The sequence below is a fragment of the Triticum urartu genome, chromosome 2A (assembly GCF_056163025.1).
Source record: "Triticum urartu cultivar PI428250 chromosome 2A, HENAU_Tu73, whole genome shotgun sequence".
Lineage (NCBI taxonomy): Eukaryota > Viridiplantae > Streptophyta > Magnoliopsida > Poales > Poaceae > Triticum > Triticum urartu.
Window position 1 is genome coordinate 97,585,066 of NC_141874.1, and position 72,089 is coordinate 97,657,154.

A 72,089-nucleotide genomic window follows, 5' to 3' on the forward strand; every position below is an offset into this window, starting at 1 on the left:
GCTCCTCTGGGCCATGGAGCAAACAGATTCACCGAATCCGATCGTGAGGGAGCGATGGTGGGAGTATCGATCCCAGATGGAGCATCCACCAGAGATTGAAGGATCGAGCATCTACAGGGTGTCGTTTGTGAGGGTGTCCTGCCAGAGCGAGCCGGTGGATTCTTCGTCGACTGAACCCAACTGCAAGAGGAGAAAAGCAGTTGGCCCGACGACGCTTCCCCGCCATCGTCTCCCTCGCCGTTCACATCATCTCATGAGGCGGCTGTCTGCCGCCGAGGAATAGGAGAGGGCTGCCCCCCTAGCCCAATAGTCGGCAGGTTGTGAATTGTCAGGAGGAGCTTAGGGTTGTCAGTATTGGCAGGTTGTTAATTGTGTTTTGTGTTGTGTATTTTGAGATTACTTTCATATATGAATGTCTTTTGAATTTCAGATTTGCAGTATTGAGCATATAAAGTATTTTATGAATTCTAGAGATTTATTTTTAGCACTTAAAAAATGTAGTTTCATAGGAGTATAAAAGTGCAGACAATGTGATTCTCAGAGAAGAAACTGCAAGTTTCAGTTTCAGATAAGAAACTGCAAGTTCAGTTTCAGATAAGAAACTGCAACTTTCAGAGGCCGAGCATTTATATTAACACGGCCTTTTCAAACAGGGTTAACATCATGTTGGAAGTTTTATTCATGGTCGAAAATGGAACTACCAGCCAGTTAACATCATGTTGATCAACATTCATGCATAGCACATCTTCATATGATGCACAGTCAAAATGCCCACACAATGTTGAGTGTGCGAAACACAGAGAAAATGAGGGACGAAGTTTTGGCAAGTGTTGGACGTGGTTTTGGGCTGCCCCGTCTAGGCTTTCATTCTTAACATGCGCAGCCCACGACCTCGGATGGGAGGTCCATAGGCATGTTTGTATTTTCTTAGGGCCGTCATGTATCGACCGGCCTATGGACCTCCCATCCAAGGTTTTATTTTGGCAGCCCAATTTATGATTTTTTTTTTGAAGAAAACGCAGAGGTCTGTTCTATTTTTCTATATAAGAATAGGAACGCCATGTCCAACTTATGTTTCCCTTCTAACTATATTATATATATTTAAATTATTTTATATGTTGACTGTTTAGTTCACATAGTAATTGGCAAATAGATCTCGCCGCCACCCCCGCCTCCTGACTCCGGGTGCGCCTGCCCCCTCAGCAAGTCCGCTCGCGCGCCCCATGGAGTCGTCAGCCATATCCACGGGGGAATGGCTGGAAGACAGGCAGATGTACAAGATGCATCTCCCACATGTCTACAAAGCCTTCCCGCGGATGCTCCAGCCGCTCGACTCCGTCGCGCCGGCGGTGCTGCGGGAGACTCGAGGGAGGAGATGGAGGGAGCGGGCAATGCGGATCCACGACGACGCTCTCTCCTGGACCCAGTGCACGCGCGAATGGAGGGAAGCAGAGGAGGAAGCTGCGAGGGAGGAAGCTGCGAGGGAGGAAGCCGAGGAGGGACCGAATCCGTTCTCTCACTCGCGCAGGTATGCTCGGATGTGCAAGGATCATGTGGATTGGGAGCTGCTGAATCTAGCCCTGTGGATCTACTTCGAAGGAGATTTCTCGGAGAAGCACAGGATGCCCCACCCCAGTGAGCCGCCTGAAAGTGCAACTATCCCTAGGTGGTTTTGGTAATTTATAACAACATATAGCTCATTGAGCTAATGCTATTCCAAGATGATTATTTCAGGAAAGCTCAATGATTGGAATGGCATGGATGTGAAAGTGGAACCCTCAAAATGCTAAGGACAATGGATTGGCTCAAGCTCAAAAGCTCAAGACTCTTCATTTTATATTTTAGTGATCCAAGATCACATTGAGTCTTTAGGAAAAGCCAATACTATTAAGGAGGGATGAGGTGTTGCTTAATGAGCCTCTTGCTTCATGTGCTTAGTGATATGCTCCAAAATCCTCAACTACTTTCCCATATCCACATATGACCTAAACCCTAAGCCAAACTCGGTCCTACCGATTCTTCCTATCCGGCGCCACCGAGTTTTCACTTGTCATTAGCCACTGCCAAACCCTAGCAATTCGGTCCTACCGATAAGGATCTCGGTCTCACCGAGATGGGGTTGCAAACTCTCTGTTTCCCTTTCGTAACTTTTCGGTCTCACCGAAAGAGCGAATCGGTCCCACCGAGATTGCAATGTAAACTCAGTGTTTCCCCTTTGTAACTTTTCGGTCTCACCGAGTTCCACTCAGTCTCACCGAAAGAGCAAATCGGTCCCACCTAGTTTGCCTGACCAACTCTCTAGTTAGCTAATTACCAAATTCGGTCTCACCGAGTTTGTGTAATCGGTCTCACCGAGATTACGTTATGCCCAAACCCTAACCGAATCGGTCCTACCGAGTTGCATGTCAGTCCCACCGAAATTCCTAACGGTCACTAGGTTTACTACTTCGGTCAGACCGAGTTTATTTATTCGGTCCCACCGAGATTGGAAAACTGTGTAACGGTTGGATTTTGTGTGGAGGCTATATATACCCCTCCACCTCCTTCTCATTAAGTGAGAGAGCCATCAGAACACACACATCATTCCAACTCATATGTTCTGAGAGAGAACCACCTACTCATGTGTTGAGACCAAGACATTCCATTCCTACCATATGAATCTTGATCTCTAGCCTTCTCAAGTTGCTTTCCACTCAAATCTTCTTTCCACCAAATCTAAATCCTATGAGAGAGAGTTGAGTGTTGGGGAGACTATCATTTGAAGCACAAGAGCAAGGAGTTCATTACCTACACACCATTTGTTACTTCTTGGAGAGTGGTGTCTCCTAGATTGGCTAGGTGTCACTTGGGAGCCTCCGACAAGATTGTGGAGTTGAACCAAGGAGTTTGTAAGGGCAAGGAGATCGCCTACTTCGTGAAGATCTACCGCTAGTGAGGCAAGTCCTTCGTGGGCGATGGCCATGGTGGGATAGACAAGGTTGCTTCTTCGTGGACCCTTTGTGGGTGGTTGCTTCTTCGTGGACCCTTCGTGGGTGGAGCCCTGTGTGGACTCGCGCAACCGTTGCCCTTGGGTGGAGCCCTGTGTGGACTCACGCAACCGTTACCCTTCGTGGGTTGAAGTCTCCATCAACGTGGATGTAGGATAGCACCACCTATCCGAACCACGGGAAAAACATCCGTGTCTCCAATTGCGTTTGAAATCTCCAAACCCTTCCCTTTACATTCTTGCAAGTTGCATGCTTTACTTTCCGCTGCCTATATACTCTTTGCATGCTTGCTTGAATTATGTGATGATTACTTGACTTGTCCTAAATTAGCTAAAATCTGCCAAGAACTAAAATTGGGAAAAGGTTAAGTTTTTATTTGGTCAAGTAGTCTAATCACCCCCCCTCTAGACATACTTTCGATCCTACAAGTGGCATCAGAGCTTTGGTCTCCATTTTCTTGATCTCCATAGCTTTTGGTGGTCATAGCCTTGGTTTCACAACCTAGGAGAGTATGGCGTCTAGCGAGGGAAATTATCTCCGTAGAGGTCCTTACTTTGATGGTACTAATTTTGCTAGTTGGAAGCATAAAATGAAAATGCATATTCTTGGACATAACCCCGCCGTTTGGGCTATTGTGTGTGTTGGTTTGCAAGGTGACTTCTTTGATGGGAGAGAACCAAACCGTGAAGCTACCGTAGATGAGTTGAAGATGTTGCAATACAATGCTCAAGCTTGCGATATTCTCTTCAACGGATTGTGCCCCGAAGAATTCAACAAAATCAGCCGCCTTGAGAATGCAAAGGAAATTTGGGACACTTTGATTGATATGCACGAAGGTACCGACTCCGTCAAGGAATCCAAGTTGGATGTGCTTCAAAGCCAACTTGACAAGTTCAAGATGAAGGATGGTGAAGGTGTCGCTGAAATGTACTCTAGGCTTGCTCTCATCAGAAATGGGATTGCCGGCTTAGGAAGTGAAGAGATGACCGATAGATTCATCATCAAGAAGATCCTAAGAGCCTTGGATGGAAAATATGATACCGTGTGCACATTGATCCAAATGATGCCCAATTACAAAGATCTCAAGCCAACGGAGGTGATTGGAAGAATTGTTGCTCATGAGATGTCACTTAAGGATAAAGAGGAAATTCACAACAAATCAAGTGGTGCCTATAAAGCCTCATGTGAAGCCCCTACATCATCAAGTGAGAAACAAGACTTCAACGAATAATTGAGCTTAGTGGTGAAGAACTTCAACAAGTTCTACAAGAGTAGAAGCAAAGATAGAAGCTCCAAGTCAAGGTCCTACAATGACAAAAGATCTTCTAGTCGAGAGAGAAACTGTTACAATTGTGGAAGACCTGGACACTATTCCAATGAGTGTACGGCTCCCTACAAGAGAAGAGAAGATTCTCCAAAAAGAAGAAGCAAAGGATCACCACCAAGGGAAAGAAGGAGTAGAGATGATCGTTATGAACGAAGATACTCACGGAGAAGCAAGGATTCGGAAAGGAAGGAAAAATCATCAAGGAGTTACACAAGACAAAGACATCAAGCTCATGTTGGTGAATGGGTATCCGGCTCCGACTCCGACAGCCACTCCGAGAGAAGTTATCACTCCGACTCCGAAGATACTCAAGATGAAGGTGTTGCCGGTCTAGCACTTGTGTCAAGCAACTCCTACAACATATTTGACTCACCAAATGAAGGAATTGGAAGATGCTTCATGGACAAAGGTCCTAAGGTAACACACCCTGAGTATGTTGATTTCAATAGTGATGAAGATGACTTGTTAGGTGATGATTTTCTTGGTGACAACTCTAGTGATGAATACTATGATGAAAGACCAATTAATCATGCTAATCAAGATAAAACGAATGACAATGATAAGGAGAAGATTGAGGCTCTAACTAAAGAACTAAAAACTCTTAAGTTAGCTCATGACACTATCTTCGAAGATCATCGAGAAATTTTAAGAGCTCATGAGAAACTATGCTTTGAAAAGCTCAATCTTGAGCAAGAGCATGAGTTCTTAAAGGCAATCAATTATGATCTCCGCAAGAAAAGTTCTTCTTACATTGCCAAGCGTTTACTCTTATCCACTTACATGCCTCAAGTCAAGTCTAACAAGAAAGATTCTTCCTCTAGTAGTAACAATGATCATGCTAAATCCAATATTGTTGCTTCTAGTAGTTCTGTTGATTCCACTAATGATTCTCTTAGCCAAGTTACACTTGAGCAAGAAAATAGCTTATTGAAGGGAATTATAGAGAAAGGAGTGTACAAAAGCCTTGCCGGGAGTAAGCAATTCGAGGAAATTGTGCGCAAGCAAGGAATGCACCGGAAGAATCAAGGTGTTGGTTTTGAACGAAAGTTCAATGCCAATGGAGTTGAATGGGAAGAAGATCAATACCCCAAGACAAAGTTTGTCCCTCAACAAGAGAAGTATACTTCTTTCAAGGGGACACAAGCTCAAGATGATCTTCCACCACAAGACTACGAGCAAAAAGGCAAGGACAAGCTTCAAGAGGAAATTGATGCATTTGAAGAAGCTCCAAAGACCTTAGTCAAGTGGATTCCCAAGACTACTTCAAGTTCCACTTCATCAAGTACGACTACAACTCCAAGGATTCCCATCAAGATGATGTGGATCCAAAAGAAGAAGAACTAGAAAGTTCTTGAGGGTGACTCCGCCAACATACTTCATTCTTATCATTTTGGCAAGAACAAGTGCAATCAACTTCCACATCTTGCACTAGTTCAAGGAGTCACAAACCCTCTTGTTGGTAAGACAAGGGACAAGGTAACCTAAAAGTTTTCATGGACATCATCCTCGTGTGCATCACTCTATGTCTATGGATATCCTTGTTTGTTCCTTGTGGGACTAACCCATGTAGGTATTGAAAGTGCAATTCACTCAAATGGATAGCTCCAAGAGATCTACATCAACATTGAGCATCCACATCTTCAATATCTACATGAAGTCATCATCGACAAAACCCAAGGTTAGTTCATCCCTCTTAGGGGGGATATCACATCTAGGGGGAGCTTTACTCTAAGACTTGAGCTAAAGCAACTCTAAAGATATGAACAAATCAATGCTTTATGTAAAAGTGGTAACCCCACTTGAGCTTAAACGATGAGTATGACCTATGATCAAGTGTTCTCACTTGACTCCTAAGTCAATATACTCATATATAGGTGACCTAGTCATCGCAAATTGCTTGATAGATGCTAGAATTGGTTGTGCATGCCTTGCCACATATTTCATTTGCCATCTTATTGTGTGAGCATGCTGGTTGCATAATTTACTCATTCGAGGACATCCACTTGTTGTTTTGATTGTTTGGTTTTATATTCTTTTGCCAAGTGGATGGACAAGAATGCCTAAGAACCTCCTCTAGCTATCTATGCTTTTCTCGTCTCAAACTCCATTCATGCTGCATCACAAAATTTGATCAAGTCAGATTCGAACCACTCTGTGTGAGGAGCGCTCAGAGTCCCCGATTCGTCATAGACTTAAACTTCCAAAACCTCTTTATGATTCTCGGTCTGACCGATACTCCACTTTCGGTCCTACTGAGATCATTAAGTTGATCTAGGTTTTCGATCTCGGTGCAACCGATTTGAACCTTTCGGTCACACCGAGTTTCAGTAACTGCACGCAGTTATGAATCTCGGTGCCACCGAGTTGTTCCACTCGGTCACACCGACAGGGTCGGGCTATATATAGTCACGGGCAAAATTTGGAAATTTCTCCGAACCCCTTCGCCCGCGCGATAGCCTGCTCTGCCCTTGAGGTCTCCGGATCGTCTTCTCGCCGCCAGCAGCCTCCAGTCGCTGGTTTCCGTCGCCGTCAACGGGAATTCTGCCCCGCCGTTGCCGCCGTAGCAAGTCCACGCCGAACTAGGGTATGGACTTGATCTTTGTGCTACTCCTCTATCTGATTCCTAGCACATTGTGATCATACTGTTTCTAGCCACGTTTGATAAACTTCTATCTAGTCAAAACGCTCATAGGTTAGGTTTGATTTGAAAATTCTAGGTTTAGGTTTCCGCCGAAACCATCTCGGACCCACCGAGTTGAAAAACTCGGTCCCACCGATTTGGCTTATGCCATTGCACAAGTGAGACTCGGTCTGACCGAGAATTACTTATCGGTGTGACCGATTTTTGAACTCAGTGAAACCCTAGCAGTCTCGGTGCCACCGAACTGTGACTCGGTCCTACCGAGTTCACTAGTTTAGGTTCCAAAACTGCTTCGGTATCACCGAGTTTGAAAATCGGTAGATCCGAGATGATTTCAGTGGGAAACTAAAACTAAGTTTTTGGATCATTCTTTTTGCAAAAATCTCTGCATTTTGTGATGCTCATCCACTCTATCTCCTCTATAATCTATTCACAGGGTCAGCGGTCAGTTTGCAGCATGTCAGACCAGAGTGATAGCCAGAATCTGTCAGAGCAGCAAGTGGTCATGAGTGAGGGCACTAGTCCCTCCAGTTCATCTGATGAAGGCAGCAGGAGCACTCCTAGCAATTTGACAAAGGCTGCCACAAGACAAAGGAAGAAGAAAACTTCGGACTCTAAAGATGAGGACTATGTGGCAGAGGAAGAGGCCACTTCCAAGAGAGTTGAGCCAGCTCAAGGCACAAAGCCAGGGCTGAAAATCAAAAGGCCAGCAGGCAGGCAGCCCATGTCAAAGGCAAGAGCCTCAACTGAGAAGCCCACTCCCCAAGAGCCAGTTGCTGCAGAAGGCAAGAAGAGAAAGGAAAGGGTAAAGAAGACTGTTGCTAGAGTACTTGGCAAAGCTTCCATCATGGAAGAAGAAGAAGAAGAGGCAGCTGCACCAGCGCCCAAGGCACCCAAGCTAATGGGAGATGCCATAAAATCAGGGGGAGCTGCTTCCAAGGCCAAGCTAGCTCCAAAGCCAAAGCCCAAGAGGAACACACGGAGCATTCCTGCAGCTGAGAAGAACAAGGCCCCAGTGCCTGAGACTATTGCTGAGGATGAGGAAGAGAATGTCCTTCGGAAGCTCAAGCCCAAGATCCCAGACCACAATGATGCTCATCCTGTGGCTGAGGATATGAAGCTCAGGAGAGACTCAGGGCTCAGGAAGTGGAGAGAAGCAGATCCATATGCTTCAAGGAGAAGGACTGCAGTGGACTACAGGTTTCATACCAAGGAGCAGCAGGATTTCTATGAGACTGTGCTGCTAGATAAGAAGCCCATTGTCTGTGATATGCGATGGGTTGATTGGACATATATCAAGGAGAATGAGGAGTACTACCCAGGAGTATTTGACAGCTTTAGTGCTTGTGGAGTAGCTGACTTTGTTGGGCAGAAGCTCACAAAGTGGAACGAGGAACTTATCATGCAGTTCTACTCCACGGCACACTTTTATCCAGATGGGAGGATTACATGGATGTCTGAGGGTACAAGGTACCAATCTACAGTGGCTGAGTGGGCACAGATCATTAATGCCCCAGAGGAGCAAGATGAGGACTTGGATATCTATGCCAAGAAAAAGATGGACCACAACTCCATGTCCAACATGTACAAGGAGATTCTGAATGAAGCACTTGACACATTCAAATTTGGCTCAGTGCATTATCTGCTATCAGGATTGCCTACGATCAACTAGATCCTTAGGCACACCCTTCTGCCCAAGTCTAGAGATCACAAGATGATCAGAGGTCACGCGATCAATTTGCTTCATGTCTTTGACGTGCCTCAAAAATTCAAAGTCATGAGCCTCATAGTGGAAACAATTAAGAGGACTGCAGCAGATCAAAAGAGGAGCTGTGGATATGCCCCTCAGATTCAGGAGCTCATCAACTCCAAGATGGGCACGGGCGTATATTTGTTGGATAAGGAACACCTGCCCATCCGTCCAGATTTCGAGGACAATGAAGTTGTTATGACTGAGAACGAGCCATCGTCTGCACAAGCTTTTGCAAAGAAGGAGAAGGCGAGGAAGGAGAAAGCTGCCAAGATGCCTACCCAAGAGGAGGCATCTGAGTACTTCTTGAAGACCAAACAAGAGCAGCTTGGTTACTTGATTGCATCCACGCTGAGGATTGAGCAAAGTCTGGCCACCCTCACTAAGAATCAGCAGAGCCTAGAGAGAATCATGGAACAGAAGTTCTATGACTTGGATGTCAAGGTAACGGAAGTGCAGTCTGCATTGGAGCAGCTCCAGGAGGACATGAATGAGAGGAGAGGCAGGACCACGACTCATGCTTTTTCTAGAGTGCCATGAGGCCCGAGGTCGTCTGCCGTGCCAGTTGCTGACACCAGAGCCACCACTTCAGCACCAGCTACAGCCTCAGCTCCAGCATCTACTTCAGCTCCAACTCCAGCGACTACTTCAACATCTACAGAAGCCTTCGTCCTTGGAGTGATCCGGACTCCACCACCACCAGAAGATCAAGCCTGAGCGTCAATCTAGTGCTATGCATTTTCTAGGAACTTTTTGGTAACTTGTTGCCAAAGGGGGAGAAGATGTATAGATCATAGGCTTCGAGAGAGAGTGTGTTGCTTTTCTCTCTTGCTTTATTTGGTGGTTTTTCGAACCTTTTCTGCTTTTAAGTGCTTGCTACTATGTCATTTTTTGTGAGACATTGATGATAATGTGTTTGATCATAAGCTACACTTAATGCTTGCTTAATGCTATTATCCTATCTATCTTGTGTGATCATTTATTATTCTTGGTGATGAGTGCATGTACTTCATTCTTATCATTTTGAGCGCTCCACCAAGATGTATGTGACATGGAAGAGTAACCCATGACTCTAACTCTTTGTGCATTTGCAGTCCAAAGCAAATTTTAAATATGCACAAATTTAGGGGGAGCTCTTACTTATCACATACTTCTCAAAGCGACGATATATTTCATGCTTATTATCATTTGTCGAAGCTTTGATCTATATGTTGTCATCAATTACCAAAAAGGGGGAGATTGAAAGTGCAACTATCCCTAGGTGGTTTTGGTAATTTATAACAACATATAGCTCATTGAGCTAATGCTATTCCAAGATGATTATTTCAGGAAAGCTCAATGATTGGCATGGCATGGATGTGAAAGTGGAACCCTCAAAATGCTAAGGACAAAGGATTGGCTCAAGCTCAAAAGCTCAAGACTCTTCATTTTATATTTTAGTGATCCAAGATCACATTGAGTCTTTAGGAAAAGCCAATACTATTAAGGAGGGATGAGGTGTTGCTTAATGATCCTCTTGCTTCATGTGCTTAGTGATATGCTCCAAAATCCTCAACTACTTTCCCATATCCACATATGACCTAAACCCTAAGCCAAACTCGGTCCTACCGATTCTTCCTATCCGGCGCCACCGAGTTTTCACTTGTCATTAGCCACTGCCAAACCCTAGCAATTCGGTCCTACCGATAAGGATCTCGGTCTCACCGAGATGGGGTTGCAAACTCTCTGTTTCCCTTTCGTAACTTTTCGGTCTCACCGAAAGAGCGAATCGGTCCCACCGAGATTGCAATGTAAACTCAGTGTTTCCCCTTTGTAACTTTTCGGTCTCACCGAGTTCCACTCGGTCTCACCGAAAGAGCAAATCGGTCCCACCGAGTTTGCCTGACCAACTCTCTGGTTAGCTAATTACCAAATTCGGTCTCACCGAGTTTGTGTAATCGGTCTCACCGAGATTACGTTATGCCCAAACCCTAACCGAATCGGTCCTACCGAGTTGCATGTCAGTCCCACCGAAATTCCTAACGGTCACTAGGTTTACTACTTCGGTCAGACCGAGTTTATTTATTCGGTCCCACCGAGATTGGAAAACTGTGTAACGGTTGGATTTTGTGTGGAGGCTATATATACCCCTCCACCTCCTTCTCATTAAGTGAGAGAGCCATCAGAACACACACATCATTCCAACTCATATGTGAGAGAGAACCACCTACTCATGTGTTGAGACCAAGACATTCCATTCCTACCATATGAATCTTGATCTCTAGCCTTCCCAAGTTGCTTTCCACTCAAATCTTCTTTCCACCAAATCTAAATCCTATGAGAGAGAGTTGAGTGTTGGGGAGACTATCATTTGAAGCACAAGAGCAAGGAGTTCATTACCTACACACCATTTGTTACTTCTTGGAGAGTGGTGTCTCCTAGATTGGCTAGGTGTCACTTGGGAGCCTCCGACAAGATTGTGGAGTTGAACCAAGGAGTTTGTAAGGGCAAGGAGATCGCCTACTTCGTGAAGATCTACCGCTAGTGAGGCAAGTCCTTCGTGGGCGATGGCCATGGTGGGATAGACAAGGTTGCTTCTTCATGGACCCTTTGTGGGTGGTTGCTTCTTCGTGGACCCTTCGTGGGTGGAGCCCTGTGTGGACTCGCGCAACCGTTGCCCTTGGGTGGAGCCCTGTGTGGACTCACGCAACCGTTACCCTTCGTGGGTTGAAGTCTCCATCAACGTGGATGTAGGATAGCACCACCTATCCGAACCACGGGAAAAACATCTGTGTCTCCAATTGCGTTTGAAATCTCCAAACCCTTCCCTTTACATTCTTGCAAGTTGCATGCTTTACTTTCCGCTGCCTATATACTCTTTGCATGCTTGCTTGAATTATGTGATGATTACTTGACTTGTCCTAAATTAGCTAAAATCTGCCAAGAACTAAAATTGGGAAAAGGTTAAGTTTTTATTTGGTCAAGTAGTCTAATCACCCCCCCCTCTAGACATACTTTCGATCCTACACCGCCGATTGCGTTCGTTCGATGGGCGAAAGGAGAAGTGAATTGAGGAGATCCATGCCGTGCTGTGAGATGGGAATGCTTGACTGGACTCCTGCCCACCAACACGCCCCCGGAGCCGGAGCAGGTGGATCCCCTACCTTACCTCTCCCACAAACCTGCAGAAGATTGAAATTAGGCTTGCAATCTGCTTCAATTGAGCTGTCTGGTGATTATTTCTGCTTCCTGAGAGACAACATCTGGCTAGAGGATGAGAAGGAACCAGGAACTCCGATGAATTTCCCCTATCACAATGGGGGGAGCGCCGGTTGGGCAGTGGTACGGCCCACCTCCGCCCCAAATGGGGGCACAATCTGGGCAGGCTCCTGTAATTGCCCAAGATCAATCTGCTAGTGGTTCTGACTCTCAGATCAGTGAGAAATCTCAAGGCAAGAATCAGCAAAAGAAGAGATAGGACATCCAGAAAACTGCTCCTGCCCCTGCTTCGGGCCTTATGGCATACTCTGAGGTGATCTGCTACAACTGTGGGGAACCAGGGCATCATTTGGATAAATGTGTCAAGCCCAAGAGTTGTTTTATCTGCAAAATGGTTACCCATAAAGTTGAGAATTGCCCTGTCAGAAGGAAAACCCACAGTTCTGCTAGATATGTTGGAAGTGCTGCTCCAGGATTATGTCCACCACTGACAGAATTTTCTGTGACACAGAATTAGATAGTTTATTTCCCCTTTCTAGTTGTAGAGCTCTGCCCAGATGCGGTAGTGACCACACTCCTTTGCTCTGGGACTCTGGTCTTAACCAAACTCCAAAGAGCAATAGTTTTAAATTTGAAAAGTGGTGGTTGCTTAGAGAAGATTTTACTGAGCTAGTCAGGAAAATCTGGAATGAGCCTACTGGGAGCAGCTGCCCCCTGGAAAATTGGCAGATCAAAATCAGGAGATTTAGAAGAACTATCAAAGGGTGGAACTCCAATGAGGAAGCTAATCTTAGAAGATACAAAAGACTTCTCCTCCTTGAGTTTGATTCTCTAGATATTAAGGCAGAAACCACTCACCTCTCTGAGGCTGAGACTAATAGATTAAACTTTGTCCATGGAGAGCTCAAGAAAATTTGGCTTCAAGAAGAAATCAAAGCCAAACAAAGGTCTAGAGATAGGAACATTAAGGAGGGTGATAGAAATACTGCTTACTTCCATGCATTAGCTAACCAGAGGAGGAGAAAACCCTCATTCACTCCCTTGATGGCCCTAATGGCCCTGTTACTGAGGTAGATGAGATCCTCAAAGTGGTAGTGACTTCTACAAAGACCTGTTTAAGAAAGAAAACCCTTCTGGGTTCTCTCTACAAAACATTTTTTCTCTGCTTCTGAAAAAGTCTCTCCTGCTAAAAATGAGCTGCTAGAAGCCCCTTTTTCAGAGACAGAGGTGAAGGAAGCCATTTTTAGATCTTATCCTGATGGGGCTCCTAGTCCTGATGGGATTCCCTTCTTATTTTACCAGCATTTTTGGGACTTTGTGAAAAATGATCTCTATGATCTTTTCCAAGCCTTTCATAGAGGAGAGTTGGATCCAGCAACTTACTCATGGGGGGTCTGTTGGGGTCAAGTTAAATAACTATGAAAGTGATTTTTTCCTTGCTGGTAAAGGCCTTAGGCAAGGTGACCCCATCTCCCTGCTTTTTTTTAATTTAGTAGTGGACGTTCTTACTAAAATGCTGAGCAAAGCTGCTGATCATAGTCTGATTGCAGGGCTCTGTCCTGAGGTCTGCCCTGGTGGCATCATCTGCCTTCAATATGCAGATGATACCATCCTTTTCTTAGACAATGACTCCACACATGCTAGCATCTGAAAACTATGCTCAATACATGATCATACCTAGATATTCTCATAACTATGCTCAATTCTGTCAATTTCTCAACAGTAATTTGTTCACCCATCGTAGAATACTTATGCTCTTGAGAGAAGCCACTAGTGAAACATATGGCCCCTGGGTCTCTTTCTCATCATATCAATCTCCATCACTTTATTATTGCTTTGCTTTTACTTTTTACTTTGCATCTCTATACCAAAAATACCAAAAATATTATTTATCTTCTCTATCAGATCTCACTTTCGTAAGTGACCATGAAGGGATTGACAACCCCTAAGCGCGTTGGTTGCATTGAGCTATTGTTTTTGTGTAGGTACAAGGGACTCACGCGTAGCCTCCTACTGGATTGATACCTTGGTTCTCAAAAACTGAGGGAAATACTTACGCTACTTTGCTGCATCATCCTCTCCTCTTAGGGGAAATCCAACGCAGTGCTCAAGAGGTAGCAAGAAGAATTTCTGGCGCCGTTGCCGGGGAGTCTGCGCAAAAGTCAACATACCATGTACCCATCACAATCCCTATCTCCCGCATTACATTACTTGCCATTTGCCTCTCGTTTTACTCTCCCCCCAATTCACCCTTGCCGTTTTATTCGCCCTCTCTCTCTATCCTCCCTCTCCCTCTTTATTTGCCTCTTTTTGCCCGTTTGCTTTTTGTTTGCTCGTGTGTTAGTTTGCTAGCTTGTCGTTATGTCAAGTCCTTTACCTTCTGCCTCTATGTCTGAAATTGGGGAAATTGTTGTCGATATGGACAATAATAATATCATGAAAAATTCTGATGCTCCTGCTAAAGAACTACCATCTTTCATACAAAAAAATTCTATGTTGGTAGTGGTAATATTATTGGAAAAGGAGTTATTCAAGATTTGTTTACTTGTGCCGGTGCTTTACCTTCTATGGGAAGTTCTATCCTTCATAGAACTAGTAGTCTTGTGGACGCTATTGCCATGCTTGTAGTTGAACTTGAAAGACAATTCATGCACATACATCCTAACATACAAAGGATTTTCCTGGAATTTTCTAATATTGAGCATTCTTCTGTTAAGCGTGCCGCTACTATCTTTTTGGCTCATGAGTTTATATTCATAATTAAAGAAGCCAAAGAAATCTTTGCGCATTATAGGGTGGACGCTTGCCGTCCTCCCATAGAGGCTATCCTCTTTGATCAAGAAGAAATAATGTGTTTTCAATCTCTAGAATATGTTGCTTTCAATGAAAATCTTAGAAAAAGGGTTCCTACCAATGTTTTAGTTGATAGAATTTCTGAAGTTAATGATGATTTGGCTATTCGAAAGAATGAATCTATGGTTGTGAATTTTGTTGGTAGGAACAATTTTGGTAACAACGTGTATAGAGGAAGTTTCAATCCTAGGCCTTATCCTAGTAATCCCTCTAATAATTATGGTAATTCCTACAACAATTCTTATGGAAATTATAATAAGATGCCCTTTGATTTTGAATCTAATACTAAAGAATTTATTTCTTCGCAAAAGAATTGTAATGCTATGATTGAAGAAAAATTGCTTAAGATTGATGATTTGGCTAGGAACATTGATAGAATTGCTCTTGATGTTGATTCTTTGAAACTTAGATCTATTCCACCTAAGCATGATATCAATGAGTCTCTCAAAGCCATGAGAATTTCCATTGACGAGTGCAAAGAAAGAACCGCTAGGATGCGTGCTAAGAAAGATGCCTTTATAAAAGCGTGTTCTTCTAGTTCCTATGAAAATAATTATGAAGATCTAAAAGTTATTGATGTGTCCCCTATTAAATCTTTGTTTTGCAATATGAATCTTGATAATGATGGGACTGAATATGATCCACCTTTACCTAGAAGGCGTTCCAAGAATTTTGAATCTTTTGATCTTGATCTTAAATTTGATAAAAGTGGGATTGAAGAAATTAAAACCCTAGATGTTGCTAAACCCACTATTATGGATTTCAAGGAATTTAACTATGAAAATTGATCTTTTATTGATTGTATTTCCTTGTTGCAATCCATGCTAAATTCTCCTCACGCTTATAGTAAAAAAACGTTTACTAAACATATCGTTGATGCCTTGATGCAATCTTATGAAGAAAACTTGAATTGGAAGTTTCTATCCCTAGAAAACTTTATGATGAGAGGGAACCTACTATTAAAATTAAAATTAAAAATAATGAGTTTTATGCTTTGTGTGGTTTGGGTGCTAGTGTCTCTACTATTCCCAAAACTTTGTGTGATTTGCTAGATTTCCGTAATTTTGATGATTGCTCTCTAAACTTGCATCTTGCGGATTCCACTATTAAGAAACCTATGGGAAGAATTAATGATGTTCTTATTGTTTCAAATAGGAATTATGTTCCCTTAGATTTTATCGTTCTTGATATAGATTGCAATCCTTCTTGCCCTATTATTCTCGGTAGACCTTTCCTTAGAACGGTTGGTGCAATTATTGATATGAAGGAAGGGAATATTAGATTTCAATTTCCATTAAAAAAGGACATGGAACAATTCCCTAGAAAGAAAATAAAATTACCATATGAATCTATCATGAGAGCCACTTATGGATTGCCTACCAAAGATGGCAATACCTAGATCTATTCGTGTTTGTTATGCCTAGCTAGGGGCGTTAAACGATAGCGCTTGTTGGGAGGCAACCCAATTTTATTTTTATTCCTTGCTTTTTGCTCCTGTTTAGTAATAAATAAATAATTTAGCCTCTGTTGTGGTTGTGTTTTTTGTGTTTAATTAGTGTTTGTGCCAAGTAGAACCATTGGCAAGACTTGGGGGAAGTCTTGTTGAACTTGCTGCAAAAAACAGAAACTTTAGCGCTCATGAGAACTGCTGTCATTTTTATTTGGAGAGTGTTATTTAGTTAATTATTTTTTAAGATGATTAATAGATAAATTCCTCACGTCCAGAAATTTATTTTAGAATTTTTGGGGTTCCAGATCTTGCGCTAGCTACAGATTACTACAGACTGTTCTGTTTTTCACAGATTCTGTTTTTTGTGTGTTGTTTGCTTATTTTGATGAATCTATGGCTAGTAAAATAGTTTATAATCCATAGAGAAGTTGGAATACAGTAGGTATAACACCAATATAAATAAATAATGAGTTCATTACAGTACCTTGAAGTGGTCTTTTGTTTTCTTTCACTAACGGAGCTCACGAGTTTTCTACTTTAAGTTTTGTGTTGTGAAGTTTTCAAGTTTTGGGTAAAGATTTGATGGATTATGGAACAAGGAGTGGCAAGAGCCTAAGCTTGGGGATGCCCATGGCACCCCCAAGATAATATAAGGACACCTAAAAGCCAAAGCTTGGGGATGCCCTAGAAGACATCCCCTCTTTCGTCTACTTCTGTCGGTAACTATACTTGGAGCTATATTTTTATTCACCAGATGATATGTGTTTTGCTTGGAGCATCTTTTATGATTTGAGTCTTTTCTTGTGAGTCTACCACAATCATCCTTTCTGTACACACCTTTTGAGAGAGCCATACATGATTTTGAATTTGATAGAATACTCTATGTGCTTCACTTATATCTTTTGAGTTATATAATTTTGCTCTAGTGCTTCACTTATATCTTTTAGAGCACGGTGGTGGATTTGTTTTATAGAAACTATTGATCTCTCATGCTTCACTTAGATTATTTTTAGAGTCTTAATAGCATGGTAAATTGCTTAATAATAATATGCTTGGTATCCAAGATTTGTAAAACTTTCTTTTGAGTGCGTTGAATACTAAGAAAAAATTGATGCTTGATAATTGTTTTGAGATATGAGGATGGTGATATTAGAGTCATGCTAGTTGAGTAGTTGTGAATTTGAGAAATGCTTGTGTTAAAGTTCGTGATTCCCGTAGCATGCACTTATGGTGAACCGTTATGTGATGAAGTCGGAGCATGATTTATTTATTGATTGTCTTCCTTATGAGTGGCAGTCGGGGACGAGCGATGGTCTTTTCCTACCAATCTATCCCCCTAGGAGCATGCGCGTAATACTTTGCTTTGATAAATTCTAGATTTTTGCAATAAGTATATGAGTTCTTTATGACTAATGTTGAGTCCATGGATTATACTCACTTTCCTTCCTTCCACCATTGCTAGCCTCTCTAATACCGCGCACTTTTCGCCGGTATCATACACCCACCAAATACCTTCCTCAAAACAGCCACCATACCTACCTATCATGGCATTTCCATAGCCATTCCGAGATATATTGCCATGCAACTTTCCCCCGTTCCGTTCATTATGACACGCTCCATCATTGTCATATTGCTAGCATGATCATGTAGTTGACATTGTATTTGTGGCAAAGCCACCATTCATAATTATTTCATACATGTCACTCTTGATTCATTGCATATCCCGGTACACCGCCGGAGGCATTCATATAGAGTCATATTTTGTTCTAAGTATCGAGTTGTAATTGTTGAGTTGTAAGAAAAATAAAAGTGTGATGATCATCATTTTTTAGAGCATTGTCCCAAGTGAGGAAAGGATGATGGAGACTATGATTCCCCCACAAGTCGGGATGAGACTCCGGACGAAAAAAAGAGGCCATAAAAAAAGTCCCAAACAAAAAAAATGAGAGAAAAAGAGAGAAGGGACAGTGTTACTATCATTTTACCACACTTGTGCTTCAAAGTAGCACCATGATCTTCATGATAGAGAGTCTCTCATTATGTCACTTTCATATACTAGTGGGAATTTTTCATTATAGAACTTGGCTTGAATATTCCAATGATGGGCTTCCTCAAAATGCCCTAGGTCTTGAGCAAGCGAGTTGGATGCACACCCACCTAGTTTCTTTTGTTGAGCTTTCATATACTTATAGCTCTAGTGCGTCTGTTGCATGGCAATCCCTAATCACTCACATTGATATCTATTGATGTGCATCTCCATAGCCCGTTGATACACCTAGTTGATGTGAGACTATCTTCCCCTCTTTTTGTCTTCTCCACAACCACCATTCTATTCCACCTATAGTGCTATATCCATGGCTCACGCTCATGTATTGCGTGAAGATCGAAAAAGTTATGAAAATGTCAAAAGTATGAAACAATTGCTTGGCTTGTCATCGGGGTTGTGAATAATTTAAATACTTTGTGTGGTGAAGATAGAGCATAGCCAGACTATATGATTTTGTAGGGATATCTTTCTTTGGCCATGTTATTTTGAGAAGACATAATTGCTTGGTTAGTATGCTTGAAGTATTATTATTTTTATGTCAACATGAACTTTTGTCTTGAATCTTTTGAATCCGAATATTCATACCACAATTAAGAAGAATTACATTGAAATTATGCCAAGTAGCACTCCGCATCAAAAATTCTGTTTTTATCATTTACCTACTCGAGGACGAGCAGGAATTAAGCTTGGGGATGCTTGATACGTCTCCAACGTATCTATAATTTTTGATTGCTCCATGCTATATTATCTACTGTTTTGGACATTATTGGGCTTTATTTTCCACTTTTATATTATTTTTAGGACTAACCTATTAACCGGAGGCCTAGCCCAGAATTGCTGTTTTTGCCTATTTCAGTGTTTCGGAGAAACAGAATATCAAACGGAGTCCAAACGGAATGAAACCTTCGGGAACGCGATTTTCTCATCAGATAAGACCCAGGAGACTTGGACCCTCCGTCAAGAAAGCCACGAGGCGGCCACGAGAGTGGAGGGCGCGCCCCCCTGCCTCGTGGGCCCCTCGAAGCTCCACCGACATACTTCTTCCTCCTATATGTATCCATGTACCCCCAAACGATCAGATACGGATCCAAAAACCTAATTCCACCGCCGCAACTTTCTGTATCCACGAGATCCCATCTTGGGGCCTGTTCCGGAGCTCCACCGGAGGGGGCATCGATCACGGAGGGCTTCTACATCATCATCCAAGCCTCTCCGATGAAGTGTGAGTAGTTTACTTCAGACCTACGGGTCCATAGTTAGTAGCTAGATGGCCTCTTCTCTCTTTTTGGATCTCAATACAATGTTCTCCCCCTCTCTCGTGGAGATCTATTCGATGTAATCTTCTTTTTGCGGTGTGTTTGTTGAGACCGATGAATTGTGGGTTTATGATCAAGTCTATCTATGAATAATATTTGAATCTTCTCTGAATTCTTTTATGTATGATTGGTTATCTTTGCAAGTCTCTTCGAATTATCAGTTTGGTTTGGCCTACTAGATTGGTTGTTCTTGCCATGGGAGAAGTTCTTAGCTTTGGGTTCGATCTTGCGGTGTCCTTTCCCAGTGACAGAAGGGGCAGCAAGGCACGTATTTTATCGTTGCCATCGAGGATAACAAGATGGGGTTTTATCATATTGCATGAAACTATCCCTCTACATCATGTCATCTTGCTTAAGGCGTTACTCTGTTTTTAACTTAATACTCTAGATGCATGTTGGATAGCGGTCGATGAGTGGAGTAATAGTAGTAGATGCAGGCAGGAGTCGGTCTACTTGTCTCGGACGTGATGCCTATATACATGATCATACCTAGATATTCTCATAACTATGCTCAATTCTATCAATTGCTCAACAGTAATTTGTTCACCCACCGTAGAATACTTATGCTCTTGAGAGAAGCCACTAGTGAAACCTATGGCCCCCGGGTCTCTTTCTCATCATATCAATCTCCATCACTTTACTATTGCTTTGCTTTTACTTTTCTTTTACTTTTTACTTTGCATCTCTATACCAAAAATACCAAAAATATTATTTATCTTCTCTATCAGATCTCACTTTCGTAAGTGACTGTGAAGGGATTGACAACCCCTAAGCGCGTTGGTTGCGTTGAGCTATTGTTTTTGTGTATGTACAAGGGACTCACGCGTAGCCTCCTACTGGATTGATACCTTGGTTCTCAAAAACTAAGGGAAATACTTACGCTACTTTGCTGCATCATCCTCTCCTCTTCGGGGAAATCCAATGCAGTGCTCAAGAGGTAGAAGCCGTCGAGGATAAAAAGATGGGGTTTATATCATATTGCTTGACTTTATCCCTCTACATCATGTCATCTTGCCCAATGCGTTACTCTGTTCTTATGAACTTAATACTCTAGATGCATGCTGGATAGCGGTCGATGTGTGGAGTAATAGTAGTAGATGCAGAATCATTTCGGTCTACTTGTCGTGGACGTGATGCCTATATACATGATCATGCCTAGATATTCTCATAAGTATTCGCTTTTCTATGAATTGCTTGACAGTAATTTGTTCACCCACCGTAGCATTTGCTATCTTGAGAGAAGCCACTAGTGAAACATATGGCCCCGGGGTCTATCTTCCATCATATTATCAACTTGCTATTTCTATTACCGTTTATTTTGCAATCTTTATTTTCCAATCTATATCATAAAAATACAAAAAATATTTATCTTATTAGCTCTATCAGATCTCACTTTCGTAAGTGACCATGAAGGGATTGACAACCCCTTTATCGCGTTGGTTGCGAGGTTCTTGTTTGTTTGTGCAGGTACTAGGCGACTTGCGTGTTACCTCCTACTGGATTGATACCTTGGTTCTCAAAAACTGAGGGAAATACTTACGCTATTGTGCTGCATGCATCACCCTTTCCTCTTCAAGGGAAAACCAACGCATGCTCAAGAGGTAGCAAGAAGGATTTCTGGCGCCGTTGCCGGGGAGGTTGGATCAAGTCAAGACATACCAAGTACCCATCACAAACTCTTATCCCTTGCATTACATTATTTGCCATTTGCCTCTCGTTTTCCTCTCCCCCACTTCTAAAACGATTTTAGAAAACCTTTGCCTTTTCTTCGCCTTCTTCCCATATGTATCTTTGTTTGTGTTTCCATGTGCCTTCTATTTGCTTGCATCTTTGCTTGCTAAAAATCTATTGATATGGATCCACTTAAAGTGTTCTACTTGGATCATCTTCGATCCTTATGCGCTCGTGCTGAAACCCCAACTAGCCTGGTTGATGGGAAATCTTTGGATGAGCATGCTCATTTTGTGCATCACCGTTTGTTTGAAAAGGGGAGACTCTTACCAGATCAAATAAACAGATTGTTCTGTTATGCTTGGAATCTTTGTGAATTTTTTTATTTTACTTGTTGCTCTAAGAACCCTAAAAAAACACCTCCCCTAGCTACCTATGTGAGTTTAATGATAATGAAATCTTATCTTCTTGTGCAAAGGGTGCTTGAAGTTACTACGATATCGAACAAATTGAAGAATTTGTTGCTTTTAAGGGTGCTTATGAAGTTGCTTCTTTGATTGGAAAGTATGATATTACTCTCTACGAATCGGAAAATTTTGACATACTTAAATATTGCTATGAAAACTATGATCATAATGTTTATGTCAAAGAATTTATTGAAAGAATGACTGTTGCTTTGTAAGAAAATAATGATATGTATGAATCTATAGATAATTATGATTCCTATGATTTGATTGAAATATCCCTTGATGAACATGATGCTTGCTATTCTTGTGGCCATGATGCCAATATTTATGAAGATGAATTTGCTATAGTTCCTTATGTTAAACATGAGATCGTTGCTATTTCACCCATACTTGATAGTTTCTTCAATGAAAAGCATGATTGCAATGATGTTATTATAAATTCTATTAATGTCAATTGTGCTAATAATATGCAAAACCCTAAGCTTGGGGATGCTAGTTTTTCTATGTCTACTACTTGTTACAATGATCATGATTGGGGTGATTCTTCTTATGATCTTGAAAATTTATTTAACCCCATGATGAATATAAGATTGATAATAATGTTTGCAATATTGAAAGTGGGTTTGGAAGAGTGTCAACTTTAGATCCCACGTATTTGGAGAATGTTCAATCTTATGCAATTTTCGATAAAAGTGGGTTTGGAGAGGTCATGACTTTAGTTAATGTTAATCCCACTAGTTTGGAAGAGTGTCAACTTTGCATGCATGTGGATCGTGTTGAAAATATTTTATGTGATAGATATTTTTTGAATTTTCTTATGATCCCACATGTAATTATTATGAGAGAGGAAAATATGATTGTAGAAATTTTCATGTTACTAAATTACCTCTCGTTATGTTGAGATTGCTATTGTTTCTTTCTGCTTCCTTGCATATGCTAGTTTTTGCTTGCTATGATAATTTGTTAGCCTATAAGATGCCTATGCATAGGAAGTATGTTAGACTTAGATGTGTTTGTCACGTGTTTCAAGATGCTCTCTTTGTGCTTCAGTTCTTGTCTTTCATGTGAGCATCATTGAAATTATCAATGCCTAGCTAGGGGCGTTAAACGATAGCGCTAGTTGGGAGGCAACCCAATTTTATTTTTGTTTCTTGTTTTTTCCTGTTTAGTAATAAATAATTCATCTAGCTTCAGTTTAGATGTGGTTTTATGCTTTTAATTAGTGTTTGTGCCAAGTATAACCTTTGGGAAGACTTGGGGGGAAGTCTTTGCGATCTTGCTCTAAAAAACAGAAATTTTAGCGCTCATGAGATTTGCTGCCATTTTTTACTGAAGAGTGAGATTAGGTTGATTATTTTTGAAGATGATTAATAGACAAATTCCTCATGTCCACCAATTTATTTCAGAATTGTTGGGGTTACAGAAGTATTCTAAACCTACAGATTACTACAGACTGTTGTGTTTTTTACATATTCTATTTTTCGTGTGTTGTTTTCTTATTTTGATGAATCTATGGCTAGTATCGGGGGGTACGAACCATAGAGAAGTTGGAATACAGTAGTTTTAACACCAATATAAATACAGAATGAGTTCATTACAGTATCTTGAAGTGGTGGTTTGTTTTCTTATACTAATGGAGCTCATGAGATTTTCTGTTGAGTTTTGTGTTGTGAAGTTTTCAAGTTTTGGGTAAAGATTTGATGGATTTTGGAATAAGGAGTGGAAAGAGCCTAAGCTTGGGGATGCCCAAGGCATCCCAAGGTAAAATTCAAGGAAAACCAAAAGCCTAAGCTTGGGGATGCCCCGGAAGGCATCCCCTCTTTCGTCTTCGTCTATCGGTAACTTTACTTGAGGCTATATTTTTATTCACCACATGATATGTGTTTTGCTTGGAGCGTCTTGTATGATTTGAGTCTTTGATTTTTATTTTACCACAATCATCCTTGTTGTACACACATTTTGGAGAGACACACATGAAACGGAATTTATTAGAATACTCCATGTGCTTCACTTATATCTTTTTAGCTAGATAATTTTGCTCTAGTGCTTCACTTATGCCTTTTTAAGAGCACGATGGTGGTTTTATTTTATAGAAATTATTGATCTCTCATGGTTCACTTATATTATTTTGAGAGTATTATAGAAGAGCATGGTAGTTTGCTTTGGCTATAAAATTAGTCCTAATATGATAGGCATCCAAGATGGGTATAATAAAAAGTGCATTGAATACTATGAGAAGTTTGATACTTGATGATTGTTTTGGGATATGAAGATGGTGATATTAGAGTCATGATAGTTGAGTAGTTGTGAATTTGAGAAATACTTGTGCTAAAGTTTGTGATTCCCGTAGCATGCACGTATGGTGAACCGTTATGTGATGAAGTCGGAGCATGATCTATTTATTTATTGTCTTCCTTATGAGTGGCGGCCGGGGACGAGCGATGGTATTTTACTACCAATCTATCCTCCTAGGAGCATGCGTGTAGTACTTTGTTTCGATAACTAATAGATTTTTGCAATAAGTATGTGAGTTCTTATGACTAATGTTGAGTCCATGGATTATACGCACTCTCACCCTTCCACCATTGCTAGCCTCTCTAGTACAACACAACTTTCACCGGTACCATACACCCACCATATACCTTCCTCAAAATAGCCACCATACCTACCTATCATGGCATTTCCATAGCCATTCCGAGATATATTGCCATGCAACTTACCACCGTTCCATTTGTTATGACACGTTACATCATTGTCATATTGCTTCGCATGATCATGTAGTTGACATCATATTTGTGGCAAAGCTACGTTCATAATTCTTTCATACATGTCACTCTTGATTCATTTGCACATCCCGGTACACCATCAGAGGCATTCATGTAGAGTCGTATTTTGTTCTAGTATCGAGTTGTAATTTTTGAGTTGAAAGTAAATAAAAGTGTGACGATCATCATTATTAGAGCATTGTCCCAAGTGAGGAAAGGATGATGGAGACTATGATTCCCCCACAAGTCGGATGAGACTCCGGACAAAAAAAAGAGAAAAAAGAGAACGGCCATAAAAGAGAAGGCCCCAAAAAATGAGAGAAAAAGAGAGAAGGGACAATGCTACTATCCTTTTACCACACTTGTGCTTCAAAGTAGCGCCATGATCTTCATGATAGAGAGTCTCCTATGTTGTCACTTTGATATACTAGTGAGAATTTTAAATTATAGAACTTGGCTTGTATATTCCAATGATGGGCTTCCTCAAAATGCCCTAGGTCTTCCCGAGCAAGCAAGTTGGATTCACACCCACTTAGTTCTTTTGTTGAGCTTTCGTACACTTATAGCTCTAGTGCATCTGTTGCATGGCAATCCCTACTCACCCACATTGATATCTATTGATGGGCATCTCCATAGCCCGCTGATACGCCTAGTTGATGTGAGACTATCTTCTCCTTTTGTCTTCTCCACAACCACCATTCTATTCCACCTATAGTGCTATGGCCATGGCTCACGCTCACATATTGCGTGAAAATTGAAAAATTTTGAGAACACCAAAAGTATGAAACAATTGTTTGGCTTTTCATCGGGGTTGTGCATGATTTAAATACTTTGTGTGGTGAAGATAGAGCATAGCCAGACTATATGATTTTGTAGGGACAACTTTCTTTGGCCATGTTATTTTGAGAAGACAGGATTGCTTTGTTAGTATGCTTGAAGTATTTTTATGTCAATATTAAACTTTTGTCTTGAATCTTTTGGATCTGAACATTCATGACACAATAAAGAAAATTACATTGAGAATTATGCTAGGTAGCATTCCACATCAAAAATTCTATTTTTATCATTTACCTACTCGAGGACGAGCAGGAATTAAGCTTGGGGATGCTTGATATGTATCCAACGTATCTATAATTTTTTATTATTCCATGCTATTATATTATCTGTTTTGGATGTTTAATGGGCTTTAATATTCCTTTTTATATTATTTTTGGGACTAACCTACTAACCAAAGGCCCACTGCAAATTGTTGTTTTTGCCTATTTCAGTGTTTCGCAAAAAAGGAGTATCAAACGGAATCTAAACATAATGAAACCTCCGGGAGAGTTATTTTTGGAACAAACGTGATCCAGGAGACTTGGAGTGGACGTCAAGAAAGAAGCAAGGAGGCCACAAGGCAGGAGGGTGCGCCCAGGGGGGTAGGCGCACCCCCACCCTCGTGGGCCCCTCGCAGCTCCACCGACGTACTTCTTCCTCCTATATATACCCATATACCCCGAAAACATCCAGGAGCACCACGAAACCCTATTTCCACCGCCGCAACCTTCTGTACCCGTGAGATCCCATCTTGGGGCCTTTTTCGGCACTCCGCCGGAGGGGGAATCGATCACGAAGAGCTTCTACATCAACACCATGGCCTCTCCGTTGATGTGTGAGTAGTTTACCACAGACCTTCGAGTCCATAGTTATTAGCTAGATGGCTTCTTCTCTCTCTTTGGATCTCAATACAAAGTTCTCCTCGATTCTCTTGGAGATCTATTCGATGTAATTCTTTTTGCGGTGTGTTTGTCGAGATCCGATGAATTTTGGGTTTATGATCAATATTATCTATGAACAATATTTGATTCTTCTCTGAAATCTTTTATGCATGATTTAATATCTTCGCAAGTATCTTCGAATTATCAGTTTGGTTTGGCCTACTAGATTGATCTTTCTTGAAATGGGAGAAGTGCTTAGCTTTGGGTTCAATCTTGCGGTGTCCTTTCCCAGTGACAGCAGGGTCAGCAAGGCACATATTGTATTGTTGCCATCGAGGATAAAAAGATGGGGTTTATATCATATTGCTTGAGTTTATCCCTCTACATCATGTCATCTTGCCTAATGCGTTACTCTGTTCTTATGAACTTAATACTCTAGATGCATGCTGGATAGCAGTCGATGTGTGGAGTAATAGTAGTAGATGCAGAATCATTTCGGTCTACTTGTCGCAGACGTGATGCCTATATACATGATCATGCCTAGATATTCTCATAAGTATTCGCTTTTCTATCAATTGCTCGATAGTAATTTGTTCACCCACCGTACAATTTGCTATCTTGAGAGAAGCCACTAGTGAAACCTATGGCCCCCGGGTCTATCTTCCATCATATTATCAACTTGCTATTTCTATTATCGTTTATTTTGCAATCTTTATTTTCCAATCTATATCATAAAAATACCAAAAATATTTATCTTATTATCTCTATCAGATCTCACTTTCATAAGTGAACATGAAGGGATTGACCATCCCTTTATCGTGTTGGTTGCGAGGTTACTGTTTGTTTGTGCAGGTACTAGGCAACTTGTGTGTTACCTCCTACTGGATTGATACCTTGGTTCTCAAAAACTGAGGGAAATACTTATGCTACTGTGCTGCATCACCCTTTCCTCTTCAAGGGAAAACCAATGCATGCTCAAGAGGTAGCAGGATTGTAAAGAACCAGATCGTGAAGCAACCATGGAAGAATTGAAGATGTTGCAATACAATGCTCAAGCATGTGACATTTTCTTCAACAGTTTGTGCCGGGGGGAGTTCAACAAGATTAGCCGCCTCAAGAATGCAAAGGAAAATTGGGATACTTTGGTTGATATGCATGAAGGTACCGAGTCCATCAAGGAATCCAAATTGCATGTGCTTCAAAATCAACTTCACAAGTTCAAGATGAAGGATGGTGAAGGAGTCAGCAAAATGTACTCTAGGCTTGCTCTCATCACCAATGTCATGACCCAACACATAGCAATACATATCATACGTACGCAGAACATGCAAGTATGTGTGGCTAATTCTTGAGCTTGTGTTGGTTTTTCCCTTGAAGAGGAAAGGGTGATGCAGCTGTTGGGGAATGTAGTAAATTCAAAAAAAATCCTACGCACACGCAAGATCATGGTGATGCATAGCAACGAGAGGGGAGACTATGTCTACGTACCCTCGTAGACCGAAAGCGGAAGCGTTTATCAACACGGTTGATGTAGTCGTACACCTTCACGATCTGTCCCGATCAAGTACCGAACGTACTGCACCTCCACGTTCAGCACACGTTCAGCTCGATGGCGTCCTCACCTTCTTGATCCAGCAAGAGGGGTGAAGTACTAGATGAGTTCCGGCAGCACGACGGTGTGGTGACGGTGTTGGTGAAGAACAATCTCCTCAGGGCTTTGCCTAAGCACTACGAAAACTATTACGGAGGATAAACTAGAGGGGACGGGGTTGCCAGCACATGGCTTGGTGTTTCTTGATGTGTCTTGGGTGCTAGCCCTACCCCTCTATTTATATGTTGAGCCTTGGGGTCGAAACTTGGAGTAAAAGCCTCCACAAAGTCGGTTTCACCCAAAAAGGAAAGAGTCCTTCTCGGACTCCAGGGCCAGACGCCAGGGTTCCCGACGTCTGGACCCAGACGCCAGGGACCCTGGCGTCTGGCCCCTGGACTCTGCAAAATTTCCTTTTGCGCTTTCCAAAAACCTTGTGGGCTTTCCCCTTTGGCCCAAATAAAGTATTCTCGTACCCAAACATTTCGGGGAACATCCGGAACCCCTTCCGGTGAATTCTGGAACCCTTCCGGAGACCAAACATTATTATCCCATATATAAAACTTTATCTCTGGACCATTCCAGAGTTCCTTTTCATGTCCGTGATCTTATCCGAAACTCCGAACAACATTCGGTTACCAACATACATAACTCATAAATATTATATCCTCAACGAACGTTAAGCGTGCGGACCCTACAGGTTCGAGAACTATGTAGACATGACCGAGACACTTCTCTGGTCAATAGCCAATAGTGGAACCTGGATGAGCATATTGGCTCCTACATATTCTACGAAGATCTTTATCGGTCGAACCGCATAACAGCATACGTTGTTCCCTTTGTCATCGGTATGTTACTTGCCCGAGATTCGATCATCCGTATCTCAATACCTAGTTCAATCTCGTTACTGGCAAGTCTCTTTACTCATTCCTTAATGCATCATCCCGCAACTAACTCATTAGTTACATTGCTTGTAAGGCTTATAGTGATGTGCATTACTGAGAGGGCCCAGAGATACGTCTCCGACAATCGGAGTGACAAATCCTAATCTCGATCTATGCCAACTCAACAAGTACCATCGGAGACACCTGTAGAGCACCTTTATAATCACCCAGTTACGTTGTGACGTTTGGTAGCACACAAAGTGTTCCTCCGGTAATCGGGAGTTGCATAATCTAATAGTCATTGGAACATGTATAAGTCATGAAGAAAGCAATAGCAGTAAACTAAAACGATCAAGTGCTAAGCTAACAGAATGGGTCAAGTCAATCACATCATTCTCCAATGATGTGAACCCGTTAATCAAATGACAACTCATGTCTATGGTTAAGAAACATAACCATCATTGATTCAACGAGCTAGTCAAGTAGAGGCAAACTAGTGACACTCTGTTTGTCTATGTATTCACACATGTACTAAGTTTCCAGTTAATACAATTCTAGCATGAATAATAAACATTTATCATGATATAAGGAAATAAATAATAACTTTATTATTGCCTCTAGGGCATATTTCCTTCAGTCTCCCACTTGCACTAGAGTCAATAATCTAGTTCACATCTTTATGTGATTAGTTCACATCTCCATTTGACTAATATCCAAAAGGGTTTACTAGAGTCAATAATCTAGTTCTCATCACTATGTGATTAACACCCCAAGAGTGATCATGTTTTGCTTGTGAGAGAAGTTTAGTCTACGAGTCTGCAACATTCAGATCCTCCAGATTGCAACAAAGTGATTCTCTTCTTCGATGATCTGGAAGAGGTTAGACCTTTGTCTAGGCCGGAGTTTAATTTCAGGCAAATTGTTAAATTGCATCTGGAGGATATTTTACACTGGCAATTTGTATACTGGAAGCAACATTGTACTATACGCAGCATTAAAGTTGGCGAGGAAAACTCGAAGTTTTTCCATTCCATGGCCACGGAGAGGTACAGGAGAAACACAATTTCCACAATTAAGAATGCTGATGGTGAAGTGGTCTCGGATCACCAACAACTTGCGGGCATGTTTTGGTCGGATCTTAATCAAAGAATGGGCAATGCAAAAGGAATTCGCATGGGTTTTGATTTGGACACATTAATTCTGAGAGTTGATGGTCTTGAGGATCTTTCTCAGCCTTTCACTGATTCCGAGGTTGATTATGTCATTAAGCACATGCCACCGGACCGTGCCCCTGGTCCCGATGGTTTTTCTGGTCTATTCTTAAAGAGGTGCTGGACAATCCTAAAAGAGGATTTCATGCAACTTGTCAAGGAGTTTTATGAGGGAAGGTGCAACCTGGAATGTCTTAATACTTCCTTAATTACCCTTATACCTAAAAAACTAAGCCCTGAAGTTGTTGGAGATTTTTGGCCCATCTCATTGACCAACACGTGCTTGAAATTTTTGACTAAGCTGCTTGCTAACCGCCTCCAGAAAGTGATCCTAAGATGCATCCACCGCAATCAATATGGTTTTCTTCGGTCTCATTCTATTGAAGATTGCCTAGCATGGTGTTTTGAGTATATACATCAATGAAAGGCCTCGAAGCGCCCCATTGTCCTCCTAAAGCTGGATTTTACAAAAGCCTTCGACACAATTGAACATGACCTAATCCTCAGAATTTTGCAATGTAAGGGTTTTGACTCCCGGTGGACTGGTTGGATCAATATTATCTTGTCTACAGGATCTTCTTCTGTGCTTCTCAACGGTGTGCCAGGTAAACACTTTGTCTGCAGAACGGGCGTGCGTCAGGGGGATCCTCTCTCCCCGTTGCTCTTTGTGATTGCGGTGGATTTATTGCAATCGGTAGTCAATGAGATGTGTACCAGGAATATTCTATCTCTGCCAATCCCAACCAACTCCAATGATTATTCGATCGTACAATATGCGGACGACACTTTAATTGTTCTGCCTGTGATCGATGAGCAACTCATTGCTTTCAAGGAAATGCTGGCCACTTTTGCTGAGTCAACTGGTTTGCGGGTTAAATTTAGTAAGTCCTCTCTCATTCCTATAAACATGTCTGATGAGGAAGGGGCAAGAGTGGCCTCCCTGCTTGGATGCGATGTTGGGACGATGCCTTTAAAGTATCTAGGTTTGCCAATGGGGACTTCTAGGCCTACAATCTATGATCTGCTGCCTCTGGTTGATCGAGTCAAGCGCCGCTTATCTGCATCCTCATGCTTACTAAACCAAGGGAGCCGACTGCAACTTCTTCAGTCTGTATTGTGCTCCATGCCAATATACTTTTGTGTACATTATCTCTCCCAAAAGGCATTTTGCAACAGTTAGAGAGAATCATGAGACAGTGTCTGTGGAGAGGCAACACGGATAATCCACGTCAATCACTGGCTGCTTGGGATTTAGTCTGTCGCCCTAAGAGTTTTGGGAGTTTGGGTGTTCTTAACTTGGACATCCAAAATGAGGCTTTATTACTAAAGCATCTCTTCAAGTTCTTCAATAAAGTGGACGTGCCTTGGGTATCTTTAATTTGGGACACTTATTATGCAGCAGCACCACCCCAAGGCACACAGAGCTGTGGTTCATTTTGGTGGTGTGATATCATGCGCTTATATCCCAAATTCTGCAAGCTTGCTGTTCCACAAGTTAATGCTGGTGACACGGTGCTTTTTTTGGCTTGACCGTTGGCAGCTAGGAAATCATGTTGTCCTTTTGCAGGAATGTTTCCCGAGGCTACATTCATTTGCTGTGGATGATGCAATCACAGTCAAGGACTTTATGGAGGATCCTGATATCTTGGAACATTTCCATTTGCCTCTATCGCAGGAGGCCTACTCTGAATTCACACAATTAGAGGCCCTCCTGCCTTTGATCAATCCGGATGGTGAGAGCAAGGACATTTGGAAGTGGCCTTCAAAGTTTGGAGTCTTTATGTCAAAGATATATTATGACTCTTGCTTCTCACACCTGGTGGTTGATCCTATATTCCGGTGGATTTGGAAGTGTGCATGCACGTTAAAGCTAAAAGTTTTTGGTTGGCTACTGTTAATGGATCGCTTGAATACTAGGGATATGATGCAACGTCGACAATGGATCATCCAGGATAACACTTCTATGCTATGCAACTTGTACAACATGAGGATCGGGCTCACCTCTTCTTTGCTTGCAACTTCAGCCAAAGGGTTTGGAACTATCTTGGGATTTCTTGGACAGTTCAACCGAACCAAACCACATATGAAATGGCGCAAGCAGTTAGGAAGGATTTTGGTCACCTTTTTTTCTCTGAGGTTGTCTTCACTGCTACCTGGAATATTTGGATTCAACGGAATGGGAAGATCTTCAGAAATGAACAACCATCATTTAGAGCTTGGAGAAGAAACTTTATCCATGACATCTCTCTTCGGTCTCATAGGATTAGATGTAAATATAAAGATAGTCTTCTATCTTGGATAGCTAACCTTTCTTAACTTTTCTTGTAAGTATCTTTTCTCTCTTCTGTAAATTCTTGAACTTGTAACATTTTCCCTTATTGTTTTAATGAAGGGCTGTGAGGCTGTTGCCTTGCAGTACATAGTCAAAAAAACATTCAGATCCATATGTATTTCGCAAAGTTCTATGTCTACAATGCTCTGCATGGAGCTACTCTAGCTAATTGCTCCCACTTTCAATATGTATCCAGATCGAGACTTAGAGTCATCTAGATCGATGAAAAAAGCTTGCATCGGCGTAACTCTTTACGACGAACTCTTTTATCACCTCCATAACCGAGAAATATTTCCTTATTCCACTAAGGATATTTTTGACCGCTGTCAAGTGATCCACTCCTGGATCACTATTGTACTCCCTTGCCAGAAAGATGCTAAGGTATACAATAGGACTGGTAAACATCATAGCATACTTTATAGAACCTATGACTGAGGCATAGGGAATGACTTTTCATTCTCTTTCTATTTTTTCTGCTGTGGTCGGGTTTTGAGTCTTTACTCAACTTCACACCTTGCAACATAGGCAAGAACTCCTTCTTTGACTGTTCCATTTTGAACTACTTCAAAATCTTGTCAAGGTATGTATTCATTGAAATAACTTATCAAGCGTCTTGATCTATCTCTATAGATCTTGATGCTCAATGTGTAAGCAGCTTCATCGAGGTCTTTCTTTAAAAAACTCTTTTCAAACACTCCTTTATGCTTTCCAGAAAATTCTACATTATTTCCGATCAACAATATGTCATTCACATATACTTATCAGAAATGTTGTAGTGCTCCCACTCACTTTCTTGTAAATACAGGCTTCACCACAAGTCTGTATAAAACCATATGCTTTGATCACTTTATCAAAGCATATATTCCAACTCCTAGATGCTTGCACTAGTCCATAGATGGATGAATGGAGCTTGCTCACTTTGTTAGCACCTTTAGGATCGACAAAACCTTCTGGTTGTATCATTTAAAACTCTTCTTTAAGAAATCCATTAAGAAATGCAGTTTTGACATCCAATTTCCAGATTTCATAAAATGCGGCAACTGCTAACATGATTCAGACAGACTTTTAAGCATTGATACGAGTGAGAAAATCACATCATAGTCAACACCTTGAACTTGTCGAAAACATTTTTGCGACAATTCGAGCTTTGTAGATAGTAACACTATATCAGTGTCCTTCTTCCTCTTGAAGATCCATTTATTCTTAATGACACACCGATCATTGGGCAAGTCAATCAAAGTCTATACTTTGTTCTCATACATGGATCCCATCTCAGATTTCATGGTCTCAAGCCATTTCGCGGAATCTGGGCTCATCATCGCTTCCTCATAGTTTATAGGTTCGTCATGGTCTGGTAACATGACTTCCAAAAAGGATTACCGTACCACTCGGGTGCAGATCTCACTCTGGTTGACCTATGAGGTTCGGTAGTAACTTGATCTGAAGTTACATGATCATCATCATTAGCTTCCTCACTAATTGGTGTAGGAATCACACGAACAGATTTCTGTGATGAACTACTTTCCAATAAGGGACCAGGTACAATTACCTCATCAAGTTCTACTTTCCTCCCATTCACTTCTTTCGAGAGAAACTCCTTCTCTAGAAAGGATCCACTTTTAGCAACAAAGATCTTGCCTTTGGATCTGTGATAGAAGGTGTACCCAACAGTTTCCTTTGGGTATTCTATGAAGACACATTTCTCCGATTTGGGTTCGAGCTTATGAGGTTGAAACTTTTTCACATAAGCAACGCAGCCCCAAACTTTAAGAAACGACAGATTAGGTTTCTAGCCAAACTACAGTTCATATGGTGTCGTCTCAACGGATTTAGATGGTGCCCTATTTAACATGAATGCAGCTGTCTCTAATGCATAACCCCAACATGATAGTGATAAATCGGTAAGAGACATCATAGATCGCACCATATCTAATAAAGTATGGTTATGACATTCGGACACACCATTACGTTGTGGTGTTCCACGTGGCGTGAGTTGCGAAACTATTCCGCATTGTTTCAAATGAAGACCAAACTCGTAACTCAAATATTCTCCTCCACGATCAAATCGTAGAAACTTTATTTTCTTGTTACGATGATTTTTCATTTCACTCTAAAATTCTTTGAACTTTTCAAATGTTTCAGACTTATGTTTCATCAAGTTGATATACCCATATCTGCTCAAATCATCTGTGAAGGTCAGAAAATAATGATACCCACCGCGAGTCTCAACACTCATCAGACCGCATACATCAGTATGTATTATTTCCAATAAGTCAGTTGCTCGCTCCATTGTTCCAGAGAACAGAGTCTTAGTCATCTTGCCCATGAGGCATGGATCGCAAGCGTCAACTGATTCATAATCAAGTGATTCCAAAAGCCCGTCAGCATGGATTTTCTTCATGCGCTTTACACCAATATGACCTAAACGGTAGTGCCACAAATAAGTTGCACTATCGTTATTAACTTTGCATCTTTTGGCTTCAATATTATGAATATGTGTATCACTATGATCGAGATTCAATAAACCATTTATATTGAGTGTATGACCATAGAAGGTTTTATTCATGTAAATAGAACAACAATTATTCTTTGACTTAAATGAATAACCGTATTGCAATAAACATGATCCAATCATATTCATGCTTAACGCAAACACCAAATAACATTTATTTAGGTTCAACACTAATCCTGAAAGTATAGGGAGTGTGCGATGATGATCATATCAATCTTGGAACCACTTCCAACACACATCGTCACTTCACCCTTAACTAGTCTCTGTTCATTCTGCAACTCCCGTTTCGAGTTACTAATCTTAGCAACTGGACTAGTATCAAATACTGAGGGGTTGCTATAAACACTAGTAAAGTACACATCAATAACATGTACATCAAATATACCTTTGTTCACTTTGCCATCCTTCTTATCCGCCAAATACTTGGGGAATTTCTGCTTCCAGTGACCAGTCCCTTTGCAGTAGAAGCACTTAGTCTCAGGCTTAGGTCTAGACTTGGGATTCTTCACTTGAGCAACAACTTGCTTGCCATTCTTCTTGAAGTTCCCCTTCTTCCCTTTGCCCTTTTCTTGAAACTGGTGGTCTTGTCAACCATCAACACTTGATGCTTTTCTTGATTTCTACCTTTGTCGATTTCCGTATCACGAAGAGCTTGGGAACCGTTTTCGTTATCCGTTGCATATTATAGTTCATCACGAAGTTCTAGTAACTTGGTGATAGTGACTAGAGAACTCTGTCAATCACTATCTTATCTGGAAGATTAACTCCCACTTGATTCAAGTGATTGTAGTACTCAGACATTCTGAGCACATGCTCACTAGCTGAGCTATTCTCCTCCATTTGTAGGCAAAGTACTTGTCAAAGGTATCATACCTTTCGACATGGGCATGAGTCTGAAATACTAATTTCAACTCTTGTAACATCTTATATGCTCCGTGGCGTTCAAAACATTTTTGAAGTCCCGGTTCTAAGCCGTAAAGCATGTGCACTAAACTATCAAGTAGTCATCATACCGAGCTTTGCCAAACGTTCATAATGTCTGCATATGCTCCTGCAATAGGTCCATCACCTAGAGGTGCATCAAGGACATAATACTTCTGTGCAGCAATTAGGATAACCCTCAGATCACAGAGCTAGTCCGTATCATTGCTACTAACATCTTTCAACTTATTTTTCTCTAGGAACATATCAAAAATAAACAAGGAGCTCCATCGCAAGCAATTGATCTACAACATAGATATGCAAATACTATCAGGACTAAGTTCATGATAAATTAAAGTTCAATTAATCATATTACTTAAGAACTCCCACTTAGATAGACATCCCTCTAATCATCTAAGTGATCACGTGATCCATATCAACTAAACCATGTCTGATCATCACGTGAGATGGAGTAGTTTTCAATGGTGAACATCTTTATGTTGATCATATCTACTATATGATTCATGCTCGACCTTTCGGTCTCTGTGTTCCGAGACCATATCTACATATGCTAGGCTCGTAAAGTTTAACCCGAGTATTCTGCGTGTGTAAAACTGTCCTACACCCGTTGTAGATGAACGTTGAGCTTATCACACCCGATCATCACGTGGTGTCTCGGCACGACGAACTTTGGCAACGGTGCATACTCAGGGATAACACTTTTACCTTGAAATTTAGTGAGAGATCATCTTATAATGCTACCGTCAAACAAAGCAAAATAAGATGCATAAAGGATAAACATCACATGCAATCAATATAAGTGATATGACATGGCCATCATCATCTTGTGCCTTTGATCTCCATCTCCCAAGCACCGTCATGATCACCATCGTCACTGGCACGACACCTTGATCTCCATCGTAGCATCGTTGTCGTCTCGCCATCTATTGCTTCTACGACTATCGCTACTTCTTAGTGATAAAGTAAAGCAATTACAAGGCGATTGCGTTGCATACAATAAAGCAACAACCATATGGCTCCTTCCAGTTGCCGATAACTCCGTTACAAAACATGATCATCTCATACAATAAATATAGCATCATGTCTTGACCATATCACATCACAACATGTCCTGCAAAAACAAGTTAGACGTCCTCTAATTTGTTGTTGAAAGTTTTACGTGGCTGCTACAGGCTGAGCAAGAACCGTTCTTACCTACGCATCAAAACCACAACGATAGTTCATCAAGTTAGTGATGTTTTAACCTTCTCAAGGACCGGGCGTAGCCACACTCAGTTCAACTAATGTTGGAGAAACTGACACCCTCCAGCCACCTGTGTGCAAAGCACGTCGGTAGAACCAGTCTCGCGTAAGCGTACGTGTAATGTCGGTCCGGGCCGCTTCATCCAACAATACCGCCGAACCAAAATATGACATGCTGGTAAGCAGTATGACTTGTATCGCCCACAACTCACTTGTGCTCTACTCGTGCATATAACATCTACGCATAAACCTGGCTCTGATACCACTGTTGGGGAACATAGTAATTTCAAAAAAAATCCTACGCACACGCAAGATCATGGTGATGCATAGCAACGAGAGGGGAGAGTATGTCTACATACCCTAGTAGACCGAAAGCGGAAGCGTTTATCAATGCGGTTGATGTAGTCGTACACCTTCACGATCCGTCCCGATTAAGTACCGAACGTACGGCACCTCCGCGTTCAGCACACGTTCAGCTCGATGACGTCCTCGCCTTCTTGATCCAGCAAGAGGGGCGAAGTACTAGATGGGTTCCGGCAGCATGACGGCGTGGTTACGTTGTTGGTGAAGAACAATCTCTGCAGGGCTTCGCCCAAGCACTACGAAAACTATTACGGAGGATAAACTAGAGGGCACGGGGTTGCCGGCACACGGCTTGGTGTTTCTTGATGTGTCTTGGGTGCTAGCCCTACCCCTTTATTTATATGTTGAGCCTTGGGGTCGAAACTTGGAGTAAAAGCCTCCACAAGGTCGATTTCACCCGAAAAGCAAGAGTCCTTCTCGGACTCTAGGGCCAGACGCCAGGGTTCCCGGCGCCTGGACCCAGACGCCATGGTTCCCGGTGTAGGATCTAGAAGTAGATGTGTCTAGAGGGGGGGTGATTAGACACTTAGTGCTAAAGTTGCAATTTTTAGGCCTTTTTGGTTTGAGTGGAGTTTTAGGCACAATTTCAACATACACAATACATATCAAGCAAGCATGCAAAGAGTATATGAGCAGCGGAATGTAAAGCATGCAACTTGCAAGAATGTAAGGGGAAGGGTTTGGAGAATTCAAACGCAATTGGAGACACGGATGTTTTTCCCGTGGTTCGGATAGGTGGTGCTATCCTACATCCACGTTGATGGAGACTTCAACCCACGAAGGGTAACGGTTGCGCGAGTCCACGGAGGGCTCCACCCACGAAGGGTAATGGTTGCGCGAGTCCACGGAGGGCTCCACCCACGAAGGGTCCACGAAGAAGCAACCACCCACGAAGGGTCCACGAAGAAGCAACCTTGTCTATCCCACCATGGCCATCGCCCACGAAGGACTTGCCTCACTAGCGGTAGATCTTCACGAAGTAGGCGATCTCCTTGCCATTACAAACTCCTTGGTTCAACTCCACAATCTTGTCGGAGGCTCCCAAGTAACACCTAGCCAATCTAGGAGACACCACTCTCCAAGAAGTAACAAATGGTGTGTAGGTAATGAACTCCTTGCTCTTGTGCTTCAAATGATAGTCTTCCCAACACTCAACTCTCTCTCATAGGATTTGGATCTGGTGGAAAGAAGGTTTGAGTGGAAAGCAACTTGGGGAAAGCTAGAGATCAAGATTCATATGGTAGGAATGGAATATCTTGGCCTCAACACGTGAGAAGGTAGTTCTCTCTCAGAAATAGGATGCTGAAAGTGTAGGCTTAGTCTGATGGCTCTCTCCATGAATGAAGAGGAGGTGGAGGGGTATATATAGCCTCCACACAAAATCCAACCGTTACACACAGTTTTCCAATCTCGGTGGGACCGAATCAACAAACTCGGTCGGACCGAAAAGGTAAACCTAGTGACCGTTAGAGATTTTCGGTGGGACTGACATGCAACTCGGTAGGACCGATATGGTTAGCGTTTGGGCATAACGTAATCTTGGTGAGACCGATTACACAAACTCGGTGAGACCGAGTTTGGTAATAAGCTAACCAGAGAGTTGGTCAGGCAAACTCGGTGGGACCGATTTGCTCTTTCAATGAGACCGAAATGTTACAAAAGGGAAACAGAGAGTTTATATTGCAATCTCGGTGGGACCGATTCGCTCTTTCGGTGAGACCGAAAAGTTACGAAAGGGAAACAGAGAGTTTGCAATCCCATCTCGGTGAGACCGAGATCCCTATCGGTAGAACCGAATTGCTAGGGTTTGGCAGTGGCTTATGACAAGTGAAACTCGGTGGCGCCGGATAGAAAGAATCGGTAGGACCGAGTTTGGCTTAGGGTTTAGGTCATATGTGGATATGGGAAAGTAGTTGAGGGTTTTGGAGCATATCACTAAGCACATGAAGCAAGAGGCTCATTAAGCAACACCTCATCCCTCCTTGATAGTATTGGCTTTTCCTATGGACTCAATGTGATCTTGGATCACTAAAATGTAAAATGAAGAGTCTTGAGCTTGAAGCTTTAGCCAATCCTTTGTCCTTAGCATCTTGAAGGAGTTCCCACAACCTTTAGTCCATGCCACTCCATTGTTGAACTTATCTGAAACATGCTAGATAGAAATGTTAGTCCAACAGGAGATATGTTGTCATCAATTATCAAAACCACCTAGGGAGCACTTGTGCTTTCAATCTCCCCCTTTTTGGTAATTGATGGCAACATACATCAAAGCTTTAGATAAAGATATAAAGAACAGCAAGTAAAGCTTTGGAAGGACATGTAACAAGCATAGGCTCCCCCTACATGTATGCACTCATGTAAATATGAAATATAGAGGCATGTGAGAGCATAACCATGACAGAGTAGGCAATGTGTTACATGTATCTTGGCCATATGCATCAGAGCAAAAGATTATCAAGGAAAATACCTTCATGCTCATGAGTCCTTCTTGCAAACAGTATGTACATAAGCAAGAACTCCTCATACTCATGATTTTGATGCATATACTTACCTTGTGGTATTGAGTTGGCTTAGGATGGAATGAACCTGCACAAACAAAGTTAGATAACACAGGTACATCCACTAGCCAGAGCAAACAAAAGAAACCACAAGAATACCAAGACTGGGATGACATGTAGAGAGTGAGTACAAGGTACCACATTGGATTCAACATGTCCCCAAGAATAAAGATATGCAAAGAATTTGACTGATTTCTTTCCCTTAGGTGTCTTGCTCCCCCTGAATCTTACACGGGATATTGGGAGAAGATAGGGAACAAAAAATCAGAGCTGAAAGATACAAATGGATAGAACTTAATGCAAATACATGCCTTTCCCCCAAAAAGGCATGTGACATCTCTCCTCTTGAACATCGAGCATCTAGGATCCTTGAGTATTCTCTCCCCCTGGAAGTCTCTCTCTCCCCCTTAATACTTTCTCTCTTGTAGGTTTGGTCCTTGAGACTTTTTCTCTCCCTTGATGTGATCTCTCTCTCCTACAAGCTTTGAAGTGATCTCTCTCTCCCCCTTTGACATCAATTTCCAAGAAGGGCTTTCTGCAATCCGTTGTATAGGTTTGGTCCTTGAGACTCAGCACAAAGCAATGAATAAAACTTGTAGCGACCAGACCTCAAACAGTCTGATCTCTGTGCTCCGGTGTCATCCCTGGATTAGTAATGCTGACACCACACAGTACTCGGAGGATTTATAGCAGAGTAACAATCACACACTTATTACATCGAGTGTCTCCAAAGAGAACTTATTACAATAAATATGGCTTAAGGCCATCTAATAACGATAACAGCGGAAAGCTTGGAAGATAAGTGAGTCCATCAACTCCAACGGCATCACTGAGTATAGAACCACGACCTAAAACTCCTCAATCGTCGTCTGAAAAGTCTGCAACATTTACGTTGCAGCCCGAAAACGGGTCAGCACATGGAATATGCTGGCAAGATAACACATAGAGAGTAATGGAATGCAACAGCTATACTATATGCATATTTGGCTGGTGGAAAGCTCTATGGTTACAGTTTTTGCGTAAAGCCAATTTTTCCCTACTTGAAAGGAATAAAATTAATTACTATCATGGTGGTTGTTAAACATTGAGAATGGTTGACAGCATTCTCAATCCCAATTAAGTAACATCATTAAAACCCATCAAAATTAATTTAGAGTAACATGTTGAGATTCACATGAAAATCCAGGTACTAGATACTCAAAACGTCCATAACCGGGGACACGGCTAACCATGATTAGTTTATACACTCTGCAGAGGTTTGCGCACTTTTCCCCACAAGACTCGATCGCCTCCGTTTGGTTTCTCGCACTACAAGGTGTTTGAGAAACGGATGACCGAGACATAGTCTTTCAGAAGCGCTAGCACCTTACGATCGGGTAGACCGTACCACCTACATCCCCTACATCTGCTAGTCTACCACTGTAAGAGTTCGCACAACTTAGTCAACTATGCCAGAGCCCATAATGGCTTGTGGCTGCACATGGAAGTTTCTAGTATGAATAATCTCATGATCCCTTTGGGCCTGGGTGGCGGTCCAAAAAAACAGGCAAGTCCTGGTAACCCCAGGTGCCTCAATCCACCCAGATGTGTGTTAGGTTGCCACCTTAGATAAACCCTTAATTAAAAATCTCACATCTGTCATGGATTTCACTCACCCAATCCACGTCTACTAGCATAGCATGGCATAATAAGCAAACGTAGAAGTAACTCCCAAAGGTTTGAAAATAAACAGGTAATAGGTACTACCTCATCTACATCCCATCCCACAATTTAATTAGATCCTAATCATGCAATGTGAGAGGATTGATCTAATGCAATAAAACTGGGTTGTAGAAAAGGTATGATCAAAGTGTTACTTGCCTTGCTAATGATCCGCGAAACCTAGAGATTCGAAGTAACAGGCGGCACACTCCGAGTATTCTATCGCAGACAAACAACAAGCATACAATAAGTACTCATCTAATGCACAGGTAAAACTCAAATAGAAGATCTAACCAGAAAGTTCAACTTAAGAACCCTGGTTTGCAAAAAGAATTCAAATCGAACGAAGCGAAAGAAATCAAACGGCGAAAGAAAACAACTTCGTTCTAGTAATCTGGATCTAGGGCAAATTTTACAGTAGCAAAAACTTCTTTAAGTTGATTATTCGGCACACTCCAGGCGCTTGAATCTCCTGATTCCGATAAACAAGCGAAAAGTTATACTAAAACGAAAATCGGATCAGAAATCGTGATCAGAAAATAACCGCGGAAAATCCGACGAAAAAGAAAAACGACGAACAGAATTTTTTTTAACAGCACGGAAAACGAGGCGGCGGCGAACCTTGAAAGGCGCGCGCTCCGGCGACGGCGGCGGCGGCGACGGCTAGGGCGGCTGCTAGCTAGGGTTTCGGCGGCGGGGTGGGCTGGCTTTCTCGGCCCGGGGCGGCGGCTTATAAAGGCCCCCCGGCCGGCGGTTTCCTGGCCGGGTACGGCCCGGAGTCGGTTAGGCGTTTTTTTTATAATAATTCCACTCGGAAGAAAAATAAAAAGAAATACTAAACGGACTCCAAAAATCATGAAATAAATTTTGCCGGGTTCCTAAAATCAAGCCCGATAAAGTGAAAATTTATCTGGGCCAAAACTACAACTTTGAAAAACGCGCATTTTTCCTAAATTCAAATAGAAATACCGAAAAACGCCGAAATAAAACTTATTTGATTTTTTTATTAAATCCTCAATATTTCTATATTTTGGGAAAGTCATTTTATTCCCTCTCTCATATTTTTGCAATAGAAATAATTGATGATAAAATAAATAAAATCAAATGATCTTGTTTACATAATTCGAGAAAACTCAAATATGTAAATACTGAAATCCCCAACTCTCTCCGTGGGTCCTTGAGTTGCTTAGGATTTTTCTAGGATCAAAACCAAAAGCAAAATAAAATATGATATGCATGATGACCTAATGTATAACATTCCAAATTGAAAATTTGGGATGTTACAAACCTACCCCCCCCCTTAAGATGAATCTCGCCCTCGAGATTTGGGTTGGCTAGAAAATAGGTGAGGGTGGTCTTTGAGCAAATCTTCCTCTCGCTCCCAGGTGGCTTCATCCTCCGTGTGGTGGCTCCACTGTACTTTACAAAACTTGATAACCTTGCTGCGAGTAACTCGGCTGGCAAACTCAAGAATCTTGACTGGTTTCTCCTCATAGGTCAAATTGTTATCCAACTGAATTGCTTCTGATGGCACTGTGTCTCTCAAGGGTATGTCAGTCATCTCCGCGTGACACTTCTTCAACTGAGAAACGTGAAACACATCATGCACTCCGGCCAATCCTTCTGGCAATTCCAACTTGTAGGCCACTCTCCCATACGCTCCAAAACTCGGTATGGCCCTACAAATCGTGGCGCTAACTTCCCCTTAACTCCAAAATGCTTAATCCCTCGAAGTGGGGATACTCGAAGATAAGCTCTATCTCCGACTTCGTAAACTGTCTCCTTGCGTTTAGAATCTGCATAGCTCTTCTGCCTGGACTGGGCTACCTTGAGCCTATCACGAATCAACTTCACCTTCTGTTCAGACTCCTTAATCAGATCTGGTCCAAACAACTGGCGATCTCCAACTTCGTCCCATGACAACGGTGTCCTGCACCTCCTTCCGTACAAAGCTTCGAAAGGTGCCATCTTCAAACTAGTCTGATAGCTATTATTGTAAGAAAACTCCGCATATGGCAAATTATCGTCCCAACTAGATCCATAATCTAGCGCACAAGCTCTCAGCATATCTTCCAAAATCTGATTGACTCTCTCGGTCTGTCCATCTGTCTGCGGGTGAAAAGCTGTACTAAATTCTAGCCTAGTACCTAAAGTCTCATGCAACTGCTTCCAGAACTTTGAGGTAAACTGGGTTCCTCTATATGATATGATGCTCCTCGGAACTCCATGCAAACATATGATCCTGGTCATGTATATCTTTGCCAACTTAGCACTGGTGTAAGTGGTCTTTACTGGGATAAAATGAGCTACCTTCGTCAATCGATCAACTACAACCCAAATCGAGTCATAGCCTGAACGAGTCCTTCATAATCCCGTGATAAAATCCATGCCTAACTTATCCCACTTCCATTCGGGTATCGACAATGGTTGCAACAATCCTGCTGGCTTCTGACGCTCTGCCTTTACCCTCTAACATACGTCACAAACTGCTACATGCTCCGCAATATCCTTCTTCATTCCGGTCCACCAGAAAATATCCTTCAAATCCAAATACATCTTGGTATTTCCTGGGTGAATCGAATACGGTGAATCATGTGCCTCTTGCAAAATCAACTTCCTGATTTCCGGGTTGTTGGGCACGTAAACGCGGTCTTCAAACCATAGGGTGTCGTGCTCATCCTCACGAAATCCTTTAGCTTTTCCTTTGCTCGGTTTCTCCTTTATAGCGGCAATCTCTTTGTCAGTTTTCTGAGCTTCTCTGATTCTATCCATCAAAGTTGACTGAATTTCCAATGCTGCTACATAGCCGCTCGGAACTATTTCTAAACATAGTTCACGAAGATTTCCTGCTAACTCCTTGGGTATTTCTCCCGTCATTAGTGTATTGACATGACTCTTACGGCTCAATGCATCCGCTACTACATTAGCTTTTCCGGGATGGTAATGCAATTTCATATCATAATCCTTGATGAGTTCCAACCATCTCCTTTGTCTGAGATTCAACTCCTTCTGCGTGAAAATGTACTTCAAACTCTTATGATCCGTGTACACCTCACAATGATTTCCAATGAGGAAATGTCTCCATGTCTTTAATGCATGCACTACGGCTGCTAACTCCAAATCATGCGTAGCATAATTCAATTCATGGGGCTTCAGTTGTCGTGAAGCATACGAAACAACTCTTCCTTCCTGCATAAGCACTGCTCCAAGTCCTTGACGTGAAGTGTCACAATACACCTCATAATCCTTGGTCTGATCTGGCAAAATCAACACGGGTGAGGTAACCAAACGTTTCTTCAACTCCTGGAAACTTGCCTCACACTCCTCACTCCATCTGAACTTAGTATCCTTCTTCAACAACTCCGTCATAGGCTTCGCGATCTTTGAGAAGTTCTCAATAAATCTCCGGTAGTATCCTGCGAGTCCAAGAAAACTCCGGATCTCTCCAACGGTAGTTGGGGCTTCCCACTTGGTCACAGTTTCAACTTTAGCGGGATCTACTGCTATACCTTCTCCAGATATAACGTGTCCGAGGAATCCTACTTCCTTCAACCAAAACTCACATTTGCTGAACTTGGCATATAATTGATGTTCTCTGAGCTTTCCAAGTACCAAACGCAAATGCTCCTTATGTTCCTCTTCATTCTTTGAATATACCAGGATATCATCAATGAACACTACGACGAACTTATCCAAAAACTCCATAAACACTTTGTTCATCATGTTCATAAAATAGGCAGGCGCATTAGTCAGTCCAAATGACATAACGGTATACTCATACAGCCCATACCTGGTGGTAAAAGTTGTCTTAGGAATATCATGTTCTCGAATCTTCAACTGGTGGTATCCTGATCGCAAATCGACCTTGGAAAATACCTTAGCTCCTTGCAATCGATCAAACAGATCGTTGATCATTGGTAGTGGGTACTTGTTCTTGATCGTTACTTCGTTCAATCCTCGATAATCCACAACCATCCTTAACGATCCATCCTTCTTCTCTACTAGAAGTACTGGTGATCCCCAAGGCGAAGAACTTGGGCGAATATATCCCTTATCCAGTAACTCCTTAATCTGCTTCTTAATTTCCACCAAATCCTTTGCTGGCATCCTATATGGTCTCTTCGATATGGGTCCAGTGCCTGGCAATAGCTCAATCAAAAACTCGATGTCTCTATCCGGTGGCATGCCTGGCAACTCTTCGGGAAATACATCAGGAAAATCCTTTACCAGTGGTACTTCCTCCTGCACAACTCCTGTTAGGCAATTTACTTGGGTCCTCTTTGGTACGTGCCGGGATACATACTTGATCCTTCTCCCTTCTGGTGTGGTAAGCAAAATTGACTTACTAGCACACTCAATATTCCCTTTATACTTTGATAACCAATCCATGCCTAATATCACATCCAATCCTTGAGATTCCAATACTATTAGGTATGAGGGAAAAACATAGTTACCAATCCTTAATGGTAATCGATCACACCATAGACTTGCCACATACTCTGCTCCTGGCGAGGTTACTAACATGGGTGACCTAAGGGCTTGGGTTGGTAGGTTATACTTATCCACAAATCCCCTTGATATGTATGAATGCGATGCACCAGTATCAGAAAGAACGAGTGCAGTAAATGACTTAACCAAAAACTTACCTATTACTGCATCGGGCTGAGCTTCAACCTCCTCCACATTAACGGGGTTCACCAGTCCCCTGTTGAAAGGGTTCGGCTTCTTTCCAGAACTTCCATTGCCGTTTTGTCCTTCAGGACAGTCATTTGCATAATGTCCTGGCTTCGAACACTTCTAGCAAGTGACGTGGCTCAAGTCCTTCTTGGCTGGGGTTGATGGGGTGCTACGGTTCTGGCCATTGCTTCCTCCATTCCCATTACCATTCTTGGTGCCATGGTGATTGTGCGAGATACCTACTCCATGGGTATGCTGAAAATGTCCTCCTGGTCTAGGGGTAAAACGTGGCTTCTGCTGAGCTCCTGAATTATACTTTCCGTGTCCATACTTCCTCTTGCGGTTCTCAATTTGCTGCTGCTTCCCTTCAATCATAAGAGCACGATCTACCAACTCCTGGTAGTTGTTGAAGGTGGCTACCATCAACTGCATACTCAACTCATCATTCAGTCCTTCCAGGAATTTCTCCTGCTTAGCTGCATCCGTAGCAACGTCATCTGGGGCATAACGTGCTAGCTTACTAAACTCCTCCACATACTGGCCAACTGTCCGTCCTCCTTGGCGCAAGTTACGAAACTCACGCTTCTTCATGGCCATTGCTCCTGCTGAAACATGGGCAGTACGAAAAGCTTGCTGAAACTGGTCCCATGTGACAGTGTTGACTGGGAAGGTGGTTGTGAAATTCTCCCACCAAGATGCTGCGGGTCCTTCTAACTGATGTGCGGCAAACTTCACCTTCTCCGTATCTGTGCATCCTGCTGTGGTCCACTCCCTAGCTATCTTGCGGAGCCAATCATCTGCTACTATCGGCTCGGTGCTACTGGAAAACACCGGCGGATTCAGCCTAAGAAAACGGGCTAAGTGGTCAACAGGTGGTGGTGGTGGTGGTGGGTTGTTGTTGTTGTTCCCCTGATTCTGATTCTGAACTAGCAACTGCATCAGGGTGTTCTGCTGCTGGATCAACTGGGTGAGCTCTGGCGGAAAGGCAAATCCGGGGTCACGTCTCGGAGGCATCTGAGGGTTTAGAAAAGATGAGATAGAAGAATAGAGGGGGTCTAAAGGGAAAACACTACCCATATGCACATGAGGCAAAAGCACACAATTCACTTCAATCAATCAAACAAAGGCATACAATCGATCTAACTATCGCAAAAGTGCTCGGACTACTATATTTACATGGTGGACTACTACTACTTATGAGGTGGTCTACTAGAAATATTCTACAGTTGTAGACTCCATGATATCAGCTCCTGCTTCATCAACATAGTCATCATTGCTACTATCTTGTTCCGAGTCGGTGCCATCAATGATGATGTAGTCTTCCGGGCTAATCTCCTTGGGTTCCTCGTCTTCATCTACTGGTGTCGGGCCTCCCATAAATATTCCAATCTTCTTGATCAGATCGTCATTCTTCTCCACCAATACTTCAATTTCTTCTTCATAATCTTCACGTGTAGCCTTGAGTTCTTCCTCTAGTTCCTTAATTCTAGTCCTAGCCTTCTTCAAATCTATCATGTCGGCGCACATCTGATTCTCCTGTCGTCGAATGTGCTGGTTTAACTCCTGAATAAAAGCTGCAATTGATCTATCTTTCCTGGTGCTGATCATCTCCCAGTGTTCATCTCGGCGTCCACAAATCTGGTAGATAGTATCCTTAAGATCCTTGCGGTAGACTTCTCCAATGCGTCCCATGGCAATGTGAGCTGCCATGCTCTTTCCTAGACTCCAAGTTGGTGCATCAAAAGAAAACTCTATGGGCTCAGTGACTGGCATGAACGTCTTTCCTGGTACTTGAACTTGAATCATCCAGCGCTCTTCTTCAGGTAAAGTGGCGTTGTAGGTTCCCGTGAAGCTTGGTATCCCTATGTTCAGGTATCTAGTGACTTCCTTCAAGTGGCGTCCAAAGGGTGTGTCTTCATCTGGTTGTGTGAACTTGTTCCTTGCATCCGCCATCCTAAAGAGTAGAAAAGATGAGAAGTCAGAAGAGAAGAGAGTGATCTAGGTCTTTAGCTTAGTGGTCGTGTCCTACAGTCAGCGTGTGCTCTGATACCATCTCTGTAGCGACCAGACCTCAAACAGTCTGATCTCTGTGCTCCGGTGTCATCCCTGGATCAGTAATGCTGACACCACACAGTACTCGGAGGATTTATAGCAGAGTAGCAATTACACACTTATTACATCGAGTGTCTCCAAAGAGAACTTATTACAATAAATATGGCTTAAGGCCATCTAATAACGATAACAGCGGAAAGCTTGGAAGATAAGTGAGTCCATCAACTCCAACGGCATCACTGAGTATAGAACCACGACCTAAAACTCCTCAATCGTCGTCTGAAAAGTCTGCAACATTTACGTTGCAGCCCGAAAACGGGTCAGCACATGGAATATGCTGGCAAGATAACACATAGAGAGTAATGGAATGCAACAGCTATACTATATGCATATTTGGCTGGTGGAAAGCTCTATGGTTACAGTTTTTGCGTAAAGCCAATTTTTCCCTAGTTGAAAGGAATAAAATTAATTACTATCATGGTGGTTGTTAAACATTGAGAATGGTTGACAGCATTCTCAATCCCAATTAAGTAACATCATTAAAATCCATCAAAATTAATTTAGAGTAACATGTTGAGATTCACATGAAAATCCAGGTACTAGATACTCAAAACGTCCATAACCGGGGACACGGCTAACCATGATTAGTTTATACACTCTGCAGAGGTTTGCGCACTTTTCCCCACAAGACTCGATCGCCTCCGTTTGGTTTCTCGCACTACAAGGTGTTTGAGAAACGGATGACCGAGACATAGTCTTTCAGAAGCGCTAGCACCTTACGATCGGGTAGACCGTACCACCTACATCCCCTACATCTGCTAGTCTACCACTGTAAGAGTTCGCACAACTTAGTCAACTATGCCAGAGCCCATAATGGCTTCTGGCTGCACATGGAAGTTTCTAGTATGAATAATCTCATGATCCCTTTGGGCCTGGGTGGCGGTCCAAAAAAAATAGGCAAGTCCTGGTAACCCCAGGTGCCTCAATCCACCCAGATGTGTGTTAGGTTGCCACCTTAGATAAACCCTTAATTAACAATCTCACATCTATCATGGATTTCACTCACCCAATCCACGTCTACTAGCATAGCATGGCATAATAAGCAAACGTAGAAGTAACTCCCAAAGGTTTCAAAATAAACAGGTAATAGGTACTACCTCATCTACATCTCATCCCACAATTTAATTAGATCCTAATCATGCAATGTGAGAGGATTGATCTAATGCAATAAAACTGGGTTGTAGAAAAGGTATGATCAAAGTGTTACTTGCCTTGCTGATGATCCGCGAAACCTAGAGATTCGAAGTAACAGGCGGCACACTCCGGGTATTCTATCGCAGACAAACAACAAGCATACAATAAGTACTCATCTAATGCACAGGTAAAACTCAAATAGAAGATCTAACCAGAAAGTTCAACTTAAGAACCCTGGTTTGCAAAAAGAATTCAAATCGAACGAAGCGAAAGAAATCAAACGGCGAAAGAAAACAACTTCATTCTAGTAATCTGGATCTAGGGAAAATTTTACAGTAGCAAAAACTTGTTTAAGTTGATTATTCGGAAAGAGGGTTTCGAGACGAAACTCCAGGCGCTTGAATCGCCTGATTCCGATAAACGAGCGAAAAGTTATACTAAAACGAAAATCGGATCAGAAATCGCGATCAGAAAATAACCGCGGAAAATCCGACGAAAAAGAAAAACGACGAACAGAATTTTTTTTAACAGCACGGAAAACGAGGCGGCGGCGAACCTTGAAAGGCGCGCGCTCCGGCGACGGCGGCGGCGGCGGCTAGGGCGGCTGCTAGCTAGGGTTTCTGGCTTTCTCGGCCCGGGGCGGCGGCTTATAAAGCCCCCCCGGCCGGCGGTTTCCTGGCCGGGTACGGCCCGGAGTCGGTTACGCGTTTTTTTATAATAATTCCGCTCGGAAGATAAATAAAAAGAAATACTAAACGGACTCCAAAAATCATGAAATAAATTTTGCCGGGTTCCTAAAATCAAGCCCGATAACGTGAACATTTATCTGAGCCCAAACTACAACTTTGAAAAACGCGCATTTTTCCTAAATTCAAATAGAAATACCGAAAAACTCCGAAATAAAACTTATTTGATTTTTTTATTAAATCCTCAATATTTCTATATTTTGGGAAAGTCATTTTATTCCCTCTCTCATATTTTTGCAATAGAAATAATTGATGATAAAATAAATAAAATCAAATGATCCTGTTTACATAATTTGAGAAAACTCAAATATGTAAATACCGAAATCCCCAACTCTCTCCGTGGGTCCTTGAGTTGCTTAGGATTTTTCTAGGATCAAAACAAAAGCAAAATAAAATATGATATGCATGATGACCTAATGTATAACATTCCAAATTGAAAATTTGAGATGTTACAAAACTGTGATGCTTGTAGAGGACAAGATTCATTGAGTAGAGCTGGATCAGAAGAAATATAGAACAAGTGGCAAACTGTTTTTCCTGTTGCGAAGTCGGTGGCACCGAGTGGTATGTTTCGGTGGCACCGAAAAGATTCGGTTGGACCGAAAATTACAAGTCGGTGAAACCGAGTTCACACAGAGAAAAACACTTGTCACCTCAGCTCACTAGACATGTAGGATCTCACAAAGATTTGCAATGAATTACCTGAAGGATTTGCAAGGAATTAAATGCAGAAAATGCAGAACATAAACAGAAAGAAAAGAGAAGAGACTGAAAAATCTAGATGGAGTTTTTTTTGTTTTTGAAAAAGAGAAAGAAACTAAACATGCATGAGATACACACAAAAAGAACACAGGAGAACTTCATCTAGAGTTGGGCGGTGACTTAGTCACCTATGTTAGAGTATATTGACTTAGGAGTCAAGTGAGAACACTTGATCATAGGTCATACTCATCGTTTAAGCTCAAAATGGGGTTACCATTTTTCGTTTAAGCATCTTGATGTATTCACATCTTGTTGAGTTGCTTTGACTCATGTCTTGGAGTAAAGCTTCTCTAAGATGGAATAACATACCTTGGGTGGTGGTGTGGTTCTTGCTCATGTAGTTGAACTTGTGTGGGTGCTCAAGGTTGATGTAGCTCATCAAGAGTTGAGATACCACTTGGAGTTTGAGTTCATCTACCTACATGGGTTAGTTCTTGCAAGGAAGAGCACTTGTGTATCCAAAAATGACAATCATGAAGCTCAACATAGAATTTGTCAAAGGATATGTTTGAACGTTTTGTGGTTCCTTGCCTTCAACCGCCATTGTGTAGAGACTTGGTGATGTAGAGATTGCTCAAGATGTGAGTGAGTCGCAATCTCATGGAATTAGATTCAACCAAGCACCTACATGGGTTAGACAACATGCAAGGTACAAATATATCCAAGACATAAGATAGTCATCATAAGAGATATATCATGGATTAGTCATAAGCTCATGTCTTGCATGTATCCAATGGAGTTTCTACTCCAAGTTCGAAGCATCAATGATGTTCAATTCACCTCTCAACCTGCAAAATACTTTCTCATCAAGAGGTTTAGTAAATATATCCGCTAATTGCTTATCGGTGCGAACGTGCTTAAGATTAATGTCACCCTTAGCAACATGATCTCAAATGAAATGATGACGAACTTCAATATGCTTAGTTCGAGAATGTTGTACAGGATTATGACCAATTTTGATAGCACTTTCATTGTCACAAAGCAGTGGAACATGTTTCACATAAATCCCATAATCTTTAAGAGTTTGGGTCATCCAAAGTAATTGAGCACAACATGAACCAGCGGCAATGTATTCCGCTTCGGCGATGGATAAGGATACCGAGTTTTGTTTCTTGGAAGACCAAGATACAAGAGATCTACCAAGAAATTGACAAGTACCCGAAGTGGACTTTCTATCAACCTTGTCTCCGGCATAATCCGAGTTGGAATAGCCAACAAGATCAAAAGAAGCCCTCTTAGGATACCAAATGCCAAAATTTGGTGTATGGATTAAATATCTCACTATCCTTTTCACAGCCTTAAGATGACATTCTTTAGGAGCAGCTTGATATCGTGCACACATGCACACACTTAGCATAATATCGGGACGTGAAGCACATAGGTATAACAATGAACCAATCATAGAGCGATAAACCTTTTGATCAACCGGTTCACCATCTTTGGTCAAATCATTATGTCCACTAGTAGGCATGGGTGTAGACATACCTTTGCATTCTTGCATATTGAACTTCTTGAATAAGTCCTTGGTGTACTTCGTTTGAGAGACAAATGTACCTTCCTTAGTTTGCTTGATTTGCAAACCGAGAAAGAATTTGAGTTCACTCATCATAGACATCTCAAACTTCTCTGACATTAGCTTTCCAAACTTTTCACTAAAGAGAGGGTTAGTTGAACCAAATATGATATCATCGACATAAATTTGGCATACAAATAGTTCTCCATTAACCCTTTTAGTAAAAAGAGTAGAATCAATCCAATTTCAAAACCACTTGTAATAAGGAACTTGGTCAAGCATTTATACCATGCTCTAGGAGCTTGTTTAAGACCATAAAGAGCTTTGTGAAGTTTGTAAACATGATTTGGTTTCTTAGGATTGATAAAGCCGGGAGGTTGTTTGACATAAACTTCCTCCTCTATTTCACCATTTAGAAAAGCACTTTTAATGTCCATTTGGTACAAGGTGATATTATGGTGATTAGCATAGGCAAGTAAGATGCGAATGGACTCAAGTCTAGCAACGGGAGCATATGTCTCACCATAGTCCATACCTTCGACTTGTGTGTACCCTTGGGCGACGAGACGTGCTTTGTTGCGAACCACTTGTCCATCTTCATCTTGCTTGTTGCGAAACACCCATTTGGTACCAATGATGTTGTGGTTGTTGCCGGGCTTCTCAACCAATGTCCAAACTTGGTTTCTCTCAAAATTGTGTAGCTCTTCATGCATAGCGTTTATCCAATCCGGATCTTCCAATGCTTCTTCAACCTTCATAGGTTCAATGCTAGAGATGAATGAATAGTTTTCACAAAAGTTAGCTAAACGAGTTTTTGAGCGAGTGATTCTCCCGGTTTGTATATGATTGAGGATTTGCTCGACGGGATGATCTTTGGCAATTCTTGCTCGAACTCGTGAGAGCTTTTGCTTGGGTCTTCGTGAACATCTTCTTCATCTTGTTCTTCTTCTTGGCCTTCTTCATTGTTGACGTCGTCGTTCTCTTGTCTTGGTGGAGAAAGAGGTTGTTGATGTTCGTCTTGATGCATTTCCTTGTATTCTTCATCTTGGTGTGTCCCACTTGTGGATGCTTCCGTGTCGATTCTTGGTTCACCTTGTCGTGAAGTAGAAGCTTCCACTTGGACGGATGAAGTACTCTCCTTCACCTCCGTTGGACGAATTTTGCCAATGGACAAGTCTTGGATTGCTTCTGAAGGGTCTTTGTCTCCTACATCAATTGGCAATTGCTCTACTTGCAAGCTATTAGATTCATCAAACTTCACATCTACCGTCTCTTCAACCTTTCGGGTGAAATTGTTGTAGACACGGTAAGTGTGAGAGTTTGAGCCATAACCAAGTAGAAAACCTTCATGAGATTTAGGAGCAAACTTTGAACGACGATGCTTATCAAGCGTCCGGTTCTTCCTCTCAACAACTCCATTTTGTTGAGGTGTGTACATAGCCGAGAACTCGTGTGAAATCCCTTCTTCGTCAAGAAAGGTGTCCACATTTGCGTTCTTGAACTCCGTTCCGTTGTCACTCCAAACCTTCTTGATCTTCACGTCAAACTGATTTTGGGCCTTCCTAGCGAAGTTTCTGAAGATCTTCTGGACCTGCGACTTCTCATTAAGAAAGAACACCCACGTAAATCTTGAAAAATCATCAACTATAACTAGACCAAAAGAATTTCCACCGAGACTCTTGTAGGCGTTGGGACCAAAAAGATCCATATGAAGTAGCTCGAGTGGCCTTCTTGTGGTCATGTTGTTCTTCACGGGATGCCTTCCTCCAACCTGTTTACCTGCTTGACAAGCACTGCAAAGTCTATCCTTATCAAATATGACATCGTTAACTCCAAGGATATGATTTCCTTTAATAAGCTTGTCAAGGTTTCTCATGCCAACATGACCTATTCCTCTATGCCACAACCAACCTTTTGAGGATTTAGCAACAAAGCAAGTTTTAGGTTGTGCCTTTTTAGAGAAATCGACAATGTAAAGATCACCTCTACGCATACCGGTAAAGACCATTTTATGATTGTCTCGACGAAATACTTGGCAATCTACCTCAGTAAATAGGACATTCAAACCGAAATCAGCAAGTCTAGATACTGAAAGTAAGTTGTAGCCGAGAGATTCAACGAGCATGACATTTTGAATGGAACTATCATGTGAGATGGCCACCTTACCAAGGCCAACCACTTTACCCTTTGAATTATCACCAAAGGTGACATATTTTCGAGGGCCGTCATTTTCAGCAAGCTCACGAAACATCTCTTCATCTCCGGTCATATGATCAGTACATCCACTATCAAGAACCCATTCCTTTCCTCCTGATTCATATCCCCGAAGATTTGCCATAAGACCAAAATGTCTCATTGCATCATCAAGATCGAAGTCACTATCATCATCATCATCATAGTATCCATGTTCATCATGATCTTGTGACTCATCATTTCCTAGAGAGGGTAATTCATTAGATAAATGATCATCAAAGTGGTCACTTTTATGAATTCTTATAGCTTCGAATATGATATCACTAATGATTCCAACATCTCCTTTAGCATGCTTAAGATTGGTAAGTTCAAATAGACAATTACCAAAACTAGGATCACTAGAGTTCATCTTACTCAAGGCAATAGATTTATGGAGAATTTCATCCAAAGTTTTCAAGGAATGATCGGGAAATCGTTCCTCAAGAAATTTCCATATAGTATAGGCACAATTAAGAGTAGGCAAACTAGCAATCAAATTTTTGGGCAATCCTCTAATGATGAGCTCAATAGTTCTAAGATTGTGAATCATGTCAATATCTTCATCTAGGGTAGGATGCAAAGGATCAATATGAGGTGCACAAGGGCTAGCAATATACTTGTTCAAATGATATTGATTGAAAATTACAAGCATCTCATTTTTCCACTCATGAAAATACTCTCCATCAAGAATAGGCACTCTATGTCTAAGACTCCCTAAGGTAGACACATCCATCTTCCTCCAATGGTGATTAAACCAAGGCAATGGAGACCAAAGCTTTGATACCACTTGTAGGATCTAGAAGTAGATGTGTCTAGAGGGGGGGGTGATTAGACACTTAGTGATAAAGTTGCAATTTTTAGGCCTTTTTGGTTTGAGTGGAGTTTTAGGCACAATTTCAACATACACAATACATATCAAGCAAGCATGCAAAGAGTATATGAGCAGCGGAATGTAAAGCATGCAACTTGCAAGAATGTAAGGGGAAGGGTTTGGAGAATTCAAACGCAATTGGAGACACGGATGTTTTTCCCGTGGTTCGGATAGGTGGTGCTATCCTACATCCACGTTGATGGAGACTTCAACCCACGAAGGGTAACGGTTGCGCGAGTCCATGGAGGGCTCCACCCACGAAGGGTAATGGTTGCGCGAGTCCACGGAGGGCTCCACCCACGAAGGGTCCACGAAGAAGCAACCACCCACGAAGGGTCCACGAAGAAGCAACCTTGTCTATCCCACCATGGCCATCGCCCACGAAGGACTTGCCTCACTAGCGGTAGATCTTCACGAAGTAGGCGATCTCCTTGCCCTTACAAACTCCTTGGTTCAACTCCACAATCTTGTCGGAGGCTCCCAAGTAACACCTAGCCAATCTAGGAGACACCACTCTCCAAGAAGTAACAAATGGTGTGTAGGTAATGAACTCCTTGCTCTTGTGCTTCAAATGATAGTCTCCCCAACACTCAACTCTCTCTCATAGGATTTGGATCTGGTGGAAAGAAGGTTTGAGTGGAAAGCAACTTGGGGAAAGCTAGAGATCAAGATTCATATGGTAGGAATGGAATATCTTGGCCTCAACACGTGAGTAGGTAGTTCTCTCTCAGAAATAGGATGCTGAAAGTGTAGGCTTAGTCTGATGGCTCTCTCCATGAATGAAGAGGAGGTGGAGGGGTATATATAGCCTCCACACAAAATCCAACCGTTACACACAGTTTTCCAATCTCGGTGGGACCGAATCAACAAACTCGGTCGGACCGAAAAGGTAAACCTAGTGACCGTTAGAGATTTTCGGTGGGACTGACATGCAACTCGGTAGGACCGATATGGTTAGGGTTTGGGCATAACGTAATCTCGGTGAGACCGATTACACAAACTCGGTGAGACCGAGTTTGGTAATAAGCTAACCAGAGAGTTGGTCAGGCAAACTCGGTGGGACCGATTTGCTCTTTCGGTGAGACCGAAAAGTTACAAAAGGGAAACAGAGAGTTTATATTGCAATCTCGGTGGGACCGATTCGCTCTTTCGGTGAGACCAAAAAGTTACGAAAGGGAAACAGAGAGTTTGCAATCCCATCTCGGTGAGACCGAGATCCCTATCGGTAGAACCGAATTGCTAGGGTTTGGCAGTGGCTTATGACAAGTGAAACTCGGTGGCGCCGGATAGAAAGAATCGGTAGGACCGAGTTTGGCTTAGGGTTTAGGTCATATGTGGATATGGGAAAGTAGTTGAGGGTTTTGGAGCATATAACTAAGCACATGAAGCAAGAGGCTCATTAAGCAACACCTCATCCCTCCTTGATAGTATTGGCTTTTCCTATGGACTCAATGTGATCTTGGATCACTAAAATGTAAAATGAAGAGTCTTGAGCTTGAAGCTTTAGCCAATCCTTTGTCCTTAGCATCTTGAAGGAGTTCCCACAACCTTTAGTCCATGCCACTCCATTGTTGAACTTATCTGAAACATGCTAGATAGAAATGTTAGTCCAACAAGAGATATGTTGTCATCAATTATCAAAACCACCAAGGGAGCACTTGTGCTTTCAATCTCCCCCTTTTTGGTAATTGATGGCAACATACATCAAAGCTTTAGATAAAGATATAAAGAACAGCAAGTAAAGCTCTGGAAGGACATGTAACAAGCATAGGCTCCCCCTACATGTATGCACTCATGTAAATATGAAATATAGAGGCATGTGAGAGCATAACCATGACAGAGTAGGCAATGTGTTACATGTATCTTGGCCATATGCATCAGAGCAAAAGATTATCAAGGAAAATACCTTCATGCTCATGAGTCCTTCTTGCAAACAGTATGTACATAAGCAAGAACTCCTCATACTCATGATTTTGATGCATATACTTACCTTGTGGTCTTGAGTTGGCTTAGGATGGAATGAACCTGCACAAACAAAGTTAGATAACACAGGTACATCCACTAGCCAGAGCAAACAAAAGAAACCACAAGAATACCAAGACTGGGATGACATGTAGAGAGTGAGTACAAGGTACCACATTGGATTCAACATGTCCCCAAGAATAAAGATATGCAAAGAATTTGACTGATTTCTTTCCCTTAGGTGTCTTGCTCCCCCTGAATCTTACATGGGATATTGGGAGAAGATAGGGAACAGAAAATCAGAGCTGAAAGATACAAATGGATAGAACTTAATGCAAATACATGTCTTTCCCCCAAAAAGGCATGTGACATCTCTCCTCTTGAACATCGAGCATCTGGGATCCTTGAGTATTCTCTCCCCCTGGAAGTCTCTCTCTCCCCCTTAATACTTTCTCTCTTGTAGGTTTGGTCCTTGAGACTTTTTCTCCCCCTTGATGTGATCTCTCTCTCCTACAAGCTTTGATGTGATCTCTCTCTCCCCCTTTGACATCAATTTCCAAGAAGGGCTTTCTGGAATCCGTCGTATAGGTTTGGTCCTTGAGACTCAACACAAAGCAATGGATAAAACTGTGATGCTTGTAGAGGACAAGATTCATTGAGTAGAGCTGGATCAGAAGAAATATAGAACAAGTGGCAAACTGCTTTTCCTGTTGCGAAGTCGGTGGCACCAAGTGGTATGTTTCGGTGGCACCAAAAAGATTCGGTTGGACCGAAAATTACAAGTCGGTGAAACCGAGTTCACACAGAGAAAAACACTTGTCACCTCAGCTCACTAGACATGTAGGATCTCACAAAGATTTGCAATGAATTACCTGAAGGATTTGCAAGGAATTAAATGCAGAAAATGCAGAACATAAACAGAAAGAAAAGAGAAGAGACTGAAAAATCTAGATGGAGTTTTTTTTGTTTTTGAAAAAGAGAAAGAAACTAAACATGCATGAGATACACACAAAAAGAACACAGGAGAACTTCATCTAGAGTTGGGCGGTGACTTAGTCACCTATGTTAGAGTATATTGACTTAGGAGTCAAGTGAGAACACTTGATCATAGGTCATACTCATCGTTTAAGCTCAAAATGGGGTTACCATTTTTCGTTTAAGCATCTTGATGTATTCACATCTTGTTGAGTTGCTTTGACTCATGTCTTGGAGTAAAGCTTCTCTAAGATGGAATAACATACCTTGGGTGGTGGTGTGGTTCTTGCTCATGTAGTTGAACTTGTGTGGGTGCTCAAGGTTGATGTAGCTCATCAAGAGTTGAGATACCACTTGGAGTTTGAGTTCATCTACCTACATGGGTTAGTTCTTGCAAGGAAGAGCACTTGTGTATCCAAAAATGACAATCATGAAGCTCAACATAGAATTTGTCAAAGGATATGTTTGAACGTTTTGTGGTTCCTTGCCTTCAACCGCCATTGTGTAGAGACTTGGTGATGTAGAGATTGCTCAAGATGTGAGTGAGTCGCAATCTCATGGAATTAGATTCAACCAAGCACCTACATGGGTTAGACAACATGCAAGGTACAAATATATCCAAGACATAAGATAGTCATCATAAGAGATATATCATGGATTAGTCATAAGCTCATGTCTTGCATGTATCCAATGGAGTTTCTACTCCAAGTTCGAAGCATCAATGATGTTCAATTCACCTCTCAACCTGCAAAATACTTTCTCATCAAGAGGTTTAGTAAATATATCCGCTAATTGCTTATCGGTGCGAACGTGCTTAAGATTAATGTCACCCTTAGCAACATGATCTCAAATGAAATGATGACGAACTTCAATATGCTTAGTTTGAGAATGTTGTACAGGATTATGACCAATTTTGATAGCACTTTCATTGTCACAAAGCAGTGGAACATGTTTCACATAAATCCCATAATCTTTAAGAGTTTGGGTCATCCAAAGTAATTGAGCACAACATGAACCAGCGGCAATGTATTCCGCTTCGGCGATGGATAAGGATACCGAGTTTTGTTTCTTGGAAGACCAAGATACAAGAGATCTACCAAGAAATTGACAAGTACCCGAAGTGGACTTTCTATCAACCTTGTCTCCGGCATAATCCGAGTTGGAATAGCCAACAAGATCAAAAGAAGCCCTCTTAGGATACCAAATGCCAAAATTTGGTGTATGGATTAAATATCTCACTATCCTTTTCACAGCCTTAAGATGACATTCTTTAGGAGCAGCTTGATATCGTGCACACATGCACACACTTAGCATAATATCGGGACGTGAAGCACATAGGTATAACAATGAACCAATCATAGAGCGATAAACCTTTTGATCAACCGGTTCACCATCTTTGGTCAAATCATTATGTCCACTAGTAGGCATGGGTGTAGACATACCTTTGCATTCTTGCATATTGAACTTCTTGAATAAGTCCTTGGTGTACTTCGTTTGAGAGACAAATGTACCTTCCTTAGTTTGCTTGATTTGCAAACCGAGAAAGAATTTGAGTTCACTCATCATAGACATCTCAAACTTCTCTGACATTAGCTTTCCAAACTTTTCACTAAAGAGAGGGTTAGTTGAACCAAATATGATATCATCGACATAAATTTGGCATACAAATAGTTCTCCATTAACCCTTTTAGTAAAAAGAGTAGAATCAATCCAATTTCAAAACCACTTGTAATAAGGAACTTGGTCAAGCATTTATACCATGCTCTAGGAGCTTGTTTAAGACCATAAAGAGCTTTGTGAAGTTTGTAAACATGATTTGGTTTCTTAGGATTGATAAAGCCGGGAGGTTGTTTGACATAAACTTCCTCCTCTATTTCACCATTTAGAAAAGCACTTTTAATGTCCATTTGGTACAAGGTGATATTATGGTGATTAGCATAGGCAAGTAAGATGCGAATGGACTCAAGTCTAGCAACGGGAGCATATGTCTCACCATAGTCCATACCTTCGACTTGTGTGTACCCTTGGGCGACGAGACGTGCTTTGTTGCGAACCACTTGTCCATCTTCATCTTGCTTGTTGCGAAACACCCATTTGGTACCAATGATGTTGTGGTTGTTGCCGGGCTTCTCAACCAATGTCCAAACTTGGTTTCTCTCAAAATTGTGTAGCTCTTCATGCATAGCGTTTATCCAATCCGGATCTTCCAATGCTTCTTCAACCTTCATAGGTTCAATGCTAGAGATGAATGAATAGTTTTCACAAAAGTTAGCTAAACGAGTTTTTGAGTGAGTGATTCTCCCGGTTTGTATATCATTGAGGATTTGCTCGACGGGATGATCTTTGGCAATTCTTGCTCGAACTCGTGAGAGCTTTTGCTTGGGTCTTCGTGAACATCTTCTTCATCTTGTTCTTCTTCTTGGCCTTCTTCATTGTTGACGTCGTCGTTCTCTTGTCTTGGTGGAGAAAGAGGTTGTTGATGTTCGTCTTGATGCATTTCCTTGTATTCTTCATCTTGGTGTGTCCCACTTGTGGATGCTTCCGTGTCGATTCTTGGTTCACCTTGTCGTGAAGTAGAAGCTTCCACTTGGACGGATGAAGTACTCTCCTTCACCTCCGTTGGACGAATTTTGCCAATGGACAAGTCTTGGATTGCTTCTGAAGGGTCTTTGTCTCCTACATTAATTGGCAATTGCTCTACTTGCAAGCCATTAGATTCATCAAACTTCACATCTACCGTCTCTTCAACCTTTCGGGTGAAATTGTTGTAGACACGGTAAGTGTGAGAGTTTGAGCCATAACCAAGTAGAAAACCTTCATGAGATTTAGGAGCAAACTTTGAACGACGATGCTTATCAAGAATGTAGCACTTTGAGCCGAATACTCGAAAGTATCCAACTTGGGGTTTGTTACTGGTGAGAAGCTCGTATGCCGTCTTGCCGAGTAGCTTGTGAAGATATAAGCGATTTGTTGCGTGACAAGCTGTCTCAACCGCTTCTGCCCAAAAGTGCTTCCGCGTCTTGTATTCATCAAGCATCATTCTTGCCATTTCGATGAGCGTCCGGTTCTTCCTCTCAACAACTCCATTTTGTTGAGGTGTGTACATAGCCGAGAACTCGTGTGAAATCCCTTCTTCGCCAAGAAAGGTGTCCACATTTGCGTTCTTGAACTCCGTTCTGTTGTCACTCCGAACCTTCTTGATCTTCACGTCAAACTGATTTTGGGCCTTCCTAGCGAAGTTTCTGAAGATCTTCTGGACCTGCGACTTCTCATTAAGAAAGAACACCCACGTAAATCTTGAAAAATCATCAACTATAACTAGACCAAAAGAATTTCCACCGAGACTCTTGTAGGCGTTGGGACCAAAAAGATCCATATGAAGTAGCTCGAGTGGCCTTCTTGTGGTCATGTTGTTCTTCACGGGATGCCTTCCTCCAACTTGTTTACCTGCTTGAAAAGCACTGCAAAGTCTATCCTTATCAAATATGACATCGTTAACTCCAAGGATATGATTTCCTTTAATAAGCTTGTCAAGGTTTCTCATGCCAACATGACCTAGTCGTCTATGCCACAACCAACCTTTTGAGGATTTAGCAACAAAGCAAGTTTTAGGTTGTGCCTTTTTAGAGAAATTGACAATGTAAAGATCACCTCTACGCATACCGGTAAAGACCATTTTATGATTGTCTCGACGAAATACTTGGCAATCTACCTCAGTAAATAGGACATTCAAACCGAAATCAGCAAGTCTAGATACTGAAAGTAAGTTGTAGCCGAGAGATTCAACGAGCATGACATTTTGAATGGAACTATCATGTGAGATGGCCACCTTACCAAGGCCAACCACTTTACCCTTTGAATTATCACCAAAGGTGACATATTTTCGAGGGCCGTCATTTTCAGCAAGCTCACGAAACATCTCTTCATCTCCGGTCATATGATCAGTACATCCACTATCAAGAACCCATTCCTTTCCTCCTGATTCATATCCCCGAAGATTTGCCATAAGACCAAAATGTCTCATTGCATCATCAAGATCGAAGTCACTATCATCATCATCATCATAGTATCCATGTTCATCATGATCTTGTGACTCATCATTTCCTAGAGAGGGTAATTCATTAGATAAATGATCATCAAAGTGGTCACTTTTATGAATTCTTATAGCTTCGAATATGATATCACTAATGATTCCAACATCTCCTTTAGCATGCTTAAGATTGGTAAGTTCAAATAGACAATTACCAAAACTAGGATCACTAGAGTTCATCTTACTCAAGGCAATAGATTTATGGAGAATTTCATCCAAAGTTTTCAAGGAATGATCGGGAAATCGTTCCTCAAGAAATTTCCATATAGTATAGGCACAATTAAGAGTAGGCAAACTAGCAATCAAATTTTTGGGCAATCCTCTAATGATGAGCTCAATAGTTCTAAGATTGTGAATCATGTCAATATCTTCATCTAGGGTAGGATGCAAAGGATCAATATGAGGTGCACAAGGGCTAGCAATATACTTGTTCAAATGATATTGATTGAAAATTACAAGCATCTCATTTTTCCACTCATGAAAATACTCTCCATCAAGAATAGGCACTCTATGTCTAAGACTCCCTAAGGTAGACACATCCATCTTCCTCCAATGGTGATTAAACCAAGGCAATGGAGACCAAAGCTTTGATACCACTTGTAGGATCTAGAAGTAGATGTGTCTAGAGGGGGGGTGATTAGACACTTAGTGATAAAGTTGCAATTTTTAGGCCTTTTTGGTTTGAGTGGAGTTTTAGGCACAATTTCAACATACACAATACATATCAAGCAAGCATGCAAAGAGTATATGAGCAGCGCAATGTAAAGCATGCAACTTGCAAGAATGTAAGGGGAAGGGTTTGGAGAATTCAAACGCAATTGGAGACACGGATGTTTTTCCCGTGGTTCGGATAGGTGGTGCTATCCTACATCCACGTTGATGGAGACTTCAACCCACGAAGGGTAACGGTTGCGCGAGTCCATGGAGGGCTCCACCCATGAAGGGTAATGGTTGCGCGAGTCCACGGAGGGCTCCACCCACGAAGGGTCCACGAAGAAGCAACCACCCACGAAGGGTCCACGAAGAAGCAACCTTGTCTATCCCACCATGGCCATCGCCCACGAAGGACTTGCCTCACTAGCGGTAGATCTTCATGAAGTAGGCGATCTCCTTGCCCTTACAAACTCCTTGGTTCAACTCCACAATCTTGTCGGAGGCTCCCAAGTAACACCTAGCCAATCTAGGAGACACCACTCTCCAAGAAGTAACAAATGGTGTGTAGGTAATGAACTCCTTGCTCTTGTGCTTCAAATGATAGTCTCCCCAACACTCAACTCTCTCTCATAGGATTTGGATCTGGTGGAAAGAAGGTTTGAGTGGAAAGCAACTTGGGGAAAGCTAGAGATCAAGATTCATATGGTAGGAATGGAATATCTTGGCCTCAACACGTGAGTAGGTAGTTCTCTCTCAGAAATAGGATGCTGAAAGTGTAGGCTTAGTCTGATGGCTCTCTCCATGAATGAAGAGGAGGTGGAGGGGTATATATAGCCTCCACACAAAATCCAACCGTTACACACAGTTTTCCAATCTCGGTGGGACCGAATCAACAAACTCGGTCGGACCGAAAAGGTAAACCTAGTGACCGTTAGAGATTTTCGGTGGGACTGACATGCAACTCGGTAGGACCGATATGGTTAGGGTTTGGGCATAACGTAATCTCGGTGAGACCGATTACACAAACTCGGTGAGACCGAGTTTGGTAATAAGCTAACCAGAGAGTTGGTCAGGCAAACTCGGTGGGACCGATTTGCTCTTTCGGTGAGACCGAAAAGTTACAAAAGGGAAACAAAGAGTTTATATTGCAATCTCGGTGGGACCGATTCGCTCTTTCGGTGAGACCGAAAAGTTACGAAAGGGAAACAGAGAGTTTGCAATCCCATCTCGGTGAGACCGAGATCCCTATCGGTAGAACCGAATTGCTAGGGTTTGGCAGTGGCTTATGACAAGTGAAACTCGGTGGCGCCGGATAGAAAGAATCAGTAGGACCGAGTTTGGCTTAGGGTTTAGGTCATATGTGGATATGGGAAAGTAGTTGAGGGTTTTGGAGCATATCACTAAGCACATGAAGCAAGAGGCTCATTAAGCAACACCTCATCCCTCCTTGATAGTATTGGCTTTTCCTATGGACTCAATGTGATCTTGGATCACTAAAATGTAAAATGAAGAGTCTTGAGCTTGAAGCTTTAGACAATCCTTTGTCCTTAGCATCTTGAAGGAGTTCCCACAACCTTTAGTCCATGCCACTCCATTGTTGAACTTATCTGAAACATGCTACATAGAAATGTTAGTCCAACAAGAGATATGTTGTCATCAATTATCAAAACCACCTAGGGAGCACTTGTGCTTTCACCCGGCGACTAGACCCAGACGCCAGGGACCCTGGCGTCTGGCCCCTGGACTCCGCAAAACTTCCTTTTGCGCTTTCCAAAAACCTTGTGGGTTTTCCCCTTTGGCCCAAATAAAGTGTCCTCGTACCCAAACATTTCGGGAAACATCCGGAACCCCTTCCGGTGAATTCCGGAACCCTTCTGGAGACCAAACACTATTATCCCATATATCAAACTTTATCTCCGGACCATTCCGGAGTTCCTCGTCATGTCCATGATCTTATCCGGAACTTCGAACAACATTCGGTTACCAACATACATAACTCATAAATATTATATCATCAATGAACGTTAAGCATGCGGACCCTATGGGTTCGAGAACTATGTAGACATGACTGAGACACTTCTCTGGTCAATAACCAATAGTGGAACCTGGATGCCCATATTGGCTCCTACATATTCTACGAAGATCTTTATCGGTCGAACCGCATAACAGCATACGTTGTTCCCTTTGTCATCGGTATGTTACTTGCCCGAGATTCGATCATCGGTATCTCAATACCTAGTTCAATATCGTTATCGGCAAGTGTGACGCCCAAAGACCGGAGCTTCCGATGCCTTCCAGGGTTTCCGGGTTTCGTTGTGTGTTTTGTTTGGTTCGTTGCATTCATCATTGCATCATGTGCATTGCGTCATGTCATCATGCCATCATCGCATAAATCTTTTGCAACTCAAATAAATAAACCATATGGATTTTCAGTCCATTTAAACCGAGGGAATTCACATGGTGATTCTCTTTATAACATATCCTCTCGATATTTAGAGAGCTATAGTAAATATTCCAATTATTTGGTTTTACCGCAAACACACTTGCAAAATATCCCAATGCCTTTGTTATCTTAAGTCTTGGACTCCAACACCTTGTCATATTTTCGTTCATCTTATTCCGGTGCTCCACCAAAAACCTCAACATTTGTCGACCCCCTATCACCTACTTCATATGCAAAACCATTTGAATTAAATTCAAATGAATTCGATTCAAACTTCACCCACATGTTCATTTCCATTTTTCTTGCATGAGGCTCATTTTTGCGAGTCTGAAAATTTTTACTTCCTGCCCAAACTCCACTGTTATCCCTCTCGGCATTTCTTCCAAGTTTGGGTTTTCTTTGAAATCGCTAAAGAGAGAGAGAGTTTGAGGCAGAGGAGAGCCTGCCCAACTTGGGCCTCCTACCTCCCCGCACCAGGCCCAGCCAGGGCCGGCAGCGCAGCCAGGCCAACCTCCCACGCCGGCCCAACCTCCCAGGCCCACTCCCTCCTAAACCTAACCCTCTGGCCGATCCTCTCTCCCCTCCTCCTCGTTTTCCTAGCGCCGCCGCAAGAGAGGAGCAATGTCCCACGCGCTCGCCCCGATCCCATCTCTTCCCCAATCTCTCCCGCTCGCCCGATCCATCGCCTCGCCCTCTTCCTCGTCCCGTGTGCAGCCACCCTTCTCCATTGATCCCTCCTCCCTCTCGAGCACCCACCAACTCCTCCCAGCACAGCTCCCGCACGCTCCTCCTCTCGACCCGCCGCCCCGGCGAACCACCGCCGACGACCTCCTTCTTCCAGCGAGGCCCCGCTCCCGTGCCCGCGAGTTCGTCCCCGCCATCTTGCACCCGCCTTGGTCGCACCTCCCTCGCTGGCCGTCCCAAGACTGCTCCTCCCCTGCCTCGGGTCATGGTGCGACGACCACGCCGGCAGGACTCCCCTCCGTCGCCGGAAGCACTCCCGCGCGCTAGTGGAGACCAACCTCCGGAGACTCCGCTGCTACACCTCCGGTGACTGCCGTCCAGGACGACCCGCTTCCTCCTGTGAGCTCCCGAGGCACCAGCCTCCAATCTGCGAGATCTGGCGACGCTAGCCACCAGGACCCGCTGCTCTGCCTCGCTCCTCACCCGTCCGTCCCCGCGTCGTCTGCCAGTCGCCCGCTTCGTGCTCGAGCTCCCTGCTTACTGCCGCTGACCACTACCATGGTTTCCTTGCTGGCGCCACCCGGGGTCCTTGCGTTGTTTCTTTCATTTCAGAACATCTAGACCGGCAAGACCCGGACTAAGAACGCCAAGTACAGCTACAAACCCGAGGAACTCGGATGCATCAAGTCCCCGAGGAGACCCATTTTCGTCAAGTTCGACTACATTATGATGCGCCAAGTACCTCTACCGCCTTCTTTGGAACCCTAAGATCGCCAAGTACCTCGACACCCGGCGCCTGGAACGACTACCGTCGCCGAAGACCCATGAACCAATAACTTCAAGTTCAACTTTTGTTGCAAGAACGAGATCGGCGGGTCCGAAGACCCCGAGTACCACGACAACCCTAAAGGGATTCGATTTCGTCAAGTTCGCCTTCAAACTGTGTACCACGTCGAACATGTGCGGCTACACGACGAACCGCCAAGACCCTGAACTACTACCGTCACCGAGATCGCGAGAACCTCTACCGTCGACCCTAGAGCATGCGAGATCGACTACTTCCACTACCGCCGTCGCGAGAATGCCTACTTCCCTCTACGAACGGGAAACGTTCCCTTTGCACGTTCCGAAGGTATAACCCCGAGATGACGCCCGTGGACTGAATGCTTGTGTTGTATGAGATGCATGGTTGGTTGTTGTATTCGCTCGTGAACTTAGTTGTTCCTCCTCGTTGCCATGCCGTCGACACGTGGGAACCCGGTAACCGGGAGCACCCCACCGTTCTTCGCATGACACGCTCCCGTCACACTTGTTCTTTTCCACCGGCATCTCAATCGAGTTTCCGAAACCGGAACGTTGTCGTGGCACCGTTTTCGTTATCGTCGCCGTGGCATCCTTTCTTTCTGCCACGATGACATATGCTCCATATAATGCTCTTATCAACATTTTCTTTAAAACTTGCTCATGTCATCCGCATCATGTTAACATCAATTAAAATATTTAAAACTATTGTTGCATTAAATTACTAAGGCATATGGGGTTTACCGGATTCGTTATTTGTTATATCCGGCCCCATTTAAATTGTTTAGATGGTGTAGTTTTGTTATGCCTCACCTCTTGCCATGCTTAACAACATTTAATATTGTTGGGTACATAAACGAGATCGAACTAAATAACTTGAATGTGGTGTTTCGTCAATATGCAACGGAGTTGCATATTGAGCTCCACTTAACTTGTAGTTTTATTTGCGCTTTTTGCCATGCCATGCCTCATTAAACCGGACATGCATCATATTTGGTTGTGCATCATGCCATGTCTATGTGGTGGTTGTTTACTTGTTGTTTGCTTCTTTCCGGTGTTGCTTCTTCGGGTTGGTTCCGATAACGTCGCGTTTGTGAGGATTCGTTCAACTACGTATGTTTTGTCTTCTTCATGGACTCTTCTTTTTCCTTGCGGGATCTCAGGCAAGATGACCATACCCTCGAAATCACTTCTATCTTTGCTTGCTAGTTGCTCGCTCTTTTGCTATGCCTATGCTGCGATACCTACCACTTGCTTATCATGCCTCCCATATTGTTGAACCAAGCCTCTAACCCACCTTGTCCTAGCAAACTGTTGTTTGGCTATGTTACCGCTTTGCTTAGCCCCTCTTATAGCGTTGTTAGTTGCAGGTGAAGATTGAAGTTTGTTCCTTGTTGGAACATGGAGATGTTGTTCCTTGTTGGAACATGTTTACTTGTTGGGATATCACAATATCTCTTATTTAATTAATGCATCTATATACTTGGTAAAGGGTGGAAGGCTCGGCCTTATGCCTGGTGTTTTGTTCCACTCTTGCCGCCCTAGTTTCCGTCATATCGGTGTTATGTTCCCGGATTTTGCGTTCCTTACGCGGTTGGGTTATAATGGGAACCCCTTGACAGTTCGCCTTGAATAAAACTCCTCCAGCAATGCCCAACCTTGGTTTTACCATTTGCCACCTAGCCTTTTTTCTCTTGGGAGTTGCGCTCCCGAGGGTCATCATTATTTTAACCCCCCCGGGCCAGTGCTCCTCTGAGTGTTGGTCCGACCGAGTAGACTGCGGGGCCACCTCGGGGCAACTTGAGGGTTGGTTTTACTCGTAGGATGTCTCATCTGAGTGTGCCCTGAGAACGAGATATGTGCAGCTCCTATCAGGATTTGTCGGCACATTCGGGCGGTGTTGCTGGACTTGTTTTACCATTGTCGAAATGTCTTGTAACCGGGATTCCGAGTCTGATCGGGTCTTCCCGCTAGAAGGAATATCCTTCGTTGGCCGTGAGAGCTTGTGATGGGCTAAGTTGGGACACCCCTGCAGGGTTTTGAACTTTCGAAAGCCATGCGCGTGGTTATGGGCAGATGGGAATTTGTTAGCGTCCGGTTGTAGAAAACCTGAAGTTGATCTTAATTAAAATACATCAACCGCGTGTGTAGCCGTGATGGTCTCTTCTCGGCGAAGTCCGGGAAGTGAACACGGTGTTGGAGTTATGTTTGACGTAGGTTGTTCTAGGATCACTTCTTGATCATAGTTTCTCGACCGTGCTTCGCCTTCTCTTCTCGCTCTCATTTGCGTATGTTAGCCACCATATATGCTAGTCGCTTGCTGCAGCTCCACATCATACCTTTACCTTACCCATAAGCTTAAATAGTCTTGATCGCGAGGGTGTGAGATTGCTGAGTCCCCGTGACTCACAGATACTTTCAAAACCAGCTTGCAGGTGCCGATGAGACCGTGCAGGTGACGCAACCAAGCTCAAGGAGGAGCTCGATGAAGATCTCGTTCTTTGTGTTGTTCTGTTTTTATTTGATCAGTAGTGGAGCCCACTCGGGACGATCGGGGATCTGTGTAGCATTTGGGGTAGTCTTCTTTTATTTTGGGTTCCGTAGTCAGACCTTGATTTTATCTGGTTGATGTAATGCTTTATTCATGTAATTGTGTGAAGTGGCGATTGTAAGCCAACTATGTATCTTTTTCCCTTATGTATTACATGGGTTGTGTGAAGATTACCTCACTTGCGACATTGCTTTCAATGCGGTTATGCCTTTAAGTCGTGCTTCGACACGTAGGAGATATAGCCGCATCGAGGGTGTTACAGCAAGTCTCTTTACTCGTTCTGTAATGCATCATCCTGGAACTAACTCATTAGTTACATTGATTGCAAGGCTTATAGTGATGTGCATTATCGAGAGGGCCCAGAGATACCTCTCCGACAATCGGAGTGACAAATCCTAATCTCGATCTATGCCAACTCAACAAGTACCATTGGAGACACATGTAGAGAACCTTTATAATCACCCAATTACGTTGTGACATTTGGTATCACACAAAGTGTTCCTCCGGTAATCGGGAGTTGCATAATCTCATAGTTATAGGAACGTGTATAAGTCATGAAGAAAGCAATAGCAGTAAACTAAAATGATCAAGTGCTAAGCTAACGGAATGGGTCAAGTCAATCACATCATTCTCTAATGATGTGATCCCGTTAATCAAATGACAACTCATGTCTATGATTAGAAAACACAACCATCATTGATTCAACGAGCTAGTTAAGTAGAGGCAAACTAGTGACACTCTGTTTGTCTATGTATTCACACCCGTACTAAGCTTCCGGTTAATATAATTCTAGCATGGATAATAAACATTTATCATGATATAATGAAATAAATAATAACTTTATTATTGCCTCTAGGGCATATTTCCTTCAGCAGCCAAGTAGACATAAGTAGTATCAATCCAGTAGGAGGAACACACAAGTCACCAATGGCTGCACCTACACAAACAAACAAATAGTTACACCCAACGCGATAAAGGGGTTGCCAATCCCTTCACGGTTACTTGCAAGGATGAGATCTGATAGTGATAGATATAAAAGATAAGTAAAAGAGCAAAACAAGATAAAAGTAAATAAATTGCAGCAAGGTATTTTTGTGTTTTTGATTTAAAAGTAAATAAATTGCAGTAAGGTATTTTTGTATTTTTTATTTTATAGATCTAAAAATAATATGATAAAATAGACCTGGGGGCCGCAGTTTTCACAAGAGGCTTCTCTCTTGAAAGAAAGCATACGGTGGGTAAACAAATTACTGTTGAGCAATTAATAGAAAAGTGCATAGTTATGACGATATCTAAGGCAATGATCATGAATATATGCACCGTGTCCATGACAAGTAGACCAACTCCTGCGTGCATCTACTACCATTACTCCACACATCGATCGCTATCCAACTTGCATCTAGTGTATTAAGTTAACAAGAACGGAGTAACGCCTTAAGCAAGATGACATGATGTAGAGGGATAGATCCAATCAATATGAACAAACCCCACTCTTTTATCTTTAATGGCAACAATACAAATATGTTTCATGTCACCTTCTGTCACCGGGAATAAGCACTGCAAGATTGAACCCATTACGAAGCACCTCTCCCATGGCAAGAAAAATCAATCTAGTTGGCCAAACCAAATAAATAGATCGAAGAGAAATACAAAGCTATCCTAATGATGCATAAAAAAGTTCAGAGAAGACTCAAATAATATTCATAGGTAATCTGATCACAAACCCACAATTCATCGAATCTCAACAAACACACCACAAAAGAAGATTACATCGAATAGATCTCCAAGAACATCGAGGAGAGCATTGTATTGAAAATCAAAGAGAGAGAAGAGTAAGTCATCTAGCTACTAGCTATGGACCCATAGGTCTGTGGTAAAATACTCACACATCATCGGAAGGGCAGCAAGGTTGATGTAGAAGCCCTCCGTGGTCGAATCCCCCTCCGACAAAGTACCGGAAAAGGCCTCTAGATGAGATCTCACGATGATAGAAACTTGTGGTGGCGAAAAAGTATTTTGGGTGTGCCCTCTGATCTATGGGGAATATTTTGGTATTTATATAAGAAGAATTAGGGTTAGAGGAGCCATGAGGGGCCCACGAGCTTGGGGGCGCCCCTAGGGCACGCCCTACGAGCTTGTTGCTGCATTGTGGCCCTTCTGGCCTCCTCCCAGAGCTTTTAGGGTGTCTTGTGGTCCAAGAAAAATCGTCAAAAAGTTTTGTTCCGTTTGTTATTGATTTTCTGTAAAGGCAAAAACAAGGAAAAAACTGCAACTGGCACTTGGCACTAGGTTAATAGGTTAGTCCCAGAAAATGATATAAAATAGCATAATAATGCATATAAAATATCCAAGATTTATAATATAATAGCATGGAACAATC